This window comes from Lithobates pipiens, unplaced genomic scaffold, assembly GCF_037356315.1.
Source record: "Lithobates pipiens isolate NorthernLeopardFrog02 unplaced genomic scaffold, aLitPip1_a1.2 Scaffold_10, whole genome shotgun sequence".
NCBI classification, from domain to species: Eukaryota; Metazoa; Chordata; class Amphibia; order Anura; family Ranidae; genus Lithobates; species Lithobates pipiens.
Genome location: NW_027507686.1, coordinates 107700105 through 107771026, shown reverse-complemented (window position 1 = coordinate 107771026; position 70922 = coordinate 107700105). Strand labels below are relative to the sequence as shown.

General features: G+C 46.5%; 25 pseudogenes; 10 read left to right on the top strand and 15 right to left on the bottom strand.

Annotated features, from left to right (window-relative positions):
- Positions 1-368: 368 nt before the first annotated feature.
- Positions 369-487, bottom strand: LOC143945139 (5S ribosomal RNA; annotated as a pseudogene).
- Positions 488-4582: 4095 nt separating this feature from the next.
- LOC143949580 (5S ribosomal RNA) lies at positions 4583-4701 on the bottom strand (annotated as a pseudogene).
- An 11525-nt stretch (positions 4702-16226) lies between these two features.
- LOC143957599 (5S ribosomal RNA) lies at positions 16227-16345 on the bottom strand (annotated as a pseudogene).
- A 537-nt stretch (positions 16346-16882) lies between these two features.
- On the bottom strand, positions 16883-17001 carry LOC143945018 (5S ribosomal RNA; annotated as a pseudogene).
- Positions 17002-30778: 13777 nt separating this feature from the next.
- Positions 30779-30897, top strand: LOC143948597 (5S ribosomal RNA; annotated as a pseudogene).
- A 628-nt stretch (positions 30898-31525) lies between these two features.
- Positions 31526-31644, top strand: LOC143947569 (5S ribosomal RNA; annotated as a pseudogene).
- A 3574-nt stretch (positions 31645-35218) lies between these two features.
- Positions 35219-35337, top strand: LOC143956882 (5S ribosomal RNA; annotated as a pseudogene).
- Positions 35338-35658: 321 nt separating this feature from the next.
- On the top strand, positions 35659-35777 carry LOC143947083 (5S ribosomal RNA; annotated as a pseudogene).
- A 320-nt stretch (positions 35778-36097) lies between these two features.
- On the top strand, positions 36098-36216 carry LOC143956803 (5S ribosomal RNA; annotated as a pseudogene).
- Positions 36217-36317: 101 nt separating this feature from the next.
- LOC143954739 (5S ribosomal RNA) lies at positions 36318-36436 on the top strand (annotated as a pseudogene).
- A 2742-nt stretch (positions 36437-39178) lies between these two features.
- Positions 39179-39297, top strand: LOC143953471 (5S ribosomal RNA; annotated as a pseudogene).
- Positions 39298-39398: 101 nt separating this feature from the next.
- On the top strand, positions 39399-39517 carry LOC143952809 (5S ribosomal RNA; annotated as a pseudogene).
- Positions 39518-39836: 319 nt separating this feature from the next.
- LOC143942635 (5S ribosomal RNA) lies at positions 39837-39955 on the top strand (annotated as a pseudogene).
- Positions 39956-40056: 101 nt separating this feature from the next.
- On the top strand, positions 40057-40175 carry LOC143955732 (5S ribosomal RNA; annotated as a pseudogene).
- Positions 40176-54097: 13922 nt separating this feature from the next.
- Positions 54098-54216, bottom strand: LOC143948023 (5S ribosomal RNA; annotated as a pseudogene).
- Positions 54217-54314: 98 nt separating this feature from the next.
- On the bottom strand, positions 54315-54434 carry LOC143948984 (5S ribosomal RNA; annotated as a pseudogene).
- A 95-nt stretch (positions 54435-54529) lies between these two features.
- Positions 54530-54648, bottom strand: LOC143946596 (5S ribosomal RNA; annotated as a pseudogene).
- A 101-nt stretch (positions 54649-54749) lies between these two features.
- On the bottom strand, positions 54750-54868 carry LOC143947380 (5S ribosomal RNA; annotated as a pseudogene).
- A 324-nt stretch (positions 54869-55192) lies between these two features.
- Positions 55193-55311, bottom strand: LOC143944820 (5S ribosomal RNA; annotated as a pseudogene).
- A 101-nt stretch (positions 55312-55412) lies between these two features.
- Positions 55413-55531, bottom strand: LOC143942633 (5S ribosomal RNA; annotated as a pseudogene).
- A 322-nt stretch (positions 55532-55853) lies between these two features.
- On the bottom strand, positions 55854-55972 carry LOC143955834 (5S ribosomal RNA; annotated as a pseudogene).
- A 100-nt stretch (positions 55973-56072) lies between these two features.
- Positions 56073-56191, bottom strand: LOC143953009 (5S ribosomal RNA; annotated as a pseudogene).
- A 101-nt stretch (positions 56192-56292) lies between these two features.
- LOC143943410 (5S ribosomal RNA) lies at positions 56293-56411 on the bottom strand (annotated as a pseudogene).
- Positions 56412-66995: 10584 nt separating this feature from the next.
- On the bottom strand, positions 66996-67114 carry LOC143944127 (5S ribosomal RNA; annotated as a pseudogene).
- A 686-nt stretch (positions 67115-67800) lies between these two features.
- Positions 67801-67919, bottom strand: LOC143948586 (5S ribosomal RNA; annotated as a pseudogene).
- Between the last annotated feature and the right edge of the window lie 3003 nt (positions 67920-70922).

The window sequence follows — 70922 nt, the reverse complement described above, 5'->3', positions numbered from 1 at the left end:
GAGATCAGAGAAGATTGGGCGCTTTCAGGGTTATGTGCCCATAGGCAATCTCTTTGGGTATTCTCAACCCTCTTGACAAATGCCAAGATAGTCACCTTGAGATACAAACGAAAAAAAACAGGTCAATGTCAACAACATAAAAAGAAGAATACGGCACCTGGTATTCCAACGCCATCTCCCATCCAGGTACTAACTAGGCCCAACCCTTCTTAGCCTCAGAGAAGAGAAGAGATAGGGCTCTTTCAGGGTGATGCTGCTGTAAGCGATCTCTTTGGGCACTCTAAACCCTCTTGACAAATGCCAAGATGGTCACCTTGGGAAACAAGCAAAAAAAAAAAAAACGAATCAACGCCAACAACATAAAAAGAAGCCTACAATAACTGGTATTCCCAGGTGGTCTCCCATCCAGGTACTAACCAGGCCCGACTCTTCTTAGCCTCCAAGATCAGACGAGATTGGGTGCTTTCAGAGTGATGTGGCCATAGGCAACCTCTTCAGGCACTCTCAACCCTCTTGACAAACACCAAGATGGTCACTTTGGGAAACAAGCGAAAAAAAAACAGGTCAACGCCAACAACATAAAAAGAAGTCTATGACACCTGGTATTCCCAGGCGGTCTCCCATCCAGCTACTAACAAGGCCCGACTCTTCATAGCCTCCAACATCAAACGAGATCGGGTGCTTTCAGGGTGATGTGCCCGTAGGCAATCTCTTCAGGCACTTACAACCCTCTTGACAAACACCAAGATGGTCACCTTGGGAAACAAGCAAAAAAATAAAAAATAAGTCGGAAGCTAGAGACAATACGGCCCGAGTCCTCAATTTAATCCATGCGGCGCATGTACAGGGAAGGCCCTTGCTAATGTTGTCAACGGACGCGGAGAAGGCCTTTGACAGGGTGGCCTGGCACTTTATGCAGGCCACCCTGGAACATATAGGTCTTGGCCCCAACATGATGAGCTGGGTAATGTCGCTTTACTCCACGCCGTCGGCAGCGGTACGGGTGAACGAGTGGTGCTCGGACTCTTTCCCCATCACTAATGGGACGAGGCAGGGGTGCCCTCTGTCTCCCCTAATTTTTATTCTGACACTGGAACCACTTATGTGTCACGTTCGGAATGACGCGAATATTACTGGCATATCCAAACCCTCGGCACACCACAAAATTGCGGCGTACACTGACGATCTAATTTTTTCCGTCTCCAATCCACACATTTTGCTTCCCAATATACTTGCGTCTCTACAGTGATACGGCAGCCTCTCAAACTATAAAATCAATTGCGCCAAGTCGGCTGTATTGACTATATCGGTCCCGGATGGTGAGGCCAAGAGGCTCCGCTCCGCTTAATTTTGTCCCTCTGCTGGATAGACTGAAATCTGATTTGGGAAACTGGCATGCTTTAACACTGACCTGGTTCGGGCGCTGTAATGCATTCAAAATGACGGCCCTCCCGCGGATCTTATACATGTTCCAGACATTACCGATCCGGTTACCCCCAATTTTTTTCAGACAACTGCAGGTGCTGGTCCGGGACTTTATTTGGGCGTGCAAACCGCCCAGAGCCCGTTTGCAATTTCTTGCCAGACCAAAGGACAAGGGGGGTCTGGGTCTCCCAGATCTCAGACAATACTACAGAGTGACTCTGCTAGCAAGAGTCGTTGATTGGCATTGTAATGGCCCACACAAGCAGTGGGTGGAGATGGAGATTGAGGATGGATCCATTCCCCTATTGACCTCCCCGTGTAGCTCCTGTCCTCCCTACCAAAAGACCTCAGAGGTCACCCCGTAGTGGGAGCTACGTAGGCTGTTGTGCAGAGGTTGTTCCGCTGCACACACATTGCTCCCCTGCCATCACCAATGACTCCGGTTATAGGTAATCCAGATTTCCCACCGGGATTTACCAACAATAAACTGCGACAGTTGACAGTGGTGGGGAAACAGCGTCTGGGAGAGGTGTGGCCCTCGGGAGGGCTCCCGACCACGCAAACTGTCGCCGAGCTTTCTGACCCTCCGCTTGACTTGTTTAGTGCTTATCAACTTCGTCACTTTCTTCTGGCCATACAAAGGGCCCCCTACACTCCTAGAGACCTGACACCCTATGAATCCATCTGTCACAAAAGGGAACCTGTGCGACACACCCTCTCCCTCCTGTACAACCTATTGAGTAGTCAGGAGGAGGAGTCAACCCCCACCATTTATCCACAAATGGGAGAGGGACTTAGGCATCACATTTACACCACAACAGATAGGGAAGATCCTGACCTTAGTACATAAAGCTTCCATCGCAAACCAATATCAAGAATCAGGATACAAGATAGTATCACGATGGTATAGAGTCCCATATCTTCTGAATAAAATGGATAGATCGATCCCGGATGTTTGTTGGAGGTGAAATTCAGATACGGGGACCATGGGACACCTTTTCTGGGCATGCCCGGCCTTGAGGAACTTTTGGGTTCCCAGCAGCGTGCCTTCTACACTTGACCGAACAGCCTGTTCGAAAATACAAAAAAACCCTCACGATGCAACTCCTGAATGCCGCCCGGGCCTGCATTCCCGCACTGTGGAGGCAGCCTCAGCCCCCATCCAAGGTGCTGTGGTATTCCAAAGTCAATCATATTCTCCGGATGGAAGAATTGACCGCCACCCTTCACAACACTGAAGAGGCATTTAGTGTTACATGGAGGCCCTGGAGGTATTTTACTGGTACTCGAGACTACATTCGGAAGGTGAGCAGTGTCTCTGTCCCAGAAAACGACTGAACATCTAACGTTTACCTACGTAGGCCATGTCTGCCCTGGGTGGCATTCCCCCCCTCCCTTTTTGTCTTTATTTTTATTTTTTTCCCCGCCGCCATCCCCCCACCTCCTCTCTCTCCGTCTTTGCACTCTCTTCTTCACCCGTCCTCCCTTTTGACTATGCCTTGTCTCCTTACTATCCTTCGGCACCCAGAAGAACCCCAGGGTTCTGGACATGACCGGCTCATATTTTACTCTGGTTCACGTAGGTCATGATAAGCTGGCTCGCTGTGGTCCCAGTTGTTCTCCATGATTACATTTGTCTGAACGGAGCTGCACTACTCCGTTACTCAGTACTACTGTACTACATGTCGGAGGTGGGGTTTCTCTCTTTTCTGCATGAAACTGTAGGACTCCCCTCTGAGAACCCAGAGTTATTTGGCTGCCTATTTTTTGTTACCATGTAATTGTGACCCTGGGTCATGCTGTATGGTTGACTGTTATATTTATGTTGTTCTACTTAATAAAAGAATAATAAAAATAAAAAAAATAAGTCAATGCCAACAACTTAAAACTAAAGCCTATGGCATCGAGAAATCCCAGGTGGTCTCCCATTCAGGTACTAACCAGGTCCCAACCCTGCTTAGCCTCTGAGATCAAATGCATGCTCAACCCTCTTGACAAACGCCAAGATGGTCACCTTGGGAAACAAACAAAAAAAACAAGTCAACGCCAACAACATAAAAAGAAGCCTGCGGCATTTGGAAAACCCAGGCGGTCTCCCATCCAGGTACAAACCAGGGCCAACCCTGCTTAGCCTCTGAGACCAAACGAGATTGGGCGCTTTCAGGGTGTTGTGCCCGTAGGCAATTTCTTTGTGCACTCTCAACCCTCTTGACAAATGCCAAGATGGTCACCTTGGGAAACAAGGGAAAAAAACAGGTCAAAGCCAACAACATAAAAAGAATCCTACGGCATCCGGTATTCCCAGGCGATCTCCCAATCAAGACACTAACCAGGCCAGACCCTTCTATGTCACCTGGTCTTCCCAGGCAGTCTCCCATCCAGGTACTAACCAGGCCTGACGCTGCTAAGCCTCTGAAATCAGACGAGATCGGGTGCTTTCAGGGTGATGGGGCCGTAGGTGACCTCTTTGGGCACTCTCAACCCTCTTGTTAAACGCCAAGATGGTCACCTTGGGAAACAAGCGAAGATAAACAGGTAAACGCCAACAACATAAAAAGAAGCCTACGGCACCTGGTATTCACAGATGGTCTCCCATACAGGTATTAACCAGGCCGTACACTGCTAGGCCCCCGAGATCAGATGAGATTGTGTGCTTTCAGGGTGATGTGGCCATAGGTGTGGCCATAGGTGTTCTATTTAGACACTCTCAACCCTCTTGACAAATACCAAGATGGGAAACAAGTGAAAAAAAAACAGGTCAACGCCAACAACATAGACCCTGGCGGTCTCCCATCTGACCCAGAACCTGCTTAGCCTCTGAGATCGGGCGCTTTCAGGGTGATGTGACCTCAGGCGAACGCTTTGGGACATACTCAAAACTCTTGACTGATGCTAAAATGGTCACCTTGAGAAACAAGCGAAAGAAAAACAGGTCAAAGCCAACAATATAAAAAGATTCCTACGGCACCTTTAATTAGGTACTATCCAGGCCGGACCCTGCTTAGCCTCTGAGATCAGATGAGATTGGGCGCTTTCAGGGGGATGTGGCCGTAGGAGATTTCTTTGGGCTCTCTCAGCCCTCTTGACAAATGCCAAGATGATCACCTTGGGAAACAAGCAGAAAAAAAACCATGTCAACGCCAACAACATAAAAAGAATCCTATGGCACCTGGTATTTCCAGTTGGTCTCCCATCCAGTTACTAATCAGGCCCGACAATGCTTAGCCTCCGAGATCAGACAAGATCAGGCACTTTCAAGGTGATGGGGCCATAGGCGATCTCTTCGGGCACTCTCAACCATCTTGACAAACGCCAAAATGGTTATCTTGTTAAACAAGCGAAAAAAACCAAGTCATTGCCAACATTGGAGGCTAAGCAGGGTTTGGCAATCAGTTTCCTTGCCTGAAATAGGCATCTCAGAACTGCCATCTGGCTACTTCCCGGGTTTCCAACTCCTTCAACTAATCCCAGGAGACAATACTTCGCCTCCATCCTGGTGGAGGTTCCAAACACCCGATCAATGGTTCCTGTCACCTCTGTCCAGTAGCGGATCAACTTCGGGCATCTCCAAAACATGTGCATCATGTCTCCCCCCATGTTCCCGCACCGGGGGCAACTTGCGTCCGGCCGTTCGGCAAAACTGAAAAAGTTTACGAGGAGCATAATAGGTTCTATATAATAAGAACAGATGTGAAATCCTCTGTGAGGAGAGCCACAATTCACCACAGGCAGGATTCCTGTGGCCAATTATAGCTCAGGGGGGTTTAGTACACACCCCACACTATATAAGGACGCCAGCGCGGCGGCCTTGTATAGTGTGTTGCGGTGGTCAGGGAAAGAGGACGATAGGCAGGGACAGTGTCTTTACTGCTTGGGAACCTGGCACTGTTACAGTGGGTGATATGTACACACCTGAAGCTACCCTTTATTGCTGGTGTTCAATTTCTGCAATACATGCATCTGCAGTGCAGAAGTTAGAGTGGGTGTTGTGTGCCTCCTGCACAGTATACACCTTATTGCTGGTGTTCTGTTTCTGTAATACAGGAACCTAGCACTGTTACAGTGCTAGGGTGTACAGAGAAGCTGGTATATATAGAAGACTACAGCATACAGAAGAAAGGCTAGTGAATACAGAATACAGACTAGTGTATGTAGATAGGCTTGAGTATACAGAGATGCTAGAGTAAACAGTGAGGCTGGGGTACACAGAGAGGCTAGTATATACAAAGATGTTAGTGTATATAGAGAGGTTAGTGTATAGAGAGAGTCGAGTGTATACAGAAAGGACAGTGCATATAGAGAAGCTACTGTATACAGAAGACAGGCTTGGGTATACATCAAAGCTGACATTCTATACAGAAGACTGGGTAGTGTATACAGAGAGTCTAGTGGGTACAGAAGACAGGCTGTTGTATTCTAGCTAGTTTTTACAGTCTAGTGTATACAGAAGACAGGCTGTGGTATACAGAGAGTTTAGTGTATTCAGAGAGTCTAGTGTATACAGTCGGCGAGTGTATACATAAGACTGGCTAGTTTACACAGTGTTTACAGAGATGCAAGGGTGTACAGAAAAGCTGGTATATCTATAGAAGACTACAGCATACAGAAGAAAGCCTAGTGAATACAGAATACAGACTCGTGTATGCAGATAGGCTTGAGTATACAGAGATGCTAGAGTAAACAATGAGGCTGGGGTACACAGAGAGGCTAGCTTAAAGAGAAGCTAATATATACAAAGATGTTAGTGTATATAGAGAGGTTAGTGTATAGAGAGAGTCGAGTGTATACAGTTAGGACAGTGCATATAGAGAGACTAGTGTATACAGAAGACAGGCTTGGGTATACATCCAAGCTGACAGTGTATACAGAAGACTGGGTAGTGTATACAGAGATTCTAGTGGGTACAGAAGACAGGCTGGTGTATTCTAGCTAGTTTTTACAGTCTAGTATATACAGAAGACAGGCTGTGGTATACAGAGGGTTTAGTGTATTACAGAGATGCAAGGGTGTACAGAGAAGCTAGTATATATAGAAGCATACAGAAGAAAGGCTAGCGAATACAGAAAAAAAGGCTGGCTTCTACGGAGAGGCTAGTGTATGCAGAACACTATCTAGGGTATACAGAGAGGCTAGTGCATAGAGTGAAGCTATTGTATATAGAAGCCTGGTTAGTGTATACAGAGAAGCTAGTGTGTACAGAAGAAAGGCTAGACAGGCTATAAAGAGAGACAAGTTTTTACAGAAGACAGTTTGGGGTATACAGAGATGCTAGTTTATACAGAGAGACTAATGTATACAGAAGACAGGCTAGGGCATACAGAAGACAGAAGACGGGCTAGTGTATTCAGAACATAGGCTAGTGTATATCGAAGACAGGCTATTGTATGCAGAAGATCAGCTAGTGTAAACATGCTGGTGTATATAGAGAGGCTAGTGAATTTAGAGGGTAGGCTAAGTGATAACAGAAGACAATCTGGGCTATACAGAGACATTTCATCATTTCATCTAGCTCACATTGCCATGAGACAATTGCCTTTTCATTCTTATGCTAAATATAGATCACTACACGATTTTAATCATCCACATCAAGCATGCAATAAAACTATCATACATATAAATAAACCATGTACTCTTTTGCTCTATTTTGCATATTTGTAATTCTCCACATCAACTGTCACATTGAGTATGTGACAGTCCTGACACACCATCCTGACTTATTTTTCTTTATTTCTTATTAGAAATAGAGAGTACTATCTCAAAATCCGGTTTCATCTATTCACTTCGATGAGTTCTACCGCTAATTGTACGGTAATGCAAAATGTTCACAAAACCATCCATTTGCTACCAGACATGCTGCACATACTAAGAGTAATGTAACTATCGCTCGCTAGCGATATAAACAGTTTTATTGCTTCTTGATCTTAATAATAATAATAATAATAATAGGATTGTGTAATGCAAAGATCAACTAGCTTTCTCATTGGTACCGGCATATCCTTTAAATTTAGACTAACGCAACTATTTCTCGGCCATTTTCAAGCTAAGCTTTCAATCTCTTTCCTTTGAACAGCGATACTTCCTCCCTACAATATTAAGCCATTTAAATGTCCTATTGGTAGCCTATATTATACAACTCTCTGAAAAGCCTATATGTAGAGAATAAAACTAGTCTTAAATCTTAATAAAACAGTTTTATTGCTCAACCAGTATCAGCTGTCATGACAAATAAACGTTTCCACTGTTTGACTCTACTTTCTGTATTACTTCTTTTTCTCCACCTTAACTGTCACAGTTAAAACACAGTGACAAAACATTTCTTTTTACCGCAGCAAAAGGTGAGAAAAGCAGTGTAAGCCGTCTTTCTGTCATATGCTTCAGAAAATTAATGTTTAAATCCATATCAATTCCACATAACCGTGAACCGTCTTACAATTTTAATATTTACTGTTTGTAATTACTGATATTAAATTATGACTATACCAGTGGAAAAGGACCGCATAATGGAACTGTGAAATTAATCATAATCTCAGCGTTAATTTAGCTGATAAATTTACGATTTACTCAACGATTTACTCAACGATTTAAACTTAGATTTTTTTCTTTCTAAGTCTATTTAATCTTAAATAATTTAAACTATATTCTACTGTACTCTTAAATTATGTACTGTTGTTCTGTATTTTAGCCGTGCTCATATTTAGTTTTATGTTGAAACCATCGAATCTCATTGCTATTCCGACATTCTGCCTTAATGAGGATATTACTTTGCAACTAGCCCTTGATCCCTTTTGTGTATTCACTTTATCTCGACCTATATATACTGCCTCAATATTTTCCTAATTTGGTTTGCTATACTTATTATTATTATATTATAGAAATTACTAACTCTAAATCATTGTAAACCTAACCATAGTTATAATGTCTACAGCTAATTTTACGTTAAAGCAAAATTCACACAAAACCATCTTTTTAAAACCTTTACACATTAAGAGTAATGCAACCATTTCTCGCTACCTGTATGCAATAGGATTCTCTTTCCAGTGGAAACGGAAAACAGTCAGTGTAAGCCGTCTTCGTGTGCAACAAAATTAATGGAACGATTTACACTTTGGAATATGCAAGCTACGTCAATTTACTCTTAAATAATGTACCTTTGACTTTTCAACTATCCCTCGACCTATACATACTGCCACAAAATTTTCCTATTTTGTTTTGCTATACTTATTATTATTTTATAGAGATTACTATCTCTAAATCATTGTAACAAGTTATAATGTCTACAGCTAATTTTACGTTAAAGCAAAAGTCACACAAAACCATCTTTTAAAAACCTTTTACACACTGCACATTATGAGCAATGCAACCATCTCTCGCTACCTCTTCTCTTTCTGACTCTATTTTGTGTATTACTTCTTCTCCACATTAACTGTCACACTTATAACCATTTGTAACACATAACACTTGCAACACATTTTTTAACAGCAGCAAAATGTGAGAAAAGCGGTTTACTTGATTGAGAAGTGGTTGCAGTAGCAAAGCTTAGCAATACAGTTTGATTACATTAATAACACATAATGCAACTACATTCACATCATGCATACATCCTAAAGTAAGCTGTCTATCACTATTAATGTTCATGGTTACTGATACATTATGCCGATAACCAGTGGAAACGGAAAACAGTCAGTGTAAGCCGTCTTCGTGCGTAACAAAATTAATGGAACGATTTACACGTTGGAATTTTCAAGCTATTTACACTTAAATACCCTTTAGCTGCTTAGCTCACACTTTGCTGTATTTAGCCGCGTTTACATAACCAATGGGGATTGACATTTCATGTCCATCTCACATCTCTAATGCAATTTGTCTCTTTGCCATGTCATACTTTGCCACTTATTATACTTTCTCACCCGATAGAAACCTAGTCGTTGCTGATATTTCATTATTACAGCAGCTTCCGATCTCATTTCGCCTGCAATACTTAATCTCTGCTATTGCAGAATATTTAACTGCTAACGTACAGCTAATCACACTTTGCTGTACGTAGCCGTGAGGATTTGCATTTCATCTCTAATTCATATTCACATTTCTAATGCAGTTTGTCTTTTTGCCATGTCATCCTCTGTTAGTTATTATGCTTTCTCATCCTTGTGCTATATTTGGGGTATATTCACTACCTGATTAAAGACAAGTAATGAACCTGATTGATAAAAACCTACACACGTCGTTGCTGTTATTTCGTGTATTTCCACTTAAACCCGACCTGTATATACTGTCTCAATATTAATTTTAGAGTTATTTTGCTATATTTATTATTAGTATAAACAGATTACTATCTCTAAATCCAGCTCACACTAAACCATCTAATTTCTACCAATGTGACAGTGAATGTGGAGAACTACAACTATACAAAATAGAGCAAAAGAGTGCTAAGTTTATTTTGTTAAGTCATTGACTGATAGACGTTAAGTAATTGGCCGTTATTGGTTTGGCAGTACATGGTTTATTTTGATGTAAGATAGTTTTATTCTCTACTTATAGCCGAGTTATAGCCGAGTTTTAGACGACTTTATTATTAGCATTATTATCATTATTCGCATTATTCATATATATTATGCAGAGTGTAAGTATTGCAGTGAGACGATATTGCTTTTGAAAGATTTGTATTATTATACATAGCATTGTTAGCAGACCAATAGGACAATTTACATGGCTTAATATTGCAGAGCGTAATTTATCAGGAAAGAGATCCAAAGCGTTAGTTGCAGTAGCTTCATAAAACTGAGAAATCGTTTGTACCTGGATGGGAGACCGCCTGGGTTTTCCAAATGCCGCAGGCTTCTTTTTATGTTGTTGGCGTTGACTTGTTTTTTTTGTTTGTTTCCCAAGGTGACCATCTTGGCGTTTGTCAAGAGTGTTGAGTGTGCATTTGATCTCAGAGGCTAAGCAGGGCTGGGACCTGGTTAGTACCTGGATGGGAGACCGCCTGGGATTTCTCGATGCCATAGGCTTTAGTTTTAAGTTTAGTTTGTGGTGTGCCGAGGGTTTGGCTATGCCAGTAATATTCGGGTCATTTTGAACGTGACACATAAGTGGTTCCAGTGTCAGAATAAAAATTAGGGGAGACAGCAGCGGGCACCCCTGCCTCGTCCCATTAGTGATGGGGAAAGAGTCCGAGCATCACTCGTTCACCCGTACCGCTGCCGACGGCGTGGAGTAAAGTGACATTACCCAGCTCATCATGTTGGGGCCAAGACCTATATGTTCCAGGCTGCATAAAGTGCCAGGCCACCCTGTCAAAGGCCTTCTCCGCGTCCGTTGACAACATAAGCAAGGGCCTTCCCTGTACATGCGCCGCATGGATTAAATTGAGGACTCGGGCCGTATTGTCTCTAGCTTCCGACTTTTATTTTTTTTGCTGGTTTTCCAAGGTTACCATCTTGGCGTTTGTCAAGAGGGTTGAAAGTGCCTGAAGAGATTGCCTACGGGCACATCACCCTGAAAACACCCGATCTCGTCTGATTTCAGAGGCTTAGCAGCGTCAGGCCTGGTTAGTACCTGGATGGGAGACTGCATGGGAAGACCAGGTGACATAGAAAGATCTGGCCTGGTTAGTGTCTTGATTGGGAGATCGCCTGGGAATACCGGATGCCGTAGGATTCTTTTTATGTTGTTGGCTTTGACCTGTTTTTTTTCCCTTGTTCCCCAAGGTGACCATCTTGGCATTTGTCAAGAGGGTTGAGAGTGCACAAAGAAATTGCCTATGGGCACAGCACCCTGAAAGTGCCCAATCTCATTTGGTCTTAGAGGCTAAGCAGGGTTGGGCCTGGTTTGTACCTGGATGGGAGACCACCTGGGTTTTCCAAATGCCGCAGGCTTCTTTTTATGTTGTTGGCGTTGACTTGTTTTTTTTGTTTGTTTCCCAAGGTGACCATCTTGGCGTTTGTTAAGAGGGTTGAGCGTGCATTTGATCTCAGAGGCTAAGCAGGGTTGGGACCTGGTTAGTACCTGGATGGGAGACCGCCTGGGATTTCTCGATGCCATAGGCTTTAGTTTTAAGTTGTTGGCATTGACTTATTTTTTTTATTTTTATTATTCTTTTATTAAGTAGAACAACATAAATATAACAGTCAACCATACAGCATGACCCAGGGTCACAATTACATGGTAACAAAAAATAGGCAGCCAAATAACTCTGGGTTCTCAGAGGGGAGTCCTACAGTTTCATGCAGAAAAGAGAGAAACCCCACCTCCGACATGTAGTACAGTATAACTAGTGCAGCTCCGTTCGGACAAATGTAATCATGGAGAACAACTGGGACCACAGCGAGCCAGCTTATCATGACCTACGTGAACGTGAGTAAAATATGAGCCGGTCATGTCCAGAACTCTGGGGTTCTTCTGGGTCCCGAAGGCTAGTAAGGAGACAAGGCATAGTCAAAAGGGAGGATGGGGGAAGAAGAGAGTGCAAAGACGGAGAGAGAGGAGGTGGGGGGATGGCGGCGGGGAAAAAAAGAAAAATAAAGACAAAAAGGGAGGGGGGAATGCCACCCAGGGCAGACATGGCCTACGTAGGTAAACGTTAGATGTTCAGACGTTTTCTGGGACAGAGGCACTGCTCACCTCCCGAATGTAGTCTCGAGTACCAGTAAAATACCTCCAGGGCCTCCATGTAACACTAAATGCCTCTTCAGTGTTGTGAAGGGTGGCGGTCAATTCTTCCATCCGGAGAATATGATTGACTTTGGATACCACAGCACCTTGGATGGGGGCTGAGGCTGCCTCCACAGTGCCGGAATGCAGGCCCGGGCGGCATTCAGGAGTTGCATCGTGAGGGTTTTTTTGTATTTTCGAACAGGCTGTTCGGTCAAGTGTAGAAGGTACGCTGCTGGGAACCCAAAAGTTCCTCAAGGCCGGGCATGCCCAGAAAAGGTGTCCCATGGTCCCCGTATCTGAATTTCACCTCCAACAAACATCCGGGATTGATCTATCCATTTTATTCAGAAGGTATGGGACTCTATACCAGCGTGAGACTATCTTGTATCCTGATTCTTGATATTGGTTTGCGATGGAAGCTTTATGTACTAAGGTCAGGATCTTCCCTATCTGTTGTGGGGTAAATGTGATGCCTAAGTCCCTCTCCCATTTGTGGATAAATGGTGGGGGTCGACTCCTCCTCCTGACTACTCAATAGGTTGTACAGGAGGGAGAGGGTGTGTCGCACAGGTTCCCTTTTGTGACAGATGGATTCATAGGGTGTCAGGTCTCTAGGAGTGTAGGGGGCCCTTTGTATGGCCAGAAGAAAGTGACGAAGTTGATAAGCACTAAACAAGTCAAGCGGAGGGTCAGAAAGCTCGGCGACAGTTTCCGTGGTCGGGACACACCTCTCCCAGACGCTGTTTCCCCACCACTGTCAACTGTCGCAGCTTCTTGTTGGTATATCCCGGTGGGAAGTCTGGATTAGCTATAACCGGAGTCATTGGTGATGGCAGGGGAGCAATGTGTGTGCCGCGGAACAACCTCCGCACAACAGCCAACGTAGCTCCCACTACGGGGTGACCTCTGAGATCTTTTGGTAGGGAGGACAGGAGCCACGGGGAGGTCAATAGGGGAATGGATCCATCCTCAATCTCCATCTCCACCCACTGCTTGTGTGGGCCATTACAATGCCAATCAACGACTCTCACTAGCAGAGTCACTCTGTAGTATTGTCTGAGATCTGGGAGACCCAGACCCCCCTTGTCTTTTGGTCTGGCAAGCAATTGCAAATGGGCTCTGGGCGGTTTGCACGCCCAAATAAAGTCCCGGAGCAGCACCTGCAGTTGTCTGAAAAAAATTGGGGGTAACCGGATCGGTAATGTCTGGAACATGTATAAGATCCGCGGGAGGGCCGTCATTTTGAATGCATTACAGCGCCCGAACCAGGTCAGTGTTAAAGCATGCCAGTTTCCCAAATCAGATTTCAGTCTATCCAGGAGAGGGACAAAATTAAGCGGGTACAATTGCGCTAAATCGGCTGCGATGTCAACGCCCAGGTAACGTATAGATTTTTCAGCCCAGTAGAATGGAAAAGCGGAGCGGAGCCTCTTGGCCTCACCATCCGGGACCCGTATATTCAATACAGCCGATTTGGCGCAATTGATTTTATAGTTTGATAGGCTGCCATATCGCTGTAGAGACGCAAGTATATTGGGAAGCAAAATGTGTGGATTGGAGATGGAAAAAATTAGATCGTCAGCGTACTCCGCAATTTTGTGGTGTGCCGAGGGTTTGGCTATGCCAGTCATATTTGGGTCATTCCGAACGTGACACATAAGTGGTTCCAGTGTCAGAATTAAAATTAGGGGAGACAGAGAGCACTCCTGCCTCGTCCCATTAGTGATGGGGAAAGAGTCCGCGCATCACTCGTTCACCCGTACCGCTGCCAACGGCGTGGAGTAAAGCATGGTCTAGTTATTAAAAGATGGGACCCACTAGCTCTGTCATGGTTCGGACGCTGTAATGTGTTGAAGATGAACGCGATGCCACGACTTCTGTATCTACTACAAGCCTTACCTATCAAAATACCCCAGACTTTCTTTCATGCGGTTCGCTCAATCTTTATCAAGTTCCTCTGGCGCGGAAAACATATGCGCATTGGTAGGGCAATGCTATTGCGACCGAAATTGCGGGGAGGTATTGGCTTCCCGGACCCTGCTCTATATTACACAGCGACGCACATGACACCGGTGGTTGACTGGTGCCGGTGTTCTGCCATATACTGTCCGGCCATGATATAATGTCCGCGCCGTATTGCGCATGCGCAGTACGGAGCAGACGAAGCTTCGGAAAATCTCCGAAGCTGAACAGCGCCTGCGCGGTGAGTGGAGGTGGTAGCCCCACCATCCAAGCGGACATAGGGTTGTGAATATTAGAGGGCCCCTCGCAGGCGAACTTCGCTCGCCACGCTTCGGGCTCGGCCTCGCTGCGCTCGGCTCTTTTATATTCTTACTCTATGTCCACTTGGATAGTCGGGATAGAACCTGGACTCGGTGCGCAGGCGCAGTTCATGCTCTGCAATTTTCGGAATCTGTGTTGCTGTGTACTGCGCATGCGCAGTACACAGCGGACACTATCCGATGGGGGACCATATGTGATAAGACACCGGCATGGGGAACTGAAGCTATGGGTCAAGCTATCGCAGGAGATGGCGCGGGTTCCACTGGCTGGTCTGCCTTGGGCGGGGAGGCCATTGGAGCCCTGTGTGACTACTCACCCGTTAATTGGCCCCTCGCTCGCCGAGATGGATAGTTTTTTTCACCTTTCCCACCTGACTAACTTCCCTTCTCCTATGACCCCAATCATTGGACATCCTAGATTTCCTCCGGGCCTGTCTGACCAAGCCTTTACCAGGCAAGCCCCGAAAGGGCTTCTGAGAGCAGCCCTATTTCTTGGACCCACGGACTTGATTCCCATGGGGACCATACTGCTAGAGCAAGTACCTGTTGCATTGGATAGCTGGAGAGCTAGATAGCTAATCCATTTCCTCGGATCACTACCTAACCATTCGTTCTTCTCTAGACAATTCCACCCCTTCGAGGAACTTTGCCTGGATGATGGCCCAATTCGTGGTTCCCTCTCTAGGTCCTACCAAATCCTGACAGACGCACAATCCTCCACGGATCCACCCTTCCTAGCTAAATGGAAAAGGGACTTACAAACTACATTCTCCAAACCACAGAAGGACAGAATACTCTTTTTCGCCCATAAGTCGTCACTCTGCAGTAAATATCAGAAGATCTCATATAAGCTGATCACACGCTGGTATCGTACACCGGTGGTGTTGGCCAAAATATTCCCCGGTCAATCTGACCGCTGCTGTCGCTGTGGGCAACAGGCTGGCACCATTCTCCACATTTTCTGGGAATGCCCTAAATTACAAACATTCTGGCAGCCTGTCCTGAGACTCATCCACAAGTTCACAGACATTTCCTTAGCCAATGATCCCGCAGCAGTTCTTCTCAATCTAACTCCTATGTCGAGAAAGCGTTATCATAAGTCCTTACTTAAACATCTCCTCAATGCAGCTAGGGCCTGCATCCCAAGTCAGTGGAAAGAGCAATCTGCTCCAATGGTGGCCCAGTGGTTCGCAAGGGTAAATGATATTGAACGAATGGAAGACCTGACTTCCACAATGAGGGATAAAACGGAGGAGCATGGGAACAGATGGTTCTATTGGACCCAGTTTAGCTTTTCGGAAGAATACCTCTGCGAGACACAGTAAGCTCATGGTGATCGTTGGAGATCGCTGTTCCAAACGTTGGACAGCTGATGAGCTAGTGAGCCGAGGGCGTCTCTTGCTCCCTGGGAGGGGACCCCATCCTATCCACTCTACCCACGACACCCCCTTACCCCTTCTTTTCCTTTTCTGCCATTTCCTTCCCCAATCTTCTCTTTCCCCTTCTCCCTCCTTTCAGTTCTACTATTTCCCTTCTTAACTCAAAAAAGGGAAAAGAAAATGGTATGTTCCGACCCCATTTGACTACTACACAATACTCTTCCCCTATCTATGGATATCTAAACTCTTCGAGGGTAGCACGGCTAGTATCAATAATATTTTAAGTGGTAGAGGATCCCAACGAGATGGAGCTTTAATCTCATCTTGATATGACCGCAAAGCTGTACACGTGCTATTCTCCTCTGACTTCTTACCATTGGCTCTGATATCCATGCAATATGATCGTTTGTTTGTAACTATTTGTATCACACATTCTGTGTAGTTGCCTTTGCATTGTATGTCGCATACTACTAAATAAAAAAAAAGAAGCCTATGGCACCTGGTATTCCCAGGCGGTCTCCCATCCAGGTACTAACCAGGCCTGACACTGTTTAGCATCCGAGATCAGACGAGATTGGGCGCTTTCAGGGTGATGGGGCCGTAGGTGATCTCTTCGGACACTCTCAACGCTCTTCACAAACGCCAAGATGGTCACCTTGGGAAACAAGTGAAAAAAAAACAGGTCAAGGCCAACAACATAAAAAGAAGCCTACAGCACCTAGTATGGATTGGTCTCCAATCCAGGTACTAGCAAGGCCCAACCCTGTTTAGCTTCTGAGATTAGAGGAGATCGGGTGCTTTCAGGGTTATGTGCCCATAGGCAATCTCTTTGGGCATTCTCAACCCTCTTGACAAATGCCAAGATAGTCACCTTGAGATACAAGCGAAAAAAAACAGGTCAATGTCAACAACATAAAAAGAAGAATACGGCAACTGGTATTCCAACGCCATCTCCCATCCAGGTACTAACTAGGCCCAACCCTTCTTAGCCTCAGAGAAGAGAAGAGATAGGGCTCTTTCAGGGTGATGCTGCTGTAAGCGATCTCTTTGGGCACTCTCAACCCTCTTGACAAATGCCAAGATGGTCACCTTGGGAAACAAGCAAAAAAAAAAAAACGAATCAACGCCAACAACATAAAAAGAAGCCTACAATAACTGGTATTCCCAGGTGGTCTCCCATCCAGGTACTAACCAGGCCCGACTCTTCTTAGCCTCCAAGATCAGACGAGATTGGGTGCTTTCAGAGTGATGTGGCCATAGGCAATCTCTTCAGGCACTCTCAACCCTCTTGACAAACACCAAGATGGTCACTTTGGGAAACAAGCGAAAAAAAAAACAGGTCAACGCCAACAACATAAAAAGAAGCCTATGACACCTGGTATTCCCAGGCGGTCTCCCATCCAGCTACTAACAAGGCTCGACTCTTCTTAGCCTCCAACATCAAACGAGATCGAGTGCTTTCAGGGTGATGTGCCCGTAGGCAATCTCTTCAGGCACTTTCAACCCTCTTCACAAACGCCAAGATGGTCACCTTGGGAAACAAGCAAAAAAAATAAAAATAAGTCGGAAGCTAGAGACAATACGGCCCAAGTCCTCAATTTAATCCATACGGCGCATGTACAGGGAAGGCCCTTGCTTATGTTGTCAACGGACGCGGAGACGGCCTTTGACAGGGTGGCCTGGCACTTTATGCAGGCCACCCTGGAACATATAGGTCTTGGCCCCAACATGATGAGCTGGGTAATGTCGCTTTACTCCACGCCGTCGGCAGCGGTACGGGTGAACGAGTGGTGCTCGAACTCTTTCCCCATCACTAATGGGACGAGGCAGGGGTGCCCTCTGTCTCCTCTAATTTTTATTCTGACACTGGAACCACTTATGTGTCACGTTCGGAATGACCCGAATATTACTGACATATCCAAACCCTCGGCACACCACAAAATTGCGGCGTACACTGACGATCTAATTTTTTCCGTCTCTAATCCACACATTTTGCTTCCCAATATACTTGCATCTCTACAGTGATACGGCAGCCTATCAAACTATAAAATCAATTGCGCCAAGTCGGCTGTATTGAATATATGGGTCCCGGATGGTGAGGCCAAGAGGCTCCGCTCCGCTTTTCCATTCTACTGGGCTGAAAAATCTATACGTTACCTGGGCGTTGACATCGCAGCGGATTTAGCGCAATTGTACCCGCTTAATTTTGTCCCTCTCCTGGATAGACTGAAATCTGATTTGAGAAACTGGCATGCTTTAACACTGACCTGATTCGGGCGCTGTAATGCATTCAAAATGACGGCTCTCCCGCGGATCTTATACATGTTCCAGACATTACTGATCCGGTTACCCCTAATCTTTTTCAGACAACTGCAGGTGCTGGTCTGGGACTTTATTTGGGCGCGCAAACCGCCCAGAGCCCGTTTGCAATTGCTTGCCAGACCAAAGGACAAGGGGGTCTGGGTCTCCCAGATCTCAGACAATACTACAGAGTGACTCTGCTAGCGAGAGTCGTTGATTGGCATTGTAATGGCCCACACAAGCAGTGGGTGGAGATGGAGATTGAGGATGGATCCATTCCCCTATTGACCTCCCCGTCGCTCCTGTCCTCCCTACCAAAAGACCTCAGAGGTCACCACGTAGTGGGAGCTACGTTGGCTGTTGTGCGGAGGTTGTTCCGCTGCACACACATTGCTCCCCTGCCATCACCAATGACTCCGGTTATAGGTAATCCAGACTTCCCACCGGGATTTACCAACAAGAAACTGCGACAGTTGACAGTGGTGGGGAAACAGCGTCTGGGAGAGGTGTGGCCCTCGGGAGAGCTCCCGACCACGCAAACTGTCGCCCAGCTTTCTGACCCTCCGCTTGACTTGTTTAGTGCTTATCAACTTCGTAACTTTCTTCTGGCCATACAAAGGGCCACCTACACTCCTAGAGACCTGACACCCTATGAATCCATCTGTCACAAAAGGGAACCTGGGCGACACACCCTCACCCTCCTGTACAACCTATTGAGTAGTCAGGAGGAGGAGTCGACCCCCACCATTTATCCACAAATGGGAGAGGGACTTAGGCATCACATTTACCCCACAACAGATAGGGAAGATCCTGACCTTAGTACATAAAGCAGACCAATATCAAGAATCAGGATACAAGATAGTCTCACGCTGGTATAGAGTCCCATACCTTCTGAATAAAATGGATAGATCGATCCCGGATGTTTGTTGGAGGTGAAATTCAGATACGGAGACCATGGGACACCTTTTCTGGGCATGCCCGGCCTTGAGGAACTTTTGGGTTCCCAGCAGCGTGCCTTCTACACTTGACCGAACAGCCTGTTCGAAAATACAAAAAAACCCTCACGATGCAGCTCCTGAATGCCGCCCGGGCCTGTATTCCCTCACTGTGGAGGCAGCCTCAGCCCCCTTCCAAGGTGCTGTGGTATTCCAAAGTCAATCATATTCTCCGGATGGAAGAATTGACCGCCACCCTTCACAACACTGAAGAGGCATTTAGTGTTACATGGAGGCCCTGGAGGTATTTTACTGGTACTCGAGACTACATTCGGGAGGTGAGCATTGCCTCTGTCCCAGAAAACGACTGAACATCTAACGTTTACCTACGTAGGCCATGTCTGCCCTGGGTGGCACTCCCTTTTTGTCTTTATTTTTCTTTTTTTCCCCGCCGCCATCCCCCCACCTCCTCTCTCTCCGTCTTTGCACTCTCTTCTTCCCCCGTCCTCCCTTTTGACTATGCCTTGTCTCCTTACTAGCCTTCGGGACCCAGAAGAACCCCAGGGTTCTGGACATGACCGGCTCATATTTTACTCTGGTTCACGTAGGTCATGATAAGCTGGCTCGCTGTGGTCCCAGTTGTTCTCCATGATTACATTTGTCTGAACGGAGCTGCACTAGTTATACTGTACTACATGTCCGAGGTGGGGTTTCTCTCTTTTCTGCATGAAACTGTAGGACTCCCCTCTGAGAACCCAGAGTTATTTGGCTGCCTATTTTTTGCTACCATGTAATTGTGACCCTGGGTCATGCTGTATGGTTGACTGTTATATTTATGTTGTTCTACTTAATAAAAGAATAATAAAAATAAAAAAAATAAGTCAATGCCAACAACTTAAAACTAAAGCCTATGGCATCGAGAAATCCCAGGCGGTCTTCCATCCAGGTACTAACCAGGTCCCAACCCTGCTTAGCCTCTGAGACCAAACGAGATTGGGCACTTTCAGGGTGTTGTGCCCGTAGGCAATTTCTTTGTGCACTCTCAACCCTCTTGACAAATGCCAAGATGGTCACCTTGGGGAACAAGGGAAAAAAAACAGGTCAAAGCCAACAACATAAAAAGAATCCTACGGCATCTGGTATTCCCAGGCGATCTCCCAATCAAGACACTAACCAGGCCAGATCTTTCTATGTCACCTTGTCTTCCCAGGCAGTCTCCCATCCAGGTACTAACCAGGCCTGACGCTGCTAAGCCTCTGTAATCAGACGAGATCGGGTGCTTTCAGGGTTATGTGGCCGTAAGCGTTCTCTTCAAGACACGCCCAACCCTCTTGACAAACGCCAAGATGGTCGCCTTGAGAAACAAGCGAAAAAAACAGTTCAAAGCCAATAACATAAAAAGAAGCCTATGACACGGGGCGTGGCCTGGACAGCAATGGAGTAGGACGCTTGTGACCTGAGCTCCGCTCCTACCGCGATCTCCTGTAGTGATCCTGGGTGCCCACTAACTGTTTTACCTATGATTTTACCGGTGTAATACCCGCTACCTTCTTGTGTATACATTGGGACGATGTCTCCGACGAAGAAGCAGTCTGCAGCGGCGGCATCTCTTGAAAAGTTCCGGCGGGACCATGAGGGCCAACATGGCGGACAGTCCACTCCGACTGCAGAACCTGTTACCTCAGACACGGCGAAGGTGCTTGAGGCAATTTCTACCTGCCAGACCACACTGACAACTAAACTTGAGGAGGTTAGGGTGGATGTCTCACTTATCCGACAGGACATGGCTAAACTGCGTGACAGAGTGGAGGAAACTGAAACCCGGATCAGTCAGGCCGAAGATGTCCTGTTCCCTCTGCAGCATGCCCAAGAGGATGTGCAAAGGCAGCTCCAGCAGCTGGCCCAGAAACAGGACGACCTTGAGAATAGGGCCCGCAGATCTAACCTCTGCTTTATCGGCCTGCCGGAGGGCTCCGAGGGGGCTGACCCGGCGACATTTTTGGAATCTCTCCTGATTAAGGCCTACGGTAGGGAAGCGTTCTCTACCTCATTTATTATTGAAAGGGCCCACAGAATGCCTGCCCGCCCGCCGCCGGAGGGGGCACCTCCTCGCACGTGCATTGCTAAGCTGTTAAATTACCGGGATAGGGATGCCATCCTTCGCCTTACTCGTGAAAAAAGCAACATCCTGTTTCAGAACGGACATATCTCAGTGTTTCCTGACTTCTCCGCAGAAGTTCAAAAACGTCGTTCCCAATTCGTGGAAGTCAAGAGGCGCCTTAAGGCACATCACCTCAAGTACGCCATGTTGTACCCAGCCAGCGAAGACTTAGGGGACGAATGGGGGTTTTTCTTTACTACTAATCAGGGGACGGCTCTGGTTGACTGTACCTGGGAGGCTTTTAAACTGCACGTACGCTCCAATTTAACACACCGGATTAACCGGTTGAAGCGTACCTCCAAGACTTTGCTATCTAATGCCCTACGGGAGCTGGACTCGGTGACCACTGACTTCACTACTGACCCCACACCTGCTAAGGCCCAGGTATTACGTCACCACACAAGGCTAGTAGATCACCTCCACATTGAACAGGCTAAGCAAAAGTTGTTTTTTGTTAAGCAACGGGTGTTTGAACAAGGAGAGAGGGCGGGAAAGTTGCTGGCCTACTTGGCGCATCGGGACTCCAAGCCCCCGGTGGTGGTTTCGTTGACTGACAATGGGGGTGAGGAGGTGACTGATCTGCCAACAGTGGCCAGCATGTTTCGTGCTTACTATGCTGCCCTTTATGAGTCGCAGGTGCATAGGCCGAGAACTGAGACGGGGTTGTACCTCCGAGATATCTCTCTTCCCTACCTGTCTGAGGCTCAGGTTGAGTCTCTTGAGGCCCCGATATCGGCAGATGAGATTAGGCTAGCGGTGGCATCCCTTGCAATGGCTAAGGCCCCTGGACTGGATGGTATTCCCCTGGATTTCTATGCCCACTACTCTGAGACACTAGTGCCAGAATTGTTGAGATTATATACACACATATTTGACTCCGGGTCCCTACCTGATACTCTACGGCAGGCAATTATTATAGTGATACCCAAGCCAGGAAAGGATACCCACTCCCCGAATTCCTATCGCCCCATCTCGCTGCTCCAAGCAGATATAAAAATTTTGGCTAAAGTCCGAACGGAGCTGCATTAGTTATACTGCACTACATGTCCGAGGTGGGGTTTCTCTCTTTTCAGCATGAAAATCTAGGACTCCCCTCTGAGAACCCAGAGTTATTTGGCTGCCTATTTTTTGTTACCATGTAATTGTGACCCTGGGTCATGCTGTATGGTTGACTGTTATATTTATGTTGTTCTACTTATACTTAATAAAAGAATAAAAAAAAAAAAAAAAATAAGTCAATGCCAACAACTTAAAAAAAAGCCTATGGCATCGAGAAATCCCAGGCGGTCTCCCATCCAGGTGCTATCCAGGTCCCAACCCTGCTTAGCCTCTGAGATCAAATGAGATTTGGCTCTTTCAGGGTGATGCAGCCATAGTAGATTTTTTCAGGCACGCTCAACCCTCTTGACAAACGCCAAGATGGTCACCTTGGGAAACAAACAAAAAAAACAAGTCAACGCCAACAACATAAAAAGAAGCCTACCGCACCTAGTATTTCCAGGCGGTCTCCCATCCAGGTATTAACAAAGCGCGACCCTTTCTAGCCTCTGAGATCAGCGGAGATTGGGCGCTTTCAGGGTGATGTGCCCATAGGCAATCTCTTTGGGCACTCTCATCCCTCTTGAAAAATGCCAAGATAGTCACCCTGGGAAACAAGCGAAAAAAAAACAGGTCAACGCCAACAACATAAAAAGAAGAATACGGCACCTGGTATTCCAAGGTCGTCTCCCATTCAAGTACTAACTAGGCCCAACCCTTCTTAGCCTCTGAGATCAGAAGAGATAGGGTGCTTTCAGGGTGATGCGGCTGTAAGCGATTTCTTTAGGCACTCTCAACCCTCTTGACAAATGCCAAGATGATCACTTTGGGAAACAAGCGAAAAAAACAGGTCAACACCAACAACATAAAAATAAGCCTGCGGCATCTGGAAAACCCAGGCGGTCTCCCATCCAGGTACAAACCAGGCCCAACCCTGCTTAGCCTCTGAGACCAAACGAGATTGGGCGCTTTCAGGGTGTTGTGCTCGTAGGCAATTTCTTTGTGCACTCTCAACCCTCTTAACACATGCCAAGATGGTCACTAGTGTATACAGATAGGCTAGATTATACAGAATAACGTCCTGGGTATGCAGAGATGGAGGCTAGGGTATACAGAGAGAGAGGCTAGAGTATGCATACTTGCTAGTGTTTACAGGCGGACTAGTGTATACAGAAGACCGGTTAGTTTATACAGAGAGGCAAATGTGTACAAAAGACAGGCTAGTGTATACAGATAGGCTAGATTATACAGATAGGCTAGATTATACAGAAGAACATCCTGGGTATGCAGAGATGGAGGCTAAGGTATACAGAGAGAGGGGCTAGAGTACGCATACTTGCTAGTGTATACAGATGGACTAGTGTATACAGAGGACCGGCTAGTTTATACAGAGAGGCTAATGTGTACAAAAGACAGGCTAGTGTATACAAATAGGCTAGATTATAGAGAAGAACGTCCTGGGTATGCAGAGATGGAGGCTGGGTTACACAGAGAGGCTAGTGTATGCAGGCTTGCTAGTGTATACAGACGGACTAGTGTATACAGAGAGGCTTGGGTATACAGAGAGCTAATGTATAAAGAGATGCTAGTGTATACAAAAGACAACCAAGAGTAGACAGTGAGGCTCGTGTATACAGAAGACCGGCTACAGAGAACGGCTACAGAGAATCTAATTTGTACAAAAGACAGGCTAGTGTATACAGATAGGCTAGATTATACAGAGGAAGGTCCTGGGTATGCAGAGATGGAGGCTAGGGAATCCAGAGAGAGACTGTGTTACACAGAGAGGCTAGAGTATGCAGAAGACCGGCTATTTTTTTTTACAGATACTCTTACACTGTACACAGAGAGATTAAAGCTAGCGTGTAAAGAAGACAGGACTTTATTTTTTGCTAATGCAACTACTTCTGAAACATGTAAAGTGCTTTTTTCATATTTTGGTGCTGTTAAAAAGTGGTGTGTTGTCAGTGGTGATATCAATGTGACAGTTAATGTGGAGAACTACAACTATACAAAATAGAGCAAAAGAGTGCTAAGTTTATTTTGTTAAGTCATTGACTGATAGAAATTAAGTAATTGGCCGTTATTGGTTTGGCAGTACATGGTTTATTTTGATGTAAGATAGTTTTATTCTCTACTTATAGCCGAGTTTTAGACGACTTTATTATTAGCATTATTATCATTATTCGCATTATTCATATATATTATGCAGAGTGTAAGTATTGCAGTGAGACGATATTGCTTTTGAAAGATTTGTATTATTATACATAGCATTGTTAGCAGACCAATAGGACAATTTACATGGCTTCATATTGCAGAGCGTAATTTATCAGGAAAGAGATCCAAAGCGTTAGTTGCAGTAGCTTCATAAAACTGAGAAATCGTTGCATTACTCTAAATTTAAAAGTTGTTCCGGTAGCACTGAAAAGACGATATTAAATGAGTGATCTACACATTTCGTTTACTATTGCAGAGAGATACCGGCTAAATGTTAATATGTTAATATGTGCTGCGTGTAAGGTAGAAATTAGATGGTTTAGTGTGAGCTGGTTTACCAGGATTTAGAGATTTATACTAATAATAAATATAGCAAAATAACTCTAAAATTAATATTGAGACAGTATATACAGGTCGGGTTTAAGTGGAAATACACGAAATAACAGCAACGACGTGTGTAGGTTTTTATCAATCAGGTTCATTACGTGTCTTTAATCATGTAGTGAATATACCCCAAATATAGCACAAGGATGAGAAAGCATAATAACTAACAGAGGATGACATGGCAAAAAGACAAACTGCATTAGAAATGTGAATATGAATTAGAGATGAAATGCCAATCCCCACGGCTACGTACAGCAAAGTGTGATTAGCTGTACGTTAGCAGCTAAATATTCTGCAATAGCAGAGATTAAGTATTGCATTCGAAATGAGATCGGAAGCGTTAGTTGCAGTAGCTCCAAAGTGACTGAGAAATAATTTCATTACTCTAAATGTAAAAGTTATCCCGGTAGCACTGAGTGGATTGATATTAGATGAGTTGTAGTACAAATTCAGTTTCCTATAGCAGAGAGATACCAGCTAAATATGAGACAAGCAATTAAACTGTTCACGGTAGCATTGCATTACTCTTAATATGTGCAGCGTGCCAAGAAGCAATAAGATGGTTTTGTATTACCCTAAAATTAGCAGTATACGTAATAAAGGTCAGTAGGTAACCTGGATTTAGACATAGCAAACTCTACAATCTAATTTAGCAAAATTAGAACGGATAATATTGAGACAGTATATATTGGTCGAGTTTAAGTGGAAATACACAAAATATCTAGCTTACCTTTACATTGTTCAATAGAGCGTTGCAAAGTAATACCAAGGCAGAATGTCGGAATAGCAATTAGATGAGATAATTGCTGTAATCATGAAAAATCAGCAACGACTAGGTTTCTATCGGATGAGAAAGTATAATAACTGGCAAAGTATGACATGGCAAAGAGACAAATTGCATTAGAGATGTGAGATGGACATGAAATGTCAATCCCCATTGGTTACTTACATGTAAACGCGGCTACATACAGCAAAGTGTGAGCTAAGCAGCTAAAGGGTATTTAAGAGTAAATTGACGTAGCTTTAAAATTCCAACGTGTAAATCGTTCCATTAATTTTGTTACGCACGAAGACTGTTTTCCGTTTCCACTGGTTATCGGCATAATGTATCAGTAACCATGAACATTAATAGTGATAGACAGCTTACATTAGGATGTATGCATGATGTGAATGTATTTGCATTATGTGTTATTAATGTAATCAAACTATATTGCTATGCTTTGTTACTGCAACCACTTCTCAATCAAGTAAACCGTCCCACTGCTTTTCTCACATTTTGCTGCTGTTAAAAAATGTGTTGCAAGTGTTATGTGTTACAAATGGTTATCAGTGTGACAGTTAATGTGGAGAAGAAGTAATACACAAAATAGAGTCAGCGAGAGATGGTTGCATTTCTCTTAATGTGCAATGTGTAAAAGGTTTTAAAAAGATGGTTTTGTGTGACTTTTGCTTTAACGTAAAATTAGCTGTAGACATTATAACTTGTTACAATGATTTAGAGATAGTAATCTCTATAAAATAATAACAATAAGTATAGCAAAACAAATTAGGAAAATATTGAGGCAGTATGTATAGGTCGAGATATAGTGAATACACAAAAGGGATCAAGGGATAGTTGCAAAGTCAAGGGATAAATGCAAAGGTACATTATTTAAGAGTAAATTGACGTAGCTTGCAAATTCCGACGTGTAAATCGTTCCATTAATTTTGTTGCGCACGAAGACGGCTTACACTGACTGTTCTCCGTTTCCACTGGAAAGACAATCCTATTGCATAGAGGTAGCGAGAGATGGCTGCATTACTCTTAATGTTACTCTTAAGGTTTTAAAAAAATGGTTTTGTGTGAATTTTGCTTTAACGTAAAATTAGCTGTAGACATTACAACTATGGTTAGGTTTACAATGATTTAGAGTTAGTAATCTCTATAATATAATAATAATAAGTATAGCAAAACAAATTAGGAAAATATTGAGGCAGTATATACAGGTCGAGATAAAGTGAATACACAAAAGGGATCAAGGGATAGTTGCAAAGTAATATCCTCATTAAGGCAGAATGTCGGAATAGCAATGAGATTCGATGGTTTTAACATAAAACGAAATATGAGCACGGCTAAAATACAGAACAACAGTACATAATTTAAGAGTACAGTAGAATGAAAAAAATCTAAGTTTAAATCGTTGAGTAAATCGTTGAGTAAATCGTAAATTTATCAGCTATGTTAACGCTGAGATTATGATTAATTTCACAGTTCCATTACGCGGTCCTTTTCCACTGGTATAGTCATAATTTAATATCAGTAATTGCTATCAGTAAATATTAAAATTGTAAGACGTTTCATGGTTATGTGGAATTGATATGGATTTAAAAGCGGTACATTAATTTTCTGAAGCATATGGCAGAAAGACGGCTTACACTGCTTTTCTCACAGTTTGCTGCGGTAAAAAGAAATGTTTTGTCACTGTGTTTTAACTGTGACAGTTAAGGTGGAGAAAAAGAAGTAATACAGAAAATAGAGTCAAACAGTGGAAACGTTTATTTGTCATGACAGCTGATACTGGTTGAGCAATAACAGTTTTATTAAGATGTAAGACTAGTTTTATTCTCTACATATAGGCTTTTCAGAGAGTTGTATAATATAGGCGACCAATAGGACATTTAAATGGCTTAATATTGTAGGGAGGTAGTATCGCTGTTCAAAGGTAAGAGATTGAAAGCTTAGCTTGAAAATGGCCGAGAAATAGTTGCGTTAGTCTAAATTTAAAGGATATGCCGGTACCAATGAGAAAGCTTGTTGATCTTTCATTACAATCCTATTATTATTATTATTATTATTATTATTAAGATCATAGTGCAGAGAGATACTCAGTTAATGTCAGAGATACTCGGTAAATGTCAAAAAAGCAATAAAACTGTTAACAATAAAACTATCGTTAGCGAGCGATAGTTACATTACTCTTAGTATGTACAGCATGTCTGGTAGCAAATGGATGGTTTTGTGAACATTATGCATTACCGTACAATTAGCGGTAGAACTCATCGAAGTGAATAGATGTAACCGGATTTTGAGCTAGTACTCTCTATTTCTAATAAGAAACAAAGAAAAAAAAGTCAGGATGGTTAATCAGGACTGTCACATACTCAATGTGACAGTTGATGTGGAGAATTATAAATATGCAAAATAGAGCAAAAGAGAACATGGTTATATGTATGATAGTTACATGCTTGATGTGGATGATTAAAATCGTGTAGTGATCTATATTTAGCATAAGAATGAAAAGGCATAACATGGCAATGAGACAAACTCCATTAGAGATGTGAGCTAGATGAAATGATGAAATGTCTCTGTATAGCCCAGATTGTCTTCTGTTATCACTTGGCCTACCCTCTAAATTCACTAGCCTCTCTATATACACCATTAGCCGATCTTCTGCATACAATAGCCTGTCTTCGATATACACTAGCCTATGTTCTGAATACACTAGCCCGTCTTCTGTCTTCTGTATGCCCTAGCCTGTCTTCTGTATACATTAGTCTCTCTGTATAAACTAGCATCTCTGTATACCCCAAACTGTCTTCTGTAAAAACTTGTCTCTCTTTATAGCCTGTCTAGCCTTTCTTCTGTACACACTAGCTTCTCTGTATACACTAACCAGGCTTCTATATACAATAGCTTCACTCTATGCACTAGCCTCTCTGTATACCCTAGATAGTGTTCTGCATACACTAGCCTCTCCGTAGAAGCCAGCCTTTTTTTCTGTATTCACTAGCCTTTCTTCTGTATGCTGTAGTCTTCTATATATACTAGCTTCTCTGTACACCCTTGCATCTCTGTAATACACTAAACCCTCTGTATACCACAGCCTGTCTTCTGTATATGCTAGACTGTAAAAACTAGCTAGAATACACCAGCCTGTCTTCTGTACCCACTAGAATCTCTGTATACACTACCCAGTCTTCTGTATACACTGTCAGCTTGGATGTGTACCCAAGCCTGTCTTCTGTATACACTAGTCTCTCTATATGCACTGTCCTAACTGTATACACTCGACTCTATCTATACACTAACCTCTCTATATACACTAACATCTTTGTATATATTAGCTTCTCTTTAAGCTAGCCTCTCTGTGTACCCCAGCCTCATTGTTTACTCTAGCATCTCTGCATACACGAGTCTGTATTCTGTATTCACTAGCCTTTCTTCTGTATGCTATAGTCTTCTATATATACTAGCTTCTCTGTACACCCTTGCATCTCTGTAATACACTAAACCCTCTGTATACCACAGCCTGTCTTCTGTATATGCTAGACTGTAAAAACTAGCTAGAATACACCAGCCTGTCTTCTGTACCCACTAGAATCTCTGTATACACTACCCAGTCTTCTGTATACACTGTCAGCTTGGATGTATACCCAAGCCTGTCTTCTGTATACACTAGTCTCTCTATATGCACTGTCCTAACTGAATACACTCTACTCTATCTATACACTAACCTCTCTATATACACTAACATCTTTGTATATATTAGTTTCTCTTTAAGCTAGCCTCTCTGTGTACCCCAGCCTCATTGTTTACTCTAGCATCTCTGTATACTCAAGCCTATCTGCATACACGAGTCTGTATTCTGTATTCACTAGCCTTTCTTCTGTATGCTGTAGTCTTCTATATATACCAGCCTCTCTGTACACCCTTGCATCTCTGTAAACACTGTGTAAACTAGCCAGTCTTATGTATACACTAGCCGACTGTATACACTAGACTCTCTGAATACACTAAACTCTCTGTATACCACAGCCTGTCTTCTGTATACACTAGACTGTAAAAACTAGCTAGAATACACTAGCCTGTCTTCTGTACCCACTAGACTCTCTGTATACACTACCCAGTCTTCTGTATAGAATGTCAGCTTTGATGTATACCCAAGCCTGTCTTCTGTATACACTAGCTTCTCTATATGCACTGTCCTTTCTGTATACACTCGACTCTCTCTATATACTAACCTCTCTATATACACTAACATCTTTGTATATACTAGCCTCTCTTTAAACTAGCTTCTCTGTGTACCCCAGCCTCACTGTTTACTCTAGCATCTCTGTATACTCCAGCCTATCTACATACACGAGTCTGTATTCTGTATTCACTAGCCTTTCCTCTGTATGCTGTAGTCTTCTATATATACCAGCTTCTCTGTACACCCTAGCACTGTAACAGTGCTAGGTTCCTGTATTACAGAAACAGAATACCAGCAATAAGGTGTATACTGTGCAGGAGGCACACAACACCCACTCTAACTTCTGCACTGCAGATGCATGTATTGCAGAAATTGAACACCAGTAATAAAGGGTAGCTTCAGGTGTGTACTGTGCAGGAGGCACATAACACCCACTGTAACAGTGGCAGGTTCCCAAGCAGTAAAGACACGGTCCCTGCCTATCGTCCTTTTTCCCTGACCATCGCAACACACTATAGAAGGCCGCCGCGCTGGCGTCCTTATATAGTGTGGGGTGTGTACTAAACCCCCCTGAGCTATAATTGGCCACAGGAATTCTGCCTGTGGTGAATTGTGGCTCTCCTCACAGAGGATTTCACATCTGTTCTTATTATATAGAACCTATTATGCTCCTCGTAAACTTTTTCAGTTTGGCCGAACGGCCGGACGCAAGTTGCCCCGGTGCGGGAACATGGGGGGAGACATGATGCACATGTTTTGGAGATGCCCGAAGTTGATCCGCTACTGGACAGAGGTGACAGGAACCATTGATCAGGTGTTTGGAACCTCCACCAGGATGGAGGCGAAGTATTGTCTCCTGGGATTAGTTGAAGGAGTTGGAAACCCGGGAAGTAGCCAGATGGCAGTTCTGAGATGCCTATTTCAGGCAAGGAAACTGATTGCCCAACCCTGCTTAGCCTCCAATGTTGGCAATGACTTTTTTTTTTTCGCTTGTTTCCCAAGATGCCCATGTTGGCGTTTGTCAAGATGGTTGAGAGTGCCTGAAGAGATCGCCTATGGCCCCATCACCTTGAAAGTGCCTGATCTTGTCTGATCTCGGAGGCTAAGCATTGTCGGGCCTGATTAGTAACTGGATGGGAGACCAACTGGGAATACCAGGTGCCGTAGGATTCTTTTTATGTTGTTGGCGTTGACATGTTTTTTTTTTTCCGCTTTTTTCCCAAGGTGATCATCTTGGCATTTGTCAAGAGGGCTGAGAGAGCACAAAGAAATCTCCTACGGCCACATCCCCCAGAAAGCGCCCGATCTAATCTGATTTTAGAGGCTAAGCAGTACCTAATTAAAGGTGCAGTAGGAATCTTTTTATATTGTTGGCTTTGACCTGTTTTTCTTTTGCTTGTTTCCCAAGGTGACCATTTTAGCATCAGTCAAGAGTTTTGAGTATGTCCCAAAGCGTTCGCCTGAGGTCACATCACCCTGAAAGCCCCCGATCTCTAAGCAGGTTCTGGGTCAGATGGGAGACCACCAGGGTCTATGTTGTTGGCGTTGACCTGTTTTTTTTCACTTGTTTCCCATCTTGGTATTTGTCAAGAGGGTTGAGAGTGTCTAAATAGAACACCTATGGCCACATCACCCTGAAAGCACACAATCTCATCTGATCTCTGAGGCCTAGCAGTGTATGGCCTGGTTAATACCTGTATGGGAGACCATCTGTGAATACCTGATGTTTATTTTTGCTTGTTTCCCAAGGTGACCATCTTGGCGTTTAACAAGAGGGTTGAGAGTGCCCAAAGAGGTCACCTACGGCCCCATCACCCTGAAAGCGCCCAATCTCATCTGATCTCAGAGGCTAAACAGTGTCGGGCCTGGTTAGTACCTGGATGGGAGATCGCCTGGAAATACCAGGTGCCATAGGCTTCTTTTTATGTTGTTGGCTTTGAACTGTTTTTTTCGCTTGTTTCTCAAGGCGACCATCTTGGCGTTTGTCAAGAGGGTTGGGCGTGTCTTGAAGAGAACGCTTACGGCCACATCACCCTGAAAGCACCCGATCTCGTCTGATTTCAGAGGCTTAGCAGCGTCAGGCCTGGTTAGTACCTGGATGGGAGACTGCCTGGGAAGACCAGGTGACATAGAAGGATCTGGCCTGGTTAGTGTCTTGATTGGGAGATCGCCTGGGAATACCAGATGCCGTAGGATTCTTTTTATGTTGTTGGCTTTGACCTGTTTTTTTTCCCTTGTTTCCCAAGGTGACCATCTTGGCATTTGTCAAGAGGGTTGAGAGTGCACAAAGAAATTGCCTACGGGCACAACACCCTGAAAGCGCCCAATCTCGTTTGGTCTCAGAGGCTAAGCAGGGTTGGGCCTGGTTTGTACCTGGATGGGAGACCACCTGGGTTTTCCAAATGCCGCAGGCTTCTTTTTATGTTGTTGGCATTGACTTGTTTTTTTTGTTTGTTTCCCAAGGTGACCATCTTGGCGTTTGTCAAGAGGGTTGAGCGTGCATTTGATCTCAGAGGCTAAGCAGGGTTGGGACCTGTTAAGTACCTGGATGGGAGACCGCCTGGGATTTCTCGATGCCATAGGCTTTAGTTTTAAGTTGTTGGTATTGACTTATTTTTTTTATTTTTATTATTCTTTTATTAAGTAGAACAACATAAATATAACCGTCAACCATACAGCATGACCCAGGGTCACAATTACATGGTAACAAAAAATAGGCAGCCAAATAACTCTGGGTTCTCAGAGGGGAGTCCTACAGTTTCATGCAGAAAAGAGAGAAACCCCACCTCTGACATGTAGTACAGTAGTACTGAGTAACGGACTAGTGCAGCTCCGTTCAGACAAATGTAATCATGGAGAACAACTGGGACCACAGCGAGCCAGCTTATCATGACCTACGTGAACCAGAGTAAAATATGAGCCGGTCATGTCCAGAACCCTGGGGTTCTTCTGGGTCTCGAAGGCTAGTAAGGAGACAAGGCATAGTCAAAAGGGAGGACGGGGGAAGAAGAGAGTGCAAAGATGGAGAGAGAGGAGGTGGGGGGATGACGGCGGGGAAAAAAAGAAAAATAAAGACAAAAAGGGAGGGGGGAATGCCACCCAGGGCAGACATGGCCTACGTAGGTAAACGTTTGATGTTCAGTCGTTTTCTGGGACAGAGGCACTGCTCACCTCCCGAATGTAGTCTCGAGTACCAGTAAAATACCTCCAGGGCCTCCATGTAACACTAAATGCCTCTTCAGTGTTGTGAAGGGTGGCGGTCAATTCTTCCATCCGGAGAATATGATTGACTTTGGAATACCACAGCACCTTGGATGGGGGCTGAGGCTGCCTCCACAGTGCGGGAATGCAGGCCCGGGCGGCATTCAGGAGTTGCATCGTGAGGGTTTTTTTGTATTTTCGAACAGGCTGTTTCGGTCAAGTGTATAAGGCACGCTGCTGGGAACCCAAAAGTTCCTCAAGGCATGCCCAGAAAAGGTGTCCCATGGTCCCCGTATCTGAATTTCACCTCCAACAAACATCCGGGATTGATCTATCCATTTTATTCAGAAGGTATGGGACTCTATACCAGCGTGAGACTATCTTGTATCCTGATTCTTGATATTGGTTTGCGATGGAAGCTTTACGTACTAAGGTCAGGATCTTTCCTATCTGTTGTGGGGTAAATGTGATGCCTAAGTCCCTCTCCCATTTGTGGATAAATGGTGGGGGTCGACTCCTCCTCCTGACTACTCAATGGGTTGTACAGGAGGGAGAGGGTGTGTCGCACAGGTTCCCTTTTGTGACAGATGGATTCATAGGGTGTCAGGTCTCTAGGAGTGTAGGGGGCCCTTTGTATGGCCAGAAGAAAGTGACGAAGTTGATAAGCACTAAACAAGTCAAGCGGGGGGTCAGAAAGCTCGGCGACAGTTTGCGTGGTCGGGAGCACTCCCGAGGGCCACACCTCTCCCAGACGCTGTTTCCCCACCACTGTCAACTGTCGCAGTTTCTTGTAGGTAAATCCCGGTGGGAAGTCTGGATTACCTATAACCGGAGTCATTGGTGATGGCAGGGGAGCAATGTGTGTGCAGCGGAACAACCTCCGCACAACAGCCAACGTAGCTCCCACTACGGGGTGACCTCTGAGGTCTTTTGGTAGGGAGGACAGGAGCCACGGGGAAGTCAATAGGGGAATGGATCCATCCTCAATCTCCATCTCCACCCACTGCTTGTGTGGGCCATTACAATGCCAATCAACGACTCTCGCTAGCAGAGTCACTCTGTAGTATTGTCTGAGATCTGGGAGACCCAGACCCCCCTTGTCCTTTGGTCTGGCAAGCAATTGCAAACGGGCTCTGGGCGGTTTGCGCGCCCAAATAGAGTCCCGGAGCAGCACCTGCAGTTGTCTGAAAAAAATTGGGGGTAACCGGATCTGTAATGTCTGGAACATGTATAAGATCCGCGGGAGGGCTGTCATTTTGAATGCATTACAGCGCCCGAACCAGGTCAGTGTTAAAGCATGCCAGTTTCCCAAATCAGATTTCAGTCTATCCAGGAGAGGGACAAAATTAAGCGGGTACAATTGCGCTAAATCCGCTGCGATGTCAACGCCCAGGTAACGTATAGATTTTTCAGTCCAGTAGAATGGAAAAGCGGAAAGCGGAGCCTTTTGGCCTCACCATCCGGGACCGATATATTCAATACAGCTGACTTGGCGCAATTGATTTTATAGTTTGATAGGCTGCCGTATCGCTGTAGAGACGCAAGAATATTGGGAAGCAAAATGTGTGGCTTGGAGATGGAAAAAATTAGATCGTCAGCGTACGCCGCAATTTTGTGGTGTGCCGAGGGTTTGGATATGCCAGTAATATTCGGGTCATTCCGAACGTGACACATAAGTGGTTCCAGTGTCAGAATAAAAATTAGGGGAGACAGAGGGCACCCCTGCCTCGTCCCATTAGTAATGGGGAAAGAGTCCGAGCACCACTCGTTCACCCGTACCGCTGCCAACGGCGTGGAGTAAAGCGACATTACCCAGCTCATCATGTTGGGGCCAAGACCTATATGTTCCAGGGTGGCCTGCATAAAGTGCCAGGCCACCCTGTCAAAGGCCTTTTCCGCGTCCATTGACAACATAAGCAAGGGCCTTCCCTGTACATGCGCCGCATGGATTAAATTGAGGACTCGGGCCTTATTGTCTCTAGCTTCCGACTTATTTTTATTTTTTTTGCTTGTTTCCCAAGGTGACAATCTTGGCGTTTGTCAAGAGGGTTGAAAGTGCCTGAAGAGATTGCCTACGGGCACATCACCCTGAAAGCACCCGATCTCGTTTGATGTTGGAGGCTAAGAAGAGTCGGGCCTTGTTAGTACCTGGATGGGAGACTGCCTGGGAATACCAGGTGTCATAGACTTCTTTGTATGTTGTTGGCGTTGACCTGGTTTTTTTTTCGCTTGTTTCCCAAAGTGACCATCTTGGTGTTTGTCAAGAGGGTTGAGAGTGCCTGAAGAGATTGCCTATGGCCACATCACTCTGAAAGCACCCAATCTCATCTGATCTTGGAGGCTAAGAAGAGTCGGGCCTGGTTAGTACCTGGGTGGGAGACCACCTGGGAATACCAGTTATTGTAGGCTTCTTTTTATGTTGTTGGCGTTGATTCATTTTTTTTTTTTTGCTTGTTTCCCAAGGTGACCATCTTGGCATTTGTCAAGAGGGTTGAGAGTGCCCAAAGAGATCGCTTACAGCAGCATGACCCTGAAAGAGCCCTATCTCTTCTCTTCTCTGAGGCTAAGAAGGGTTGGGCCTAGTGGGTACCTGGATGGGAGATGGCGTTGGAATACCAGGTGCCGTATTCTTCTTTTTATGTTGTTGACATTGACCTGTTTTTTTTCGCTTGTATCTCAAGGTGACTATCTTGGCATTTGTCAAGAGGGTTGAGAATGCCCAAAGAGATTGCCTATGGGCACATAATCCTGAATGCGCCCGATCTCCTCTGATCTCAGAAGCTAAACAGGGTTGGGCCTTGCTAGTACCTGGATTGGAGACCACCTGGGAATACTAGGTGCTGTAGGCTTCCTTTTATGTTGTTGGCCTTGACCTGTTTTTTTTTCACTTGTTTCCCAAGGTGACCATCTTGGCGTTTGTCAAGAGGGTTGAAAGTGCCTGAAGAGATTGCCTACGGGCACATCACCCTGAAAGCACCCGATCTCGTTTGATGTTGGAGGCTAAGAAGAGTCGGGCCTTGTTAGTACCTGGATGGGAGACTGCCTGGGAATACCAGGTGTCATAGACTACTTTTTATGTTGTTGGCGTTGACCTGGTTTTTTTTTCGCTTGTTTCCCAATGTGACCATCTTGGTGTTTGTCAAGAGGGTTGAGAGTGCCTGAAGAGATTGCCTATGGCCACATCACTCTGAAAGCACCCAATCTCATCTGATCTTGGAGGCTAAGAAGAGTCGGGCCTGGTTAGTACCTGGGTGGGAGACCACCTGGGAATACCAGTTATTGTAGGCTTCTTTTTATGTTGTTGGCGTTGACCTGTTTTTTTTTTCGCTTTTTTCCCAAAGTGACCATCTTTGTGGTTGTCAAGAGGGTTGAGAGTGCCTGAAGAGATTGCCTATGGCCACATCACTCTGAAAGCACCCAATCTCGTCTGATCTTGGAGGCTAAGAAAAGTCGGGCCTGGTTAGTACCTGGATGGGAGACCACCTGGGAATACCAGTTATTGTAGGCTTCTTTTTTTTTTTTCAAATAACTTTTTTATTATTATAAGATGAAACATTACATATCATTCACTTCAATACAGCAGTGGCGGAGCCAAAGGAGAAAAAAGGGAACATACAATAAGAGCTTATCGGCCTACAGAATATAGCCACTTGGAGTAGGTACAAACCAGGCCAGGCAGAGCTATCCACAGGCAGTATGTTCTGCAACATATGTAAGTCAGGGATAAAGTCCAACCAATAATAAACTAGTCCTCAAAACTCTACAGCCAGTGAAGAGTGGCATTCCGAGGATAGAGGTATCGACTAAAAGTGTAAGATACTTGTACTACAAATTAACCCAGTTAAACACCCTCCCTTGGGGGGGTTTGGAAGAAAGATAGAAATAAGAGAGGAGAAAAAAGGGAAAAAGAAAAAGAAGAAGGGGGGAAGAGGGGGCGAAAAGAGGGGGATACCAAAAAGGGTAGAAAGAAAGGTAGGGAGGAAAAGGAGGGAATAGAGGTGGGTAGTCATCCGAAATATTCCGCTTGCCTGTCAGGGTCGATCGCCCTTAAGAGTCCAGGGATTCCAAACCACGTCATGCGCTTCCAGCCGGTCCTGTATCCTGGCGGTCATCCTCTCCATAAACTCCACGTCTCTAATTCGAGCGTATAATGCGTCCGGGGTAGGGGGGTGCGTCCTTTTCCAATGAAGTGCAACAAGACACCGCGCTGCGGTCAGGATATGTCGGCATAGTTTCTGTAGGGATCTGGACAGTTTGGGGAAAGGGACTCCCAATAAAAATTGCTTGGGGTTCAAGTCCAGGGGTTGGTCCAGGACACTGGCCAGGAGAGTACAGACTTCTGTCCAGAAGGCGACTATACGGGGGCATTGCCAGTATATGTGCAGGAGGGTGCCCTTATGCTCCACTTAGCGCCAGCACCGGTCTGTTGTAGAAGGGTAAATAGCGTGTAGGACATCCGGGGTCATGTACCAGAAGAATAAAATTTTGTATGCATTCTCCTGATAGAGCGTACACATGGAGCTCTTGGATGCCTGTGACCAAATCACCCGCCATTGCTCCTCCGTGAACACTTCACCCAGAGCTTCCTCCCATTTAAGCATATATGCATGTTTGCCTTTAAGACCCATAGGAAAGGCGTTAAGTATTTTATAAATATCTGAGATCATCCCTCTCTGTGCCGTACCTGCTGAAACAACTATTTCAAATGAGGTAGGCGGGGAGAAACGGAGGTCTGATGCGATGGTCTGGGCAAAGTGACGAATTTGTAAATAACTATAGAAGCTCTGCCGGGGGAGGTCAAACCGAGATTGGAGTTCAGTGTAAGTCAGTAGTCTCCTAGATCTGGGGTCCACCAGAGATCTCAGATGGAAGAGGTTTCGGGAGGACCAAGGGTGTTGCATCTGGCGGGATAGGCTATCTGGCACTTGAGGGTTGGACATAAAAGAGGTCAGGAGCGATTTATCCGAGGTCAGGCCAAATGCCTTGGAGGACCTACGCCATAGGCTCTGCAGATGGGACATGGGGCCCAACAGTTGGGACTGGGGAACCAATGCCGCCGCACTCCAGAGCATACTGTTAGGGTGTATAGGGGCCAACCACCGGGATTCAATTTCCGACCAGCGGTTGTGAGACCTCTGGGTAAACCAAGAAGCGACCGCGCGGAGTTGGGCAGCCTGATAGTACCTGACTAGATCCGGGAACGCTAACCCCCCATCCGATCGGGAGGCGGTCATGACCGAGCGAGGTATTCTGTGCCTTTTATAGTTCCACGTGAATCGAAGTAGGTCCCTTTGCAATTTTTTCAGGTGGGAAGAGGGTATGGGAATGGGGAGGGTCTGAAAAAGATAGAGGAGTTTCGGGGAGGATTGCCATTTTCACAGAGGCTATCCTACCAAGAAGAGAAATTTGGTGTTTCCGCCATTGTAAAAGCAGACGCCTAATATCTCCATAAAGGGATGGATAGTTTGCCTGATAGAGGGAGGTATAGGTTGGGGTGATGTATACCCCCAGGTACCGAAGGGAAGTAGACTTCCAGTGGTAGGGAAAGTTAGATCGTAGATGGTCCACCTCCGGCGGTGGGATGTTAATTGGAACATCCGGGCCGGGGATGTCTGCCGTGGTGTCCCTCGATCCCCCGGTCCGTGCTGGGGGCCGGAGAAGGAGCCCGCAACGGCGTGGTTGCGGCTGCCGGCGCCATTTTGGGAGGTCTGTCGGTCGGGACCTCCGTCGTTAAAAAGAAGGACCGGAGGTCCGCGGCGGTGCCCAACGGGGTAGCGGGAGGTCCCCTGGAGCTGGAGGACCTTGTGGCCCTGGATTTCCCCATCGGATGGGGCTGGATTATCCCCGTAGGTGCAGTAGAGCGGAGGCTGGAGGGAGAGCGAGAGGATTAGGCTGCCATCCGGGTCGACTTCCAGTCACGCCCCGTAGGCTTCTTTTTATGTTGTTGGCGTTGATTCGTTTTTTTTTTTGCTTGTTTCCCAAGGTGACCATCTTGGCATTGGTCAAGAGGGTTGAGAGTGCCCAAAGAGATCGCTTACAGCAGCATCACCCTGAAAGAGCCCTATCTCTTCTCTTCTCTGAGGCTAAGAAGGGTTGGGCCTAGTTAGTACCTGGATGGGAGATGGCGTTGGAATACCAGGTGCCGTATTCTTCTTTTTATGTTGTTGACATTGACCTGTTTTTTTTCGCTTGTATCTCAAGGTGACTATCTTGGCATTTGTCAAGAGGGTTGAGAATGCCCAAAGAGATTGCCTATGGGCACATAACCCTAAAAGCGCCCAATCTCCTCTGATCTCAGAAGCTAAACAGGGTTGGGCCTTGCTAGTACCTGGATTGGAGACCACCTGGGAATACTAGGTTCTGTAGGCTTCCTTTTATGTTGTTGGCCTTGACCTGGTTTTTTTTTCACTTGTTTCCCAAGGTGACCATCTTGGCGTTTGTCAAGAGGGTTGAAAGTGCCTGAAGAGATTGCCTACGGGCACATCACCCTGAAAGCACCCGGTCTCGTTTGATGTTGGAGGCTAAGAAGAGTCGGGCCTTGTTAGTACCTGGATGGGAGACCGCCTGGGAATACCAGGTGTTGTAGACTTCTTTTTATGTTGTTAGCGTTGATTTTTTTTTTTTTTTTGCTTGTTTCCCAAGGTGACCATCTTGGCATTTGTCAAGAGGGTTGAGAGTGCCCAAAGAGATCACTTACAGCAGCATCACCCTGAAAGAGCCCTATCTCTTCTCTTCTCTGAGGCTAAGAAGGGTTGGGGCTAGTTAGTACCTGGATGGGAGATGGCGTTGGAATACCAGGTGCCGTATTCTTCTTTTTATGTTGTTGACATTGACCTGTTTTTTTCGCTTGTATCTCAAGGTGACTATCTTGGCATTTGTCAAGAGGGTTGAGAATGCCCAAAGAGAATGCCTATGGGCACATAACCCTGAAAGCACCCGATCTCCTCTGATCTCAGAAGCTAAACAGGGTTGGGCCTTGCTAGTACCTGGATTGGAGACCACCTGGGAATACTAGGTGCTGTAGGCTTCTTTTTATGTTGCTGGCCTTGACCTGTTTTTTTTTTCAATTGTTTCCCAAGGTGACCATCTTGGCGTTTGTCAAGAGGGTTGAGAGTGCCCGAAGAGATCACCTATGGCCCCATCACCCTGAAAGCGCCCAATCTCGTCTGATCTCGGATGCTAAACAGTGTCAGGCCTGGTTAGTACCTGGATGGGAGACCGCCTGGGAATACCAGGTGCCATAGGCTTCTTTTTTTTTTTATTTAGTAGTATGCGACATACAATGCAAAGGCAACTACACAGAATGTGTGATACAAATAGTTACAAACAAACGATCATATTGCATGGATATCAGAGCCAATGGTAAGAAGTCAGAGGAGAATAGCACGTGTACAGCTTTGCGGTCATATCAAGATGAGATTAAAGCTCCATCTCGTTGGGATCCTCTACCACTTAAAATATTATTGATACTATCCCTGCTACCCTCGAAGAGTTTAGATATCCATAGATAGGGGAAGAGTATTGTGTAGTAGTCAAATGGGGTCGGAACATACCATTTTCTTTTCCCTTTTTTGAGTTAAGAAGGGAAATAGTAGAACTGAAAGGAGGGAGAAGGGGAAAGAGAAGATTGGGGAAGGAAATGTCAGAAAAGGAAAAGAAGGGGTACGGGGGTGTCGTGGGTAGAGTGGATAGGATGGGGTCCCCTCCCAGGGAGCAAGAGACACCCTCGGCTCACCAGCTCATCAGCTGTCCAACGTTTGGAACAGCGATCTCCAACGATCACCATGAGCTTACTATGTCTCGCGGAGGTATTCTTCCGAAAAGTGAAACTGGGTCCAGTAGAACCATCTGTTCCCATGCTCCTCCGTTTTATCCCTCATTGTTGCAGTCAGGTCTTCCATTCGTTCAATATCATTTACCCTTGCGAACCACTGGGTCACCATTGGAGCAGATTGCTCTTTCCACTGACTTGGGATGCAGGCCCTAGCTGCATTGAGGAGATGTTTAAGTAAGGACTTATGATAACGCTTTCTCGACATAGGAGTTAGATTGAGAAGAACTGCTGCGGGATCATTGGCTAAGGAAATGTCTGTGAACTTGTGGATGAGTCTCAGGACAGGCTGCCAGAATGTTTGTAATTTAGGGCATTCCCAGAAAATGTGGAGAATGGTGCCAGCCTGTTGCCCACAGCGACAGCAGCGGTCAGATTGACCGGGGAATATTTTGGCCAACACCACCGGTGTACGATACCAGCGTGTGATCAGCTTATATGAGATCTTCTGATATTTACTGCAGAGTGACGACTTATGGGCGAAAAAGAGTATTCTGTCCTTCTGTGGTTTGGAGAATGTAGTTTGTAAGTCCCTTTTCCATTTAGCTAGGAAGGGTGGATCCGTGGAGGATTGTGCGTCTGTCAGGATTTGGTAGGACCATGAGAGGGAACCATGAATTGGGCCATCATCCATGCAAAGTTCCTCGAAGGGGTGGAATTGTCTAGAGAAGAACGAATGGTTAGGTAGTGATCCGAGGAAATGGATTAGCTGTCTAGCTCTCCAGCTATCCAATGCAACAGGTACTTGCTCTAGCAGTATGGTCCCCATGGGAATCAAGCCCGTGGGTCCAAGAAATAGGGCTGCTCTCAGAAGCCCTTTCGGGGCTTGCCTGGTAAAGGCCTGGTCAGACAGGCCCGGAGGGAATCTAGGATGTCCAATAATTGGGGTCATAGGAGAAGGGAAGTTAGTCAGGTGGGAAAGGTGAAAAAAACTATCCATCTCGGCGAGCGAGGGGCCAATTAACGGGTGAGTAGTCACACAGGGCTCCAATGGCCTCCCCGCCCAAGGCAGACCAGCCAGTGGAACCCGCGCCATCTCCTGCTCTAGCTTGACCCATAGCTTCAGTTCCCCATGCCGGTGTCTTATCACATATGGTCCCCCATCGGATAGTGTCCGCTGTGTACTGCGCATGCGCAGTACAAAGCAACACAGATTCCGAAAATTGCCGAGCATGAACGGCGCCAGCGCACTGAGTCCAGGTTCTATACCCACTATCCAAGTGGACATAGAGTAAGAATATAAAAGAGCCGAGCGCAGCGAGGCCGAGCCCAAAGCGTGGCGAGCAAAGCTCGTCTGCGAGGGGCCCTCTAATATTCACAACCCTATGTCCGCTTGGATGGTGGGGCTACCACCTCCACTCACCGCGCAGGCGCCGTTCAGCTTCGGAGATTTTCCGAAGCTTCGTCTGCTCCGTACTGCGCATGCGCAGTACGGCGCGGACACTATATCATGGCCGGACAGTATATGGCAGAACACCGGCACCAGTCAACCACCGGTGTCATGTGCGTCGCTGTGTAATATAGAGCAGGGTCCGGGAAGCCAATACCTCCCCGCAATGTCGGTCGCAATAGCATTGCCCTACCAATACACATATGTTTTCCGCGCCAGAGGAACTTGATAAAGATTGAGCGAACCGCATGAAAGAAAGTCTGGGGTATTTTGATAGGTAAGGCTTGTAGTAGATACAGAAGTCGTGGCATCACGTTCATCTTCAACACATTACAGCGTCCGAACCACGACAGAGCTAGTGGGTCCCATCTTTTAGGGTTCGCTGTAAGCCCATAGGCTTCTTTTTATGTTGTTGGCTTTGACCTGTTTTTTTTGCTTGTTTCTCAAGGCGACCATCTTGGCGTTTGTCAAGAGGGTTGGGCGTGTCTTGAAGAGAACGCTTACGGCCACATCAACCTGAAAGCACCCGATATCGTCTGATTTCAAAGGCTAAGCAGCGTCAGGCCTGGTTAGTACCTGGATGGGAGACTGCCTGGGAAGACCAGGTGCCATAGAAGGATCTGGTCTGGTTAGTGTCTTGATTGGGAGATCGCCTGGGAATACCAGATGCCGTAGGATTCTTTTTATGTTGTTGGCTTTGACCTGTTTTTTTTTTGCTTGTTTCCCAAGGTGACTATCTTGACATTTTTCAAGAAGGATGAGAGTGCCCAAAGAGATTGCCTATGGGAACATCACCCTGAAAGCGCCCAATCTCCGCTGATCTCAGAGGCTAGAAAGGGTCGCGCCTTGTTAATACCTGGATGGGAGCCTGGAAATACTAGGTGCGGTAGGCTTCTTTTTATGTTGTTGGCGTTGACTTGTTTTTTTTGTTTGTTTCCCAAGGTGACCATCTTGGCGTTTGTCAAGAGGGTTGAGCGTGCCTGAAAAAATCTACTATGGCTGCATCACCCTGAAAGAGCCAAATCTCATTTGATCTCAGAGGCTAAGCAGGGTTGGGACCTGGTTAGGACCTGGATGGGAGACCGCCTGGGATTTCTCGATGCCATAGGCTTTTTTTTTAAGTTGTTGGCATTGACTTTTTTTTTTTTTTTTGTTTTATTCTTTTATTAAGTATAAGTAGAACAACATAAATATAACAGTCAACCATACAGCATGACCCAGGGTCACAATTACATGGTAACAAAAAATAGGCAGCCAAATAACTCTGGGTTCTCAGAGGGGAGTCCTACAGTTTCATGCAGAAAAGAGAGAAACCCCACCTCGGACATGTAGTACAGTATAACTAATGCAGCTCCGTTCGGACAAATGTAATCATGGAGAACAACTGGGACCACAGCGAGCCAGCTTATCATGACCTATGTGAACCAGAGTAAAATATGAGCCGGTCGTGTCCAGAACCCTGGGGTTCTTCTGGGTCCCAAAGGCTAGTAAGGAGACAAGGCATAGTCAAAAGGGAGGACGGGGGAAGAAGAGAGTGCAAAGACAGATTGAGAGGAGGGGGGGGGGGTGGCGGCGGGGAAAAATAGAAAAATAAAGACAAAAAGGGAGGGGCGGGGGGGAATGCCACCCAGGGCAGACATGGCCTACGTAGGTAAACGTTAGATGTTCAGTCTTTTTCTGGGACAGGGGCGCTGCTCACCTCCCGAATGTAGTCTCAAGTATCAGTAAAATACCTCCAGGGCCTCCATGTTACACTAAATGCCTCTTCAGTGTTGTGAAGGGTGGCGGTCAATTCTTCCATCCGGAGAATATGATTGACTTTGGAATACCACAGCACCTTGGATGGGGGCTGAGGCTGCCTCCACAGTGTGGGAATGCATTCCCGGGCGGTGTTCAGGAGTTGCATCGTGAGGGTTTTTTTGTATTTTCGAACAGGCTGTTCGGTCAAGTGTAGAAGGCACGCTGCTGGGTTGTCTGCGATATCTACATTTTTGAGAGTTTTTATCGTCCCGGTCACCTCCACCCAAAAGTTCCTCAAGGCCGGGCATGCCCAGAAAATGTGTGACATTGTCCCCGTATCTGAATTGCACCTCCAACAAACATCCGGGATCGATCTATTCATTTTATTCAAAAGGTATGGAACTCTATACCAGCGTGAGACTATCTTGTATCCTGATTCTTGATATTGGTTTGCGATGGAAGCTTTATGTACTAATGTCAGGATCTTCCCTATCTGTTGTGGGGTAAATGTGATGCCAAAGTCCCTCTCCCATTTGTGGATAAATGGTGGGGTCGACTCCTCCTCCTGACTACTTAATAGGTTGTACAGGAGGGAGAGGGTGTGTCGCACAGGTTCCTTTTTGTGACAGATGGATTCATAGGGCGTCAGGTCTCTAGGAGTGTAGGGGGCCCTTTGTATGGCCAGAAGAAAGTGACGAAGTTGATAAGCACTAAACAAGTCAAGCGGAGGGTCAGAAAGTTTGGTGACAGTTTGCGTGGTCGGGAGCCCTCCCGAGGGCCACACCTCTCCCAGACGCTGTTTCCCCACCACTGTCAACTGTCGCAGTTTCTTGTTGGTAAATCCCGGTGGGAAGTCTGGATTACCTATAACCGGAGTCATTGGTGACGGCAGGGGAGCAATGTGTGTGCAGCGGAATAACCTCCGCAGAACAGCCAACGTAGCTCCCACTACGGGGTGATCTCTGAGGTCTTTTGGTAGGGAGGACAGGAGCCACGGGGAGGTCAATAGGGGAATGGATCCATCCTCAATCTCCATCTACACCCACTGCTTGTGTGGGCCATTACAATGCCAATCAACGACTCTCGCTAGCAGAGTCGCTCTGTAGTATTGTCTCAGATCTGGGAGACCCAGACCCCCCTTGTCCTTTGGTCTGGCAAGCAATTGCAAACGGGCTCTGGGCGGTTTGCGCGCCCAAATAAAGTCCCGGAGCAGCACCTGCAGTTGTCTGAAAAAAATTGGGGGTAACCGGATCGGTAATGTCTGGAACAAGTATAAGATCCGCGGGAGGGCCGTCATTTTGAATGCATTACAGCGCCCGAACCAGGTCAGTGTTAAAGCATGCCAGTTTCCCAAATCAGATTTCAGTCTATTCAGGAGAGGGACAAAATTAAGCGGGTACAATTGCGCCAAATCCGCTGCGATGTCAACGCCCAGGTAACGTATAGATTTTTCAGCTCAGTAGAATGGAAAAGCGGAGCGTAGCCTCTTGGCCTCACCATCCGGGACCGATATATTCAATGCAGCCGACGGTGCAATTGATTTTATAGTTTGATAGGCTGCCGTATCGCTGGAGAGCCACGAGTATATTGGGAAGCGAAATGTGTGGATTGGAGACGAAAAAAATTAGATCGTCAGTGTACGCCGCAATTTTGTGGTGTGCCGAGGGTTTGGATATGCCAATAATATTCGGGTCATTCCGAACGTGACACATAAGTGGTTCCAGTGTCAGAATAAAAATTAGGGGAGACAGAGGGCACCCCTGCCTTGTCCCATTAGTGATGGGGAAAGAGTCCGAGCACTCTGAAAGCACCCAATCTCGTCTGATCTTGGAGGCTAAGAAGAGTCAAGCCTGGTTAGTACCTGGATGGGAGACCACCTGGGAATACAAGTTATTGTAGGCTTATTTTTATATTGTTGGCGTTGATTCGTTTTTTTTTTTTTTTCGCTTGTTTCCCAAGGTGACCATCTTGGCATTTGTCAAGAGGGTTGAGAGTGCCACTTTGGGGGGTCTGAGTGATACCTAGTGCGCTGTACTGGAAGGGCTTGACATTCCCGCATATGTGTCCCCTCCCCCTGGTTGCGCCCCTCGTCCCCCCCTCTGGCTCCCACCTACTCTTTGCCGACATTGCCTTCTGCAGCTTTCGGGGACCCTGGATGACTTATTTATTGAGCCTATTGGTACGAGACACTGCTTCCCTCCAGGGTGACTCTGGACCCCCCTGGAGGATTTACCCCTTACTGTTTGGGCGGTCCCAGCCTCCCTCTGGATGCTCTACACAGCCCCCGATGGCGATGCAGGAGAGACACTAATTGGCGGGCCCCAGGACTGCTGCTCGGGTGAAGTCTCCCATTGGATGGAGGGATGGTGGCCCCAGCCCCTTGCCTGCCGGATTTTCCATGCACCGACCAGGGCTGCTCCTCTTTCATCTTTTTTTTTTTTTAGACTTTAAGTTTTTTATTGAGTTACAGGTACAATTAACACAGTACGTCGAACATCGACGTCAATACATAACATATACAATGGTTTCAATGTTTAGCACTGTTACACGTATACTTCAGTAAGTAATGTAATTCAAAAATGTATATAAAGAAATAAAAAGGAAGAAAGGGAAAAAAAAGAAAAACAAGGTAAGTAGTATGTCCCAAGAGAGCGTAACCAGAATTCCCACCGGTGTAGCACCCCGTAGGGGATCATTAGTGCCACACCGATGGGAGACCCACCCTAGAGGTCATTAGATTTAAGTGTCATTTCATTGGAGAGATATTAGAAAGGGGGGTAATCCAAGGATCAAGTAAAGGATAGTATCTAGTATTGCTCGGTCAAGAATTCAGGACTAGGTCTAAAAGTTTACATCATGGAGTACTAGTCACAGCTGAGTTCCACTTTACCCAAGGTTGCCAATTAGCAGCGGTTTTAGAAGATCGACCACTGCCCATTGTCAACCCGGACTCGTAGCTATAATGTAGAGTCACTATATCTGACACTTGCGCTAAAGTGAGAGGAGTGTCCATTCTCCAGTGTCTGGTGATATTGAGCCTGGCAGCAAGAAGGATATGTGTGGTGACACTGCACATCTCATGTTGTGAGGAAGATGATCAATGGTCAAATTGAGTATAGCCAATGCAGGGGACAGGGGTACAGTGCAATTAGTAATTGATATAAATGAGCTTGAAAACATCCTCCCAATATTGTTTTAGATGAGGGCAAGCCCATAGGATGTGGAATAAGTTTCCGGTTTCTGATTTGCACCGCCAGCAGATATTGGTGGATTGGGGATCGAAAGACGCTAATCTAGTTGGGGTAAGGTAATACCTTAATGACATTTTTTGCATGAGTTCCCACAATGCTGCACACTTTGTATACTTATAGGTAGCATTTATTGCCAGTTGCCACTGGTCATCCGTATACGAGTGTGCTAATTCTGTCTCCCATTTATGATGGGGAGCCAATGTAAGGAAGGTGAGTTTGTGTTGTAGTAGATTGTAAAAGTGAGTTATGCCTTTAATATTTGAAGTCGTATTATTGAGAAACTTCCAAGTCTTAGGGGGAATTGTATACAGTGGGGAAGGTGTATTAGATAAACAATGACCGATGCGGAAGTAAGTAAAGTATTCTGAGCTGGGAAGATTATATTCAGATTGTAGTCGGGAGAAGGGTTTGAGATGGTGGTTGTGATATAAGTGTTGGAGGGTATGAATACCTTTGACTGACCAGAGTGAGGTCGGTAAGTCAGGTGTTAAATGATTAAGTGTTTCTAAAGGAATACTAAAGTTGGGGGAAGGAGTTTCGGGAAGTCTGTTAACAAGTCTACGCCATGCCAGGGCAGACGCTTTCATAGTCGGGCATAAGTAGGTCGGAATGTTAGTACCTAGAGGTATACTAAGCAGCCAGTGTTTTAAATCAGTGTTAGTGATCATTTGTCGTTCTATCTGGGCCCAAGGAGTGAGTGGTTGTGGGCAAAGCCAATGAGGAAGTTGGGCTAATATGGCTGCTGAGTGGTAGTCTTTAAAGTCTATGGAGCCTATTCCGCCCACTGTTTTGTGTTTGATGAGATGAGAGTGCGCACACCGGGGTTTCTTCCCCTTCCAGAGATATTTATTGTATATTGTTTGTAAGGAACGGAAGAAAGTAGCAGGGAGAGGGATGGGAAGTGTGCGGAAGAAATAGAGGACTTGGGGGAGGCAGATCATTTTGAAGGCGGCGAGTTTACCAGTCCATGAAAGTTCATGAGTTGCTAATTTCTGTGATGTTTGTTGTATGTTGTGTAAGAGTGTAGGGAAATTGACCGAGTAAAGATGTTTTAGGGATCTTGGTAATTGGATGCCAAGATATGGGATGTGAGAAGATGCCCATTGAAATGGATATTGTATTTGCAGGAGATTTTTCGTGGTGGCGTCAATATTAATATCAAGTATGAGGGATTTGGATTCGTTTACTTTGTAAAGTGAGACCGAACTGAACCATTTAAGTATTCTATGAACCTCAGCCAGGGAGGAAGTTGGGTTTGTAAGACTCAGGATGACATCATCCGCGAACAAGCAAATTTTATGGGAGATTGGGCCAATTGTTATTCCAGTGATAGTAGAGAGAGACCTTATATGTTCAGCCAGGGGTTCCATAACTAAGTTGAAAATAAGGGGTGATAGGGGGCAGCCCTGGCGGGTACCATTGGTGATGGAAAATGTGCGGGATAGCATTCCTTCCGTGAAGACTTGTGCTTCCGGATTAGTATATAGTGCCATGATGGCGTTTAATATATGACCTGTAAAACCACATTTTTTCAAAACTGAGGTGAGGTAGGGCCAGTGAACTCTATCGAACGCCTTCTCTGCATCCAAAGAGAGAAGCAGAGAAGGCGTTCCTGTTGATTGTGCTTGGTGGATTAAATTGAGCATTCTTCTGGTGGCATCGGGGGCTTGCCTCCCTTTGGTGAAACCTGCCTGATCCTGGTGAATGAGGTGGGGCATGATGTTAATTAGTCTACGGGCAATAGTTTTGGCGTATATTTTCAGATCCTGATTTAGTAGTGAAATTGGGCGGAAGTTATGGGGGACATTCGGTTCTTTCCCTGGCTTAGGTATAGTTATCACAAATGCTTTTAGGTATTCTTTATTAAAAGTAGAAGAGGAGGCAACGTTGTTAAAAAGCTCAGTCAAATGGGGGGCTAGAATTGGAGCAAATTGTTTAAAGTATTCTCCAGTGAGTCCATCTCCTCTTTCATCTTGATGTGGTGACCATGGAGGGGAGGAGTTGAAATTTATGGGGTCCGGGTGTTTGCTGGTGGGAGTGCGCTAAAGGACTTGACATTTCCGCACTTTTGTCCCCTCTCCCCTGTTTCCCCCCTCCCTTCCCCCCCTTCCCACTCTTCCCTTCCCTCCTTTTCCTCCCCCTTTCCCCCCTTCCACTCCCCCTTTCCCCCCTTCCCTGCCCCTTTCCCCCCCGGGGCGTGGATGGGAGAGAGGGGGTAAGGAGAGGACAATCTGCCACAGGGAGAAATGCATTTGTTCGGGTACCGCATGTACTTTAGGGGTATGGGACGGGGGGTGGTGGATCTCATTCTGTGATGCCTTTTCTGTTGTGACGGGCTCCCTCGTGCATGCCTACGTTTAGGGCGAGCCGAGGAGACCCCTCAGTGCTGACAGTTATATGCTCTACCTCTGTTTTGGTTATACTATTGTTTTTTGGTTCTATGATGTTACTGATTGTCTTTTATTTGCATACCGGTATCAGACGTGACATTTACCACTGCCGGGACTGGGGGGACTAGGATTCGGGGGCTCCCTCTCTGACCTGTCTACCCACCAACCCAAGTAGGACAGCGCTTTAAACCCAGTGTACATCTGGTAAGCGCTATAGCATAATTGTGCTGTTTTAGTATACCCTTCCTGTACTGTTGAGTGCGGACAACCCTTAATTTCCCTCTCCCCCTGGGGTTGAGGTGCCCGGCCTCTTTTTCCCTTTACCTTTCCTTCCATTTGCCCTTCCTTTCTCCCCCTTAGTTCCCGCCATGCATTACCTACCCAAAACCTACCTTGGTTCAACTTTCTTTGCTTTTCTCTGACGTCCCCCTCCCCGAGGAGCGATGGCAGACTCAGTCAAGGTCACCTCTCTAAACGTTAAGGGACTGAACTCCCCTGAAAAACGGTGGATCCTCCTGTGAGAACTGAAGACTTCCTGTACTGATGTGGCCTTTATACAAGAAACACATTTTAAAAATACTAGCCTCCCCTTTCTATGGTCGAGATCCTTCCCTAAGGTCTACCATTCTACTAACCCCTCCTCTAAGACCAAGGGAGTCTCCATTCTGATCTCTAGCAGGCTCCCCTGGGTTCTCCAGGATTCTCTGGTGGACCCTGGGGGCCGATATCTTTTTCTTAGGGGCCACATTGGAGAGCGCCTTTTTATATTTGCCACTGTGTACGCTCCCAATGATCACCAAGACACGTTCCTCAGAACTACCCTGCACAGATTATGTGACTTTCGGGAGGGCCAGTTGATATTAGGTGGGGACTTTAATGTCCCCTTTCGCCATCGGTTGACACTTCTGCCTCTTGCTCCTCGCTCCTCATTTCCTCTAGAAATCGGATTACTAAGTGTTTACTGAATGACCAATTAGTTGATGTCTGGCGTCTGCAACACTCTGGGGAAAGGGACTACTCTTTTTGCTCTTCCCCTCACAAATCATACTTAAGGATAGACTTCTTCTTGATTCCACATGACCAACTGCACTTGGTGAGCTCTTCCTCCATCGGCCATATTACTTGGTCTGACCACGCTCCTGTAGCCCTTACCTACACCCTCTCTAGGAACCCCTCACCTAGGTCTCTATTCTGGCACCTTAATGAGAGCCTCCTCCAGATACCGGAAGTTTTAGCAGATGTGACCAGGGAATTGGACCTTTATTTCCAAGAAAACTAAACGCAGGACTGTGACCCGGGGATAATTTGGGAGGCTCACAAGTCAGTACTCCGCAGGGTACTTATCAGGCACGGGGCGCGCATCAAACGAACACGGAAGGAACAGCTTGCTAATCTGTTTCGTGAACTTGCCTCTGTGGAAGCGAAACATAAACATACCCCCTCACGGACCTTAGAGATTGAATTGGGGACACTCCGTACCCATATTGCTGACCTACTCCATTATAAAGCGAAAGCGGCACTCCAGTTTTGTTGTAATCTGACGTAGGAGTCAGGGGACAAATGCGGAAAAATCTTAGCCAGGTCGGTAAAGGAGTTGAAATCTGGCTCTTACATACCACAGTTGATAGATGAGAATGGCCAGAGGGCCTCTACCCCAACCCAAATAGCCGAAGTCTTTGAAAAATGTTACTCTGATCTCTACAACCTGCCCGATTCAGGGTCTGGACAGGACAATATAGACAGATATGTAACCGGTTCTGGTCTACCAACCCTCTCATCGGAATCACGGGAGTACTTGGAGGACCCGATCACACTGGAAGAAGTCCAGACGGCCGTGGGACCTCCGAAGGTGGGTAAGGCTCCGGGCCCTGACGGATATACCGCACAATACTTTAAGACCTTCCTCCCTATTCTCGGCCCGCGCTTGGTAAATTTATTTAATACTCTGAGCTCGAATGGGGATTTTCCTGAGGATACCCTTAGAGCCCACATCTCGTTGATACCTAAGGAGGGCAAAGACCCGGGCCTATGTGGGAGCTACAGACCCATTTCCCTCCTAAATTCGGTCCTAAAACTATTCTCTAAAATCCTCGCCACGTGATTGGCACATCACTTGCAGTCCCTTATACATATTGACCAGTTAGGTTTTATTCCCACCAGGGAAGATAGGGACAACACCATTAAGGTGCTTACCCTGATCCATAAAGCAAAGTCATCTGGGACCCCTTGTCTTTTCATGAGTACTGATGCCGAGAAGGCTTTTGATCGGGTCAAATGGACATTAATGTTCTCGGTCCTTCGCCATATAGGTCTGAGTGAACGGATGCTGGCATGGATAAGTAAGATATACTCACGCCCTTCAGCTCAAGTCAAAGCGAATGGGGTTCTCTCATCGGGAATGGGACCAGACAGGGTGGCCCCCGGTCGCCCCTATTATTCGCACTGTCATTGGAACCCTTTCTCTCCACAATTCGACAAAACTCAGACATAACGGGACTCCAAATGGGTACTATTGAGTGCAAGATATCTGCCTACGCGGATGACATGCTGTTCTCGCTGACGAATCCCAGAGTTTCCTTGCCAAATCTCCTTCGGGAATTCCAGATATACGGGATACTTCTTGAAATCAAAGGCCATGGGGGTTGCAGTCCCCCCGCAAACGTTAATAGACTTGCAGTCCAATTTTCGATTTAAATGGACCCATACAGCCCTTAAGTACTTAGGTACTTACATTCCACCGGACATCGCGCGTACGTTTATGTTGAACTTCCCCCCACCCCTTGTCACTAAGATCTGCAGTTTGCTTCACGGGTGGCATTCTGGCCTCCATTCCTGGTTCAGGAGATGCAATCTCATTAAAATGAACATACTCCCTAAATTTACTTATCTTTTCAAAGCTCTCCCGATCCAGATTCCAGTCCTGTTTTTTAAGCAAGCTCAATCCTTGCTCACTCAATTTAACTGGGCCCACAAAAATCCCAGACTTAAGCGGTCACAGCTGACATTGTCTAAACAACAGGGAGGGTTGGTTCTCCCTGACTTGCGATGCTACTACCTGGCCTCCCATCTGGGGCATGTATTGGACTGGAATCGAAACAAACTTTCTAAGCTCACTCCCGAATTCCGCTAAGAAGCGCCATGTGGTGCTATAAGTATTTACCCACAGAATTTATGTCACATCCCACTATAGGGGCTTAGTTGAAAGTCAGTCACCTGATCGCTACCCAAAACACACTCACGTCTTTTACTTCCCCCCTATTCCCTATACGTGGCCATCCAACCTTTGAACTGGGGACCCACTTAGAAATTCCAACCTTGACAATGCGTCTAAATTCGTCATTGATGGAAAATGGCCTTCTTTCTCAACCCTAACAGATCCGACAGGGCTTTTCCAACTGCCTTTTTGGAGAGCATCGCAACGATATAATTTTCTCCATTCCATCCCCAATCCTCAAACGTTCGCCCGCCCTCAGACGGAGTTTGAGACTCTATGCAAGAGCGAAGGCCCTTTGGCCCACATTCTCTCTCAAACAGATTACCCACACTTAACCTGTCTGTCCAACTGGGAAAAGGACCTTAATTGCTCATTTTCCCCAGCACAGAGACAACGCATTATCACTTTGGCTCTCAAAATGTCGCTGTGCACGAAGATACAGGAGACAAATTTTAAACTTCTCACCAGGTGGTATTTGACACTATCAAAGCTGCAGAAATGTTTCCCCTCTTCCTCGAACATATGCTGGAGGTGTGGAGAAGAAGAGGGCACGTTGCTGCACATTTTTTGGTCCTGCCCCAGCTTGGTGGACTTCTGGACAGAGATCCGATGCATAACACAAAAATTCACAGACTTTTCCATCCAGGAAGAGGCTGCATTCTTTCTCTTGCACCATTCACAGATTCCCATTAAGAAGTACAAAAAAAATTTTTTTGCGGCATGTGATAAATGCGGCGAAATCCTGCATCCCTCTCTATTGGAAAAAATGTTCCCCCCCTTTCATTACTCACTGGCTTAGGAAAATAGAGGACATTAAAAAAAATGGAGGACTTGATCCTCACATCACAAGGTAAACAATAATTTTTTAAACAAACCTGAGACATCTGGAATACCTTTATATTCTCGCTGGAAGGATGTCGCCTGCTATCGCCTTAGTGCTCTGAGCTTTCCTTGACTGGCCCCTTGGACAGTGGCTGCCATCGTGTCTCGTCCCCTCTTCTCCTTTTCTGATCTTTCAACCCTTCTCTTTTCTGCCTTCCTCCCCTATCTCTCACCCCCTCCACCCCCTCTCTCTTTTGGAAAGAGTGGAAAATTGGGAATGACGGCCCCACACCCCCCTCTGGATGGATTATGCCGGAGGGACCTGGGGTTTGTGTGACCCTGGATCTTGGTACAGTACTTTATCCGTGCCTCGAATCATTGTGATTGATGGAAGGCAGACTCACAGTTGCGAATATACCTGTATCAAGTATTGTTCAGCTGCTTTTTGCTCTGTATTTCTCTGTTGCATTATGTACTCTGGGGACCGTCTTCCCCTATTTGGAGAAAAAATTATATTTGAAAAAAAAAAGAAGCCTACGACACCTGGTATTCCCAGGCGGTCTCCCATCCAGGCATTAACCAGGCCCAACCCTGCTTAGCCTCCAAGATCAGACGAGATGGAACAGATTCAGGGTGATGTGGCCGTAGCCAATATCTTCAGGCACTCTCAACTCTCTTGACAAACAGCAAGATGGTCACCTTGGAAACAAGCGGAAAAAACTATGTCAACGGCAACAACATAAAAAGAAGCCTACGGTATCTGGAAATCCCAGGCGGTCTCCCATCCAGGTACTAAACTGGTCCCAACCCTGCTTAGCCTCTGAGATCAGATGAGATTGGGCTCTTTCAGGGTGGTGTGGCCGTAGGAGATTTCTTCAGGCACTCTCAACCTTGACTAACGCCAATATGGTCACCTTGGGAAACAAACAACAAAATCAAGTCAATGCCAACAACATGAGAAGAAGTCTACAGCACCTAGTATTCCCAGGTGGTTTCCCATCCAGGTATTAACAAGGCCCGACCCTGTTTAGTCTCTGAGATCAGACGAGATCTGGTGCTTTCAGGGTTATGTGGCCATAGGCGAGCTCTTCAGGCACTCTCAACCCTCTTGACAAACACCAAGATGGTCACCTTGGTAAACAAACAAAAAAAAAAACAAGTCAACGCCAACAACATAAAAAGAAGCCTTCAGCACCTAGTATTCCCAGATGGTCTCCCATCCAGGTATTAACAAGGCCCGACCCTGTTTAGTCTCTGAGATCAGACGAGATCTGGTGCTTTCAGGGTTATGTGGCCATAGGCGAGCTCTTCAGGCACTCTCAACCCTCTTGACAAATGCCAAGATAGTCACCTTGGGAAACAAGCGAAAAAAAAAACAGGTCAATGTCAACAACATAAAAAGAAGACTACGGCACCTGGTATTCCAAAGCCATCTCCCATCCAGGGACTAACTAGGCCCAACCCTTCTTAGCCTCAGAGATGAGAAGAGATAGGGCTCTTTCAGGGTGATGCTGCTGTAAGCGAACTCTTTGGGCACTCTCAACCCTCTTGACAAATGCCATGATGGTCACCTTGGGAAACAAGCAAAAAAAAAAAAAACGAATCAACGCCAACAACATAAAAAGAAGCCTACAATAACTGGTATTCCCTGGTGGTCTCCCATCCAGGTACTAACCAGGCCCGACACTGTTTAGCATCCGAGATCAGACGAGATTGGGTGCTTTCAGGGTGATGGGGCCGTAGGTAATCTCTTCGGGCACTCTCAGCCCTCTTGACAAACGCCAAGATGGTCACCTTGGGAAACAAGTGAAAAAAAAAACAGGTCAAGGCCAACAACATAAAAAGAAGCCTACAGCACCTAGTATTCCCAGGTGGTCTCCAATCCAGGTACTAGCAAGGCCCAACCCTGTTTAGCTTCTGAGATCAGAGGAGATCGGGTGCTTTCAGGGTTATGTGCCCATAGGCAATCTCTTTGGGCATTCTCAACCCTCTTGACAGATGCCAAGATAGTCACCTTGAGATACAAGCGAAAAAAAACAGGTCAATGTCAACAACATAAAAAGAAGAATACGGCACCTGGTATTCCAACGCCATCTCCCATCCAGGTACTAACTAGGCCCAACCCTTCTTAGCCGCAGAGAAGAGAAGAGATAGGGCTCTTTCAGGGTGATGCTGCTGTAAGCGATGTCTTTGGGCACTCTCAACCCTCTTGACAAATGCCAAGATGGTCACCTTGGGAAACAAGCAAAAAAAAAAAAAACGAATCAACGCCAACAACATAAAAAGAAGTCTACAATAACTGGTATTCCCTGGTGGTCTCCCATCCAGGTACTAACCAGGCCCGACTCTTCTTAGCCTCCAAGATCAGACGAGATTGGGTGCTTTCAGAGTGATGTGGCCATAGGCAATCTCTTCAGGCACTCTCAACCCACTTGACAAACACCAAGATGGTCACTTTGGGAAACAAGCGAAAAAAAAACAGGTCAACGCCAACAACATAAAAAGAAGTCTACGACACCTGGTATTCCCAGGCGGTCTCCCATCCAGGTACAAACAAGGCCCGACTCTTCTTAGCCTCCAACATCAAACGAGATCGGGTGCTTTCAGGGTGATGTGCCCATAGGCAATCTCTTCGGGCACTTTCAACCCTCTTGACAAACGCCAAGATGGTCACCTTGGGAAACAAGTGAAAAAAAAAACAGGTCAAGGCCAACAACATAAAAGGAAGCCTACAGCACCTAGTATTCCCAGGTGGTCTCCAATCCAGGTACTAGCAAGGCCCAACCCTGTTTAGCTTCTGAGATCAGAGGAGATCGGGCGCTTTCAGGGTTATGTGCCCATAGGCAATCTCTTCGGGCATTCTCAACCCTCTTGACAAATGCCAAGATAGTCACCTTGAGATACAAGCGAAAAAAAACAGGTCAATGTCAACAACATAAAAAGAAGAATACGGCACCTGGTATTCCAACGCCATCTCCCATCCAGGTACCCACTAGGCCCAACCCTTCTTAGCCTCAGAGAAGAGAAGAGATAGGGCTCTTTCAGGGTCATGCTGCTGTAAGCGATCTCTTTGGGCACTCTCAACCCTCTTGACAAATGCCAAGATGGTCACCTTGGGAAATAAGCAAAAAAAAAAACGAATCAACGCCAACAACATAAAAAGAAGCCTACAATAATTGGTATTCCCAGGTGGTCTCCCATCCAGGCCCGACTCTTCTTAGCCTCCAAGATCAGACGAGATTGGGTGCTTTCAGAGTGATGTGGCCATAGGCAATCTCTTCAGGCACTCTCAACCCTCTTGACAAACACCAAAATGGTCACTTTGGGAAACAAGCGAAAAAAAACCAGGTCAACGATAACAACATAAAAAGAAGTCTATGACACCTGGTATTCCCAGGCAGTCTCCCATCCAGGTACTATCAAGGCCCGACTCTTCTTAGCCTCCAACATCAAACGAGATCGGGTGCTTTCAGGGTGATGTGCCCGTAGGCAATCTCTTCAGGCACTTTCAACCCTCTTGACAAACGCCAAGATTGTCACCTTGGGAAACAAGCAAAAATAGGTCGGAAGCTAGAGACAATACGGCCCGAGTCCTCAATTTAATCCATGCGGCGCATGTACAGGGAAGGCCCTTGCTTATGTTGTCAATGGACGCGGAAAAGGCCTTTGACAGGGTGACCTGGCACTTTATGCAGGCCACCCTGGAACATATAGGTCTTGGCCCCAACATGATGAGCTGGGTAATGTCGCTTTACTCCACGCCGTCGGCAGCGGTACGGGTGAACGAGTGGTGCTCGGACTCTTTCCCCATTACTAATGGGACGAGGCAGGGGTGCTCTCTGTCTCCCCTAATTTTTATTCTGACACTGGAACCACTTATGTGTCACGTTTGGAAAGACCCGAATATTACTGGCATATCCAAACCCTCAAAACAAAATTGCGGCGTACGCTGACAATCTAATTTTTTCCGTCTCCAATCCACACATTTTGCTTCCCAATATACTTGCGTCTCTACAGCGATACGGCAGCCTATCAAACTATAAACTCAATTGCGCCAAGTCAGCTGTATTGAATATATCGGTCCCGGATGGTGAGGCCAAGAGGCTCTGCTCCGCTTTTCCATTCTACTGGGCTGAAAAATCTATACGTTACCTGGGCGTTGACATCGCAACGGATTTAGCGCAATTGTACCCGCTTAATTTTGTCCCTCTCCTGGATTGACTGAAATCTGATTTGGGAAACTGGCATGCTTTAACACTGACCTGGTTCGGGCGCTGTAATGCATTCAAAATGACGGCCCTCCCGCGGATCTTATACACGTTCCAGACATTACCGATCCGGTTACCCCCAATTTTTTTCAGACAACTGCAGGTGCTGCTCCGGTCCTTTATTTGGGCACGCAAACCGACCAGAGCCCGTTTGCAATTGCTTGCCAGACCAAAGGACAAGGGGGGTCTGGGTCTTCCAGATCTCAGACAATACTACAGAGTGACTCTGCTAGCGAGAGTCGTTGATTGGCATTGTAATGGCCCCCACAAGCAGTGGGTGGAGATGGAGATTGAGGATGGATCCATTCCCCTATTGACCTCCCCGTGGCTCCTGTCCTCCCTACCAAAAGACCTCAGAGGTCACCCCGTAATGGGAGCTACGTTGGCTGTTGTGCGGAGGTTGTTCCGCTGCACACACATTCCTCCCCTGCCATCACCAATGACTCCGGTTATAGGTAATCCAGACTTCCCACCGGGATTTACCAACAAGAAACTGCGACAGTTGACAGTGGTGGGGAAACAGCGTCTGGGAGAGGTGTGGCCCTCGGGAGGGCTCCCGACCACGTAAACTGTCGCCGAGCTTTCTGACCCTCCGCTTGACTTGTTTAGTGCTTATCAACTTCGTCACTTTCTTCTGGCCATACAAAGAGCCCCCTACACTCCTAGAGACCTGACACCCTATGAATCCATCTGTCACAAAAGGGAACCTGTGCGACACACCCTCTCCCTCCTGTACAACCTATTGAGTAGTCAGGAGGAGGAGTCGACCCCCACCATTTATCCACAAATGGGAGAGGGACTTAGGCATCATATTTACCCCACAACAGATAGGGAAGATCCTGACCTTAGTACATAAAGCTTCCATCGCAAACCAATATCAAGAATCAGGATACAAGATAGTCTCACGCTGGTATAGAGTCCCATACCTTCTGAATAAAATGGATAGATCGATCCTGGATGTTTGTTGGAGGTGAAATTCAGATACGGGGACCATGGGACACCTTTTCTGGGCATGCTCGGCCTTGAGGAACTTTTGGGTTCCCAGCAGCATGCCTTCTACACTTGACCCAACAGCCTGTTCGAAAATACAAAAAAACCCTCACAATGCAACTCCTGAATGCCGCCTGGGCCTGCATTCCCGCACTTTGGAGGCAGCCTCAGCCCCCATCCAAGGTGCTGTGGTATTCCAAAGTCAATCATATTCTCCGGATGGAAGAATTGACCGCCACCCTTCACAACACTGAAGAGGCATTTGGTGTTACATGGAGGCCCTGGAGGTATTTTACTGGTACTCGAGACTACATTCGGGAGGTGAGCAGTGCCTCTGTCCCAGAAAACGACTGAACATCTAACGTTTACCTACGTAGGCCATGTCTGCCCTGGGTGACATTCCCCCCTCCCTTTTTGTCTTTATTTTTATTTTTTTCCCCGCCGCCATCCCCCCACCTCCTCTCTCTCCGTCTTTGCACTCTCTTCTTCCCCCGTCCTCCCTTTTGACTATGCCTTGTCTCCTTACTAGCCTGCGGGACCCAGAAGAACCCCAGGGTTCTGGACATGACCGGCTCATATTTTACTCTGCTTCACGTAGGTCATGATAAGCTGGCTCGCTGTGGTCCCAGTTGTTCTCCATGATTACATTTGTCTGAACGGAGCTGCACTACTCCGTTACTCAGTACTACTGTACTACATGTCGGAGGTGGGGTTTCTCTCTTTTCTGCATGAAACTGTAGGACTCCCCTCTGAGAAACCAGAGTTATTTGGCTGCCTATTTTTTGTTACCATGTAATTGTGACCCTGGGTCATGCTGTATGGTTGACTGTTATATTTATGTTCTACTTAATAAAAGAATAATAAAAATAAAAAAAAAATAAGTCAATGCCAACAACTTAAAACTAAAGCCTGGGGGCGTGGCCTGAACATGGAAGGATAGAGACGTGCACCGCCTGAGCTCCCGGCCGTCTCTCGCCTCAACGGATAATTTCTACAGCTAGACCGCACTATGCCCACCTCAAAGAAAAAGACGACAAATCTACCCGACCGCCAACTCCGGCAGCGCATTCGAGGGATATTGAGAGGCTTTTTCACCTTTCTCAGCACCGCTCCTCGGACCCCAATATGGCGCCGGAGCGCGCCCACGTGGATGTTGACCGGGCGACCTGCTCCTCGCCAGACTTGGATTCAGAGGCTTCTCAGGCTTCCTTCCTTGCCCCACACATGGGAACACCTCGAGCGCCTCATAGTGCTCTGGACGCTATGGAGACCCCCCGACCGGCGCCACCGGTAGATACGGACCTCCGCCTGCTGTTGCAGGCTCTCCCTACGAGAGCCGACATCACCGCCTTGATCGATAAGGTGGAAGAAACCCACCGTAAAGAAATAGCGCTCGTCAGGGGTGAAGTGAAGGACTTGGCAACTAGAGTTACTGGTGGGGAGCATTCCCTCTTGGCCCTGGAGCGGCGGGTGGAGGCAATGGAGGCTTCACAGACAGCACACGTGGACATGCTCCTCACTCAGCAATTACGACTGGAAGAAATGGAAGACCGCAGCCGTAGGAACAACCTGCGGCTGCGGGGGCTACCTGAGGCGACGGGATCTGAGGATCTAGCGGACACTGTCGCTGCAATTTTCCGCAGGATTCCTGGAGTAGACTTACCATCCCGCTTGGAGTTTGATAGAGTGCACCGTGCTCTGGGGCCCAGGTCCGCAGATCTAACCAGGCCGCGGGATGTTGTATGCCGACTGCACCACTATGGCCTCAAGGAGGAGGTCTTGCGGAAGTCCTGGGAGGCCCCTACTTTGGAGTTCGATGGCGCTGAGGTGAGGATACTCCCGGACATTTCCCGTGCCACCCTTCAGCGACGTGCCTTACTGAAGCCCCTGCTGGATCTTGCACGGCGCTGTGGAGCTACATATCGTTGGGGCTACCCGTTGTCAGTTACATTCCGTAAGGACCAACGGGTCTTTACTCTCCGGGCTATAGACTCCTTACCTGCTTTGTTTGGGTTCCTGGATGCGGAGCCTATTGCAGTCCCAAACTGGCTGGCGTCTCTGCCCTGCTCGCAGGGACCGGACCCGAATCATAGCAGAAGAGGTGACTGGCCGCCCAGACAGCAGCGACAACACCGCAGACCCAGGGCGCACTCCGGGGAGGACTCCCGCAAGCTCTGAGGTAACTTTTCTTTTATGATCCTTTGCCCGCTGCCCTCCCCCCCCCCCTGTTCACCGATTCCAGTGTGATAGTCGCCGCCGCCGCTGATTATTTCTGAATGTGGACACCCTGGACTGCGGCTTAGGCGGTTGGTGCCCCCCCCCCCTGGCTGCCTCCCTACTACTGCCCTGTCTGTCACCCCTCACCCGAGTGCCGTTTGTGGAGCCCCTCCATTACATACCTCACAGGGGGACTGCACCCCTTACAGCGGCTCATCTCTGGATATCAGATTGCAAATCACACCGCAGCTCGCTATCTCTGAAGTCGCCCACGGTGAGATGTCCCCACAGGTTGCAGGTCCCTCGTTGGGGGGCACTGCCTACTGTAGACTCTAGATTAGTGATGGAACAAATTACCTACTGAACTCTACCTTTGTGACAGTGCTCCTTGCCGTGCGGAATGGCTTTTTACTGTGATGTCTGCAGGTTCCTCCGTTACATGTAGCAGGGGAGTTTCAGCCCGGCGGGAGGACACTACCGGAATGTTTTTTCAGCCGGACTGCCAGTGTACCCGTTCCTAACGGAGAGTATTTCTGCACAACCGGAATTTTTAGTTCGGGGGCTCAGTCGTTGGCTGGCCCTTACACTTACTGAAGGATTGTAGGACCTAGCTGCAGTGCTCTCTATGGGGAGGGAAGTGGGATGTTTTTTCATCTTTTCATTCCCTTGCTCTCTGTCCTACATGACTGGGTCTCTATATACTGTGTAAATGACATGGGCTATGGTAAAAGCACATCACTTGAATTTTTTAATGAGGGACCTACATTGTTTTCACATTGTGTGAGGGGGAGACGTTCCTACACGAGTGTCCCGGTGGGCGGCACTTGTTGTTTGGGGGGGGTGGGGGGGCGGGGGGACTCGGGGGGGGGGGTGATGGTTGTACGTGCCCGGGGGGGCCTCTGGTTGCCCTGCCCGGATACGTTATGACCTGTTACCCATCTTATCAGGGTTGTTGCTCATTAATATGGCTCTCTACATGATTTGTCTGATTTACTTAAACTGTTAACTTGTGGTTTGGTTATTTATTTTCTATATTTATGTGGAATGGTTTTGAGGGGTTGCACATGGTGCATCTATGACCTATAAGAGGCGGGGGGCGGGCCTGTGGAGCTGGTTATCTGGTTTCCTGTCAGTCTCGTCCCCACCAATAGGCCGGCATATTGCCCTGGGGGTCACGGTTAGTTCCCCCTGGGACATTATATGCTTTCACTTGATTTATAGGGAGACGAGGCCAATAGGCCCACTCCCGTGCTACAGTTTTCTGTGTTTTTCTTTTCCCCCTACTCCGCTCTATTTCTTCCCTCTTCTATTCCCTCTTTCTCCTCAATAACTTCTGTCTCCGGATTTTCTTGTCTTTTCTCTCTTCTCTTTCTCTCTGCTTTTTCTCACTGCACCCCGCTTTCTAGATTCTCTCCCCCTCCCTCCCTTTCTCGTCCCGCCCCCCCCCCTTCTCCCCGCTCTGACCCTTTCTGCACCCTCCCTTCCTCCCCTCTTACCGACCCCGTCTACCCTCCCCGGTGTACCCTCCCCCTCTCTGTCTTCCCCATCCCCCCCTTCTCTCCGGTTCGGAGGTTCTCCCGATTGTTCTATGGCGGTGCCACGTGTGAACGTCTTGTCACTTAACGCGAAGGGCCTTAATACGCCTGAAAAGCGCCGCATGCTTCTAGCTGATTTGAAAAGATTACTTGCTGATATTGCCTTTATACAAGAGACCCATTTTAAGCCGACTGCACTGCCATACCTACGCAATCGACACTTCACTAACCCGCTAGCTAAATCCAAAGGGGTCTCCATACTCCTCTCTAGTAGACTTCCGTGGTGTTGCCAGGGATCCCTGTTAGATCCTTCAGGCAGATATGTGTTCCTTAAGGGGCTTATTTGTCAAGTGCAGGTGACTTTGGCGGCCGTGTACGCTCCTAACGAACTCCAAGCCACTTTTCTAGAGAGGACCATGGAAAAACTGCAGGAATTTAAGGTTGGGCAATTACTGCTCGGAGGGGATTTTAATGCCCCGCTGATCCCCTCTGTAGACACGTCGTCCGGCCGGACATCGATGCCGATTGCTCAGCTTAAACGCATTGCGAGGACATTGCATGACTCACAACTTATAGATGTCTGGAGGTTACAACATTCGGGAGAAAGAGATTACACGTTTTACTCCCCCATGCACAAACTTTATACACGAATCGACTACTTTCTAATTCCCCACTCCCAATTGCACGCGGTTGAATGCTCTTCCATAGGTGACAGGACTTGGTCAGATCATGCGCCGATCTCCCTTACATACAGGCTGACTGACGCTTCCTCCCTGACGAATAGATTTTGGCGACTAAACGAAAGTCTCCTACAGACCCCGGAAGTCCTAGATGATGTCACCAACATGAGGCCCACAAAACGGTAGTGCGGGGGGTCCGGATACGACACGGTGCACGGATAAAACGGGAACGCGCCGAACGGCTGAACCAGCTTCTGGAACGGCTGCGCGTCGTGGAGGCCAGACACAAACATGCTCCCTCACAACCCTCTGAAAATGACCTACTGATGATTAGAAAGCAGATTACGGACCTGCTACATTATAGAGCTAAAGCTGCCATTCAATCTTGCCGCAGGATGACTTACGAGTCAGGTGACAAATGCGGGAAGCTTCTGGCAAGACTGGTCAGGGAACGTAGGCTTCTGACGTATGTTCCACATGTAGTGGCGCCAGGAGGACGGAAGGTCCACTTACCCATGCACATAACCCGTGAGTTTAGAAACTTTTATTCGGACCTGTACAACCTACAGACGGGCCCCACGTCCCCAACCGCCCTGACTGACTACTTGGAAAAATCTCAAATGCCCTCTTTATCCCCGACGGGGAGGGAGGAACTGGAATCCCCCATCACTTTGACGGAAATTCATAAAGCTATAGGGACAATGAAGCCAGGGAAGGCCCCGGGACCGGACGGATATACGCTGCAATACTACAAACGCCTGTTAGATCTGCTAGGGCAGCCTATGCTTGCTCTATTCAACGCAATAGGGGAAGGCGGGGAGTTCACTAGAGATTCCTTAGCCGCTCACATCTCGGTGATTCATAAAGAGGGGAAGGACCCGGCATGCTGCGGTAGTTACCGGCCGATCTCTCTCCTAAATTTGGATCTCAAAATTTACACCAAGATCTTGGCTACTAGGCTAGCAGGCCATCTCCAGCGACTGATTCATTTGGATCAGGTTGGATTTATTCCTTCCCGTGAGGCCAGAGATGGTACCACGAAGGTGCTGAATCTGATTCATGTGGTGAGAAAAGCGGGATTACCATGCGTACTGTTAAACACGGATGCTGAAAAGGCTTTTGACCGTGTAAATTGGCCATTTATGTTTGCGGTACTTCGGCATGTGGGGCTGGGAGACCGAATGATTGCACGTATATCTGGGGTGTACTCCAAGCCGACTGCCCAAGTTAAGGTTAATGGGGCGTTGTCAACTCCTTTACCAATAACTAATGGGACACGTCAGGGTTGTCCACTGTCTCCTCTCCTGTTCGCATTGACTCTAGAGCCTTTTTTGGCCACGGTAAGGCTGAACCCGGATATACAGGGAGTAGCCGTGGGGGGTGTGCAACACAAATTAACGGCATACGCCGACGATATGCTTTTCACATTAACTAACCCAGGCATTTCCTTACCCAACCTGCTCAAAGAGTTTGAGGTATACGGGAAGTTGTCTAACCTGAAGATCGACTTTACCAAATCGGAAGCCATGGGGATATTGCTCCCGCCACGGTTGCTCACTGCTCTGCAGTCCAGCTTTCAATTCAAGTGGACAATGACGGCCCTGACCTACCTAGGCACTGCTATTCCTCCAGACCTTGCAGACCTATATACATGCAATTTCCCCCCTTTATTGACTAAGACGCGGCTGCTCTTGGACTCATGGCACAAAGGGACACATTCCTGGTTCGGTAGATGTAATCTACTAAAAATGTGCATCTTGCCAAAATTTCTGTATTTATTTCAGACTCTGCCAATCAAAATCCCCCCTGTTTATTTTAAACAGGTACAGGCATTGTTTACCTGCTTTGTCTGGGCACAGAAGCAGCCTCGGATACCACGTTCCCAACTGTCCCTTCCAAAACGATATGGAGGTGTGGCGTTACCAGACGTCAAGCAATATTATAGTGCCTCCCACCTGAGTAGGGTGATTGATTGGGTTCGCAACCTTCCCACCAAATTGTGGGCCCAGATAGAACAACACCAGTGCCCAGTCCCGTTGAAGTCTGCCCTATGGTGCAGGGCCGCGTTGCCGAAGGAAGTGAAACCCCACCCGCTTATAGGCAACACCCTATACCAGAGTGAGAAGGCGGCATTCCAACACTCCCTGACGACCGTGTCGTCCCCGCAGACACCGATTCTCGGAAACCCTAGATTCCCGCCGGGTCTACCGACTACGCAGTTTCGACGATTACGTGACTCCGACCTTACTAGGGCATCTCAGTTTGTAGCGCGGGACGGCTGGGTTTCTATTGGTGCCCTTATGGACCGCAGGGGTCCCTACGGTTTAAATTTTTGGGATGCCGCGCGTCTACATCACTTTCTTCAGTCCATCCCGAGCCCCTCGGCTCATTCTAGACCGCTGACTGTGTTTGAGGAGCACTTCTCTGACACGGAACCTATCTCCCGACTTCTCTCTAAAATGTATGTTTTACTGAATACACCGCCGCCGACGCACCGGATCTCTAGTCTTGCGAAATGGGAGGGGGACCTGGGCTGCACCTTCACGCCTGCGCAGATTACACAGGTTCTACGGTTCACCCTGAAATCTTCAATATGCACCAAAACACAGGAGTTGAATTATAAAATCCTCACAAGATGGTACCTGACTCCTAGCCGCCTCCACCTTATCTTCCCGGACATGTCTGCACATTGCTGGCGTTGCGGGGAAGATGGAGGTACGCTCATACATGTTTTTTGGTCCTGCCCCAAGCTCTTGGACTTTTGGACTGCAGTCCGAAATATTGCCCAAAAATTTACGGAGTGGCAAATCCCGAATGACCCGGCCTTCTTCCTCTTCCTCTTACATATATCGGACCTGCCCCCTAGGAGATATGCACGGTCAATCTTGCGCCATCTCACCAACGCGGCCAAATCTTGTAACCCTCTGCTCTGGAAGCAACAAACTCCCCCTTCCGTGGCCATGTGGCTACGGAGGGTGGAAGAAATTAACAAAATGGAATATCTGATAATGACTGCCCAGGATAGGCAGGAAATTTATCGAAAGACCTGGTCCCTCTGGAATGTGTTTGTGTACTCGACAGAAGGCAGAGCCCTTCTCGGGCACTAGGGGGAGTTAGGTGGGCTGACAGGCGTTCGTGCGGGGTACTCTGAATCTCCTCCGCTCCCCTTCCCTAATCTCTTCCTTACCCCTCCTTCCCTTATCCTCCTTTTCCCTCAATCCTCCCCCTCTCTTTTCACTATTTCTCTCTTCTATCCCATCCCCCCTTTCTGCATTTTTCATACTCCCCCACCAGGCCCAACCCTGCTTAGCCTCTGAGACCAAACGAGATTGGGCGCTTTCAGGGCGTTGTGCCCATAGGCAATATCTTTGTGCACTCTCAACCCTCTTGACAAATGCCAAGATGGTCACCTTGGGAAACAAGGGAAAAAAAACAGGTCAAAGCCAACAACATAAAAAGAATCCTACGGCATCCAGTATTCCCAGGCGATCTCCCAATCAAGACACTAACCAGGCCAGATCCTTCTATGTCACCTGGTCTTCCCAGGCAGTCTCCCATCCAGGTACTAACCAGGCCTGACGCTGCTAAGCCTCTGAAATCAGACGAGATCGGGTGCTTTCAGGGTGATGTGGCCGTAAGCGTTCTCTTCAAGACACGCCCAACCCTCTTGACAAACGCCAAGATGGTCGCCTGGAGAAACAAGCGAAAAAAACAGTTCAAAGCCAACAACATAAAAAGAAGCCTATGGCACCTGGTATTTCCAGGCGGTCTCCCATCCAGGTACTAACCAGGCCCGACACTGTTTAGCCTCTGAGATCAGATGAGATTGGGCGCTTTCAGGGTGATGGGGCCGTAGGTGATCTCTTTGGGCACTCTCAACCCTCTTGTTAAACACCAAGATGGTCACCTTGGGAAACAAGCGAAAATAAACAGGTAAACGCCAACAACATAAAAAGAAGCCTACGGCATCTGGTATTCACAGATGGTCTCCCATACAGGTATTAACCAGGCCGTACACTGCTAGGCCTCCGAGATCAGATGAGATTGTGCGCTTTCAGGGTGATGTGTCCATAGGTGTTCTATTTAGACACTCTCAACCCTCTTGACAAATACCAAGATGATTATCTTGGGAAACAAGTGAAAACAAAACAGGTCGACGCCAACAACATAGACCCTGGCGGTCTCCCATCTGACCCAGAACCTGCTTAGCCTCTGAGATCGGGGGCTTTCAGGGTGATGTGACCTCAGGCGAACGCTTTGGGACATACTCAAAACTCTTGACTGATGCTAAAATGGTCACCTTGGGAAACAAGCGAAAGAAAAACAGGTCAAAGCCAACAATATAAAAAGATTCCTACGGCACCTTTAATTAGGTACTATCCAGGCCGGACCCTGCTTAGCCTCTGAGATCAGATGAGATTGGGCGCTTTCAGGGGGATGTGGCCGTAGGAGATTTCTTTGGGCTCTCTCAGCCCTCTTGACAAATGCCAAGATGATCACAAGTGGAAAAAAAAAACCATGTCAACGCCAACAACATAAAAAGAATCCTACGGCACCTGGTATTCCCAGTTGGTCTCCCATCCAGTTACTAATCAGGCCCGACAATGCTTAGCCTCCGAGATCAGACAAGATCAGGCACTTTCAAGGTGATGGGGCCATAGGCGATCTCTTCGGGCACTCTCAACCATCTTGACAAACGCCAACATGGGCATCTTGGGAAACAAGCGAAAAAAACCAAGTCATTGCCAACATTGGAGGCTAAGCAGGGTTGGGCAATCAGTTTCCTTGCCTGAAATAGGCATCTCAGAACTGCCATCTGGCTACTTCCCGGGTTTCCAACTCCTTCAACTAATCCCAGGAGACAATACTTCGCCTCCATCCTGGTGGAGGTTCCAAACACCCGATCAATGGTTCCTGTCACCTCTGTCCAGTAGCGGATCAACTTCGGGCATCTCCAAAACATGTGCATCATGTCTCCCCCCATGTTCCCGCACCGGGGGTACAGAGAAGCTGGTATATATAGAAGATTACAGCATACAGAAGAAAGGCTAGTGAATACAGAATACAGACTCGTGTATGTAGATAGGCTTGAGTATACAGAGATGCTAGAGTAAACAGTGAGGCTGGGGTACACAGAGAGGCTAGTTTAAAGAGAGGCTAGTATATACAAAGATGTTAGTGTATATAGAGAGGTTAGTGTATAGAGAGAGTCGAGTGTATTCAGAAAGGACAGTGCATATAGAGAAGCTAGTGTATACAGAAGACAGGCTTGGGTATACATCAAAGCTGACATTCTATACAGAAGACTGGGTAGTGTATACAGAGAGTCTAGTGGGTACAGAAGACAGGCTGTTGTATTCTAGCTAGTTTTTACAGTCTAGTGTATACAGAAGACAGGCTGTGGTATACAGAGAGTTTGTTGTATTCATAGAGTCTAGTGTATACAGTCAGCGAGTGTATACATAAGACTGGCTAGTTTACACAGTGTTTACAGAGATGCAAGGGTGTACAGAGAAGCTGGTATATATAGAAGACTACAGCATACAGAAGAAAGGCTTGTGAATACAGAATACAGACTCGTGTATGCAGATAGGCTTGAGTATACAGAGATGCTAGAGTAAACAATGAGGCTGGGGTACACAGAGAGGCTTGCTTAAAGAGAAGCTAATATATACAAAGATGTTATTGTATATAGAGAGGTTAGTGTATAGATAGAGTCGAGTGTATTCAGTTAGGACAGTGCATATAGAGAGACTAGTGTATACAGAAGACAGGCTTGGGTATACATCCAAGCTGACAGTGTATACAGAAGACTGGGTAGTGTATACAGAGATTCTAGTGGGTACAGAAGACAGGCTGGTGTATTCTGTATACCCTCTGTATACCACAGCCTGTCTTCTGTATATGCTAGTTTTTACAGTCTAGCATATACAGAAGACAGGCTGTGGTATACAGAGGGTTTAGTGTATTACAGAGATGCAAGGGTGTAAAGAGAAGCTAGTATATATAGAAGACTACAGCATACAGAAGAAAGGCTAGTGAATACAGAATAAAGGCTGGCTTCTACGGAGAGGCTAGTGTATGCAGAACACTATCTAGGGTATATAGAGAGGCTAGATTATACAGAGAGGCTAGTGCCTAGAGTGAAGCTATTGTATATAGAAGCCTGGTTAGTGTATACAGAGAAGCTAGTGTGTACAGAAGAAAGTCTAGACAGGCTATAAAGAGAGACAAGTTTTTACAGAAGACAGTTTGGGGTATACAGAGATGCTAGTTTATACAGAGAGACTAATGTATACAGAAGACAGGCTAGGGCATACAGAAGACAGAAGACGGGCTAGTGTATTCAGAACATAGGCTAGTGTATATCGAAGACAGGCTATTGTATGCAGAAGATCGGCTAGTGTAAACATGCTGGTGTATATAGAGAGGCTAGTGAATTTAGAGGGTAGGCTAAGTGATAACAGAAGACAATCTGAGCTATACAGAGACATTTCATCATTTCATCTAGCTCACATCTCTAATGGAGTTTGTCTCATTGCCATGAGACAATTGCCTTTTCATTCTTATGCTAAATATAGATCACTACACGATTTTAATCATCCACATCAAGCATGCAATAAAACTATCATACATATAAATAAACCATGTACTCTTTTGCTCTATTTTGCATATTTGTAATTCTCCACATCAACTGTCACATTGAGTATGTGACAGTCCTGACACACCATCCTGACTTATTTTTCTTTATTTCTACTAGAGACTACTATCTCAAAATCCGGTTACATCTATTCACTTCGATGAGTTCTACCGCTAATTGTACGGTAATGCAAAATGTTCACAAAACCATCCATTTGCTACGAGACATGCTGCACATACTAAGAGTAATGTAACTATCGCTCGCTAGCGATATAAACAGTTTTATTGCTTTTCTGACATTAACCGAGTATCTCTGACATTAACTGAGTATGATCTTAATAATAATAATAATAATAATAATAGGATTGTGTAATGCAAAGATCAACTAGCTTTCTCATTGGTACGCTTTCAATCTCTTACAGCTTACAGCGATACTTCCTCCCTACAATATTAAGCCATTTAAATGTCCTATTGGTCGCCTATATTATACAACTCTCTGAAAAGCCTATATGTAGAGAATAAAACTAGTCTTAAATCTTAATAAAACAGTTTTATTGCTCAACCAGTATCAGCTGTCATGACAAATAAACGTTTCCACTGTTTGACTCTATTTTCTGTATTACTTCTTTTTCTCCACCTTAACTGTCACAGTTAAAACACAGTGACAAAACATTTCTTTTTACCGCAGCAAAATGTGAGAAATTAGTGTAAGCCGTCTTTCTGCCATATGCTTCAGAAAATTAATGTTTAAATCCATATCAATTCCACATAACCGTGAACCGTCTTACAATTTTAATATTTACTGTTTGTAATTACTGATATTAAATTATGACTATACCAGTGGAAAAGGACCGCGTAATGGAACTGTGAAATTAATCATAATCTCAGCGTTAATTTAGCTGATAAATTTACGATTTACTCAACGATTTACTCAACGATTTAAACTTAGATTTTTTTCATTCTAAGTCTATTTAATTTTAAATAATTTATACTATATTCTACTGTACTCTTAAATTATGTACTGTTG